This window comes from Jaculus jaculus, chromosome 18 (genome assembly GCF_020740685.1).
Source record: "Jaculus jaculus isolate mJacJac1 chromosome 18, mJacJac1.mat.Y.cur, whole genome shotgun sequence".
NCBI classification, from domain to species: domain Eukaryota; kingdom Metazoa; phylum Chordata; class Mammalia; order Rodentia; family Dipodidae; genus Jaculus; species Jaculus jaculus.
The window spans coordinates 35,702,079-35,772,079 of record NC_059119.1 but is presented as its reverse complement, the minus strand read 5'-3'; the positions used below and the strand labels follow the sequence as shown (position 1 = coordinate 35,772,079).

The following is a 70,001-nucleotide window of genomic DNA, read 5'->3' as shown; positions in this document are numbered from 1 at the left end:
ACTTCACCTATGAGAAGCTGTGCCTTTTCAAGAGATCTGGGGTTACCACTTCCCAAAGCTCTTAGGCGAATGTGATGGGCTTGGTGAAGCACGCCATTAGTCCCAGCTGAGGTAGAAGGAATGCCATGATTGTGAGGCCAGCTTGGGATACAGTAAGACCCTGCCTCAAAAAAAAAAAAAGGTAAATAGGCTGGGCATGGTGATGCATGCCTTCAATCCCAGCACTCGGGAGGCAGTGAGTTCAAGGCCACCCTGAGAGTACATAGTGAATTCCAGGTCAGCCTGAGTTAAAGTGAGACCCTACCTCAAAGAAAAAAAAAAAAAAGTAAATAGGACAGGAGAGATGGCTTGCCTGTGCAGCCTAAGGACTCACATTTGACTTTCCAGGTCCCATGTAACCCAGACACGTGTGACACAAGCAGGCAGGGCTGCACATGCGCACAAGGGGGCGCACGTGTTTGGAATTCAGTTGCAGTGGCTCAAGGCCCTGGCACACCAATATTCATTCTCTCTCACTCTCACTGTCTCACATTTAAAAAGGGCGGGGGGGGAGCTGGAGAGATGACTTAGCTGTGAAGTCATTTTCCTGCAAAGCCAAAGGACCCCTGTTTGATTCCCCAGAATCCACGTAAGCCAGGTGCACAAGGGGGCTCATGCATCTGGAGTTCATTTGCAGTGGCTGGAGGCCCTGGCACACCCATTCTCTCTGTGTGCCTTTCTCTCTCTCAAATAATTTTTTAAAAAAGGAAATAAATAGCTCACTCTCCCAGGATTGCTATTTTTTACCCTCTCAATTTTTATTACCATCTTCCATGATTATAAAAAATATACCATGGGGGCTGGAGAGATGGCTTAGCAGTTAAGCGCTTGCCTGTGAAGCCTAAGGATCCCGGTTCGAGGCTCTGTTCCCCAGGTCCCACGTTAGCCAGATGCACAAGGGGGCGCACGCGTCTGGAGTTCGTTTGCAGAGGCTGGAAGCCCTGGCGCGCCCATTCTCTCTCTCTCCCTCTATCTGTCTTTGTGTCTGTCACTCTCAAATAAATAAATAAATAAAATTTAAAAAAAAAACATTTTAAAAAAATATATACATACCATGGTAATAACCTCCCTCCCTCCCTTTCCCTTTGAAATTCCATTCTTCATCATATCCCCTCCCCATCTCAATCAGTCTCTCTTTTATTTTGATGTCATGATCTTTTCCTCCTCTTATGATGGTCTTTTGTAGGTAGTGTCAAGCACTGTGAGGCCATGGCTATCCAGGCCATTTTATGTGTGGAGGGAGCACGTTGTAAGGAGTCCTACCCTTCCTTTGGCTCTTACATTCTTTCTGCCATCTCTTCCACATTAGACCCTGAGCCTTGGAAGGTGTGATCAAGATATTACTCAGTACTCCAGTCACTTCTTTCCATCACTATGATACCTTCTGAGTTGTCCCAAGGTCACTGCCATCTGAAAAGGGAAGATTCTCTACCCAAAGTGAGAGTAGCATTAATATAAGGGTATGAATATTAAGAGAAGTGCTTACTGGGCAGTTTGATAAGCATAGTATATACATTTATCCAGACATCAGCAGATGTTACACCCCTAGGGGTCATGATTACCCATTTTCAGTATAAAGTGTGTCTTCCCTCCCATGGAGCGGGCCTCCAGTCCAGTTGGAGGGCAGTTGGTTTCCACCATGATAGATGTGCCACTATTGCACTCATTGGCTCATTTGGCCTGTAGGATTTCTTATCATGCTTTTAACAGTAACAGCATCTTCACCTCTTGCAGTGCCACCATTTTGATATAGTTTATAATAGGTCTTGGTGTATTTTCCAGATCAAATCTGACATACTTTCTTGGTGGAAAAACAAAATTGTTATTCCCTCTCCCCAAGCTAACAAAGATGTCATGTGTCAAAACTGATGTTCCATCTTTGATTTTTAGAGACAAAGCCTCACTGTGTAGTCCAGACTGGCTCAAATGTGCAGCAGGGTTGCTGCCTTAGCCTCCCCAGTGCTTTTGTTACAAACCACACCCTGCTAATGTCCCTCCAGTCACAGCCATGATGACTTGGCTGTCTCCTGGGAGTTGGTGGATTTCACTCTAGTAACATATGTAATCTTTACGTGAGTACAACTGAAAGGTGACCTTAGTTCAGAGAAAATTTCTCATGTTTAAAATGTGAATTTTTTTTTTTTTTTTTTTGAGGTAGGGTTTGGCTCTAGCCCAGGCTGGCCTGGAATTCACTATGTAGTCTCACTGCGTAGTCTCAAGCTGGCTTCAAACATAGTGATCCTTCTATCTCTGCCTCCCAAGTGCTGGGATTAAACGTGCACCATACCCAGCTAAACATCAGCTTTTTTAAAAGAACATTTTATATTAATTTGAGAGAGAAAGAGGCAGAGAGAATGAACATTCCAGGGCTTCTAGCCACACAAACTCCAGGTTCATGCACCACCTTGTGCATTTTAAGTGATAGAAGCTCCTTTCTTTTTAGAAAGGGGGCTGGAAAAAATGGCTTAATGGTTAAGACATTTGCTTGAGAAGTCTACTGGCCCAGGCTTGATTCCCCAGCTCCCCTGTAAAGCCAGATGCACAGTTATGCATGCATTTGGAGTTCATTTGCAGGAGTAATGCACCCATTCATTCTTTCTCTGCAGTGATTCAATAAATCACTCCTTTTAAAAATAAATAAATAGGCCGGACATGGTGGCGCACGCCTTTAATCCCAGCACTCAGGAGGCAGAGGTAGGAGGATTGAGTTCAAGGCCACCCTGAGACTCCATAGAGAATTCCAAGTCAGCCTGGGCTAGAGCGAGACTCTACCTGGAAAAACCAAAATAAATAAATAAATAAATAAATAGAGCTGGGTGTGGTGGCGCACACCTTTAGTCCCAGTATTCGGGAGGCAGAAGCAGGAGTACCGAGGCTACCCTGAGACTACATAGTGAATTCCAGGTCAGCCTGGGCTACAGTGAGACCTTACCTCAAAAAACTAAAACAAATAAATAGTCGGGCATGATGGTACACGCCTTTAATCCCAGCACTTGGGGAGGCAGAGGTAGGAGGATTGCCATGAGTTTGAGGCCACCATGAGACTAGTGAATTCCAGGTCAGCCTGAGCCTAGAGTGAGGCCCTACCTCGAGAAGAGAAGAAAAAAGAAAAAAAAAAAGCTTGTGGGGGTTGGGGAATGGTAGGCCTGGGAAGATGGCTCACTCACTAAAGGCATTTGTTTGCAAAGGCTGCCAGTCCAGGTTCCATTCTCAAGCCACCACATAAGCCAGATGCAAGGAGTGGCACAAACGCCTGTTATTCCATCTGACCTGGCAAGAGATCCTGGCATACTCATACACAATTTTTTTTCATGTATTTTAATTTACTTGAAAGAGAAAGCACGAGAATGGGTACTCTTCTAGCTACTATGAACGAACTCCAGGTGCACATGTGGGTTCGGGGGACTTGAACCTGGGTCTTTAGGCTTAGCAGCACCGTACCTTAACTGCTAAGCCATCTTTCCAGCCCCTGTAACTTTTTTTTAATTTTATTTTTACAGAGACTGTGCGCCCTTGGGCCTCTAGCCACTGCAAATGAATGCCAGACACATGTGCCACCTTGTGCTTACATGGGATCTGGGGAATCGAACTTGTGTTCTTAGGTTTCACAAGCAAGTGCCTTAACCACTAAGCCATCTCTCCAGTCCCCCCAAATCATTTTTAATGAGCTGGGGTGACCTGCTTGAGTTTAAACCCCAGCCCCCCATTAAAAAGGCAGAAGTCATGATTATTAAAAAAAAAAAAAAAAAGGCAGAAGTCAGCCGGGTGTGGTGGTGCACTCTTTTTGTCTGTCTGTTTTTAGTGGTGGTAGTGTTTTTCGAGATAGGGTTCCTCTCTAGCCCAGGCTGACCTGGAATTCAGGGCTCAAACTAATGGCAGTCCCCCTATCTCTGCCTTCCAAGTGCTGGGATCGAAAGTGTGTGCCACCAAACCCAGCAAGTTTTTAAAAATTTTATTTATTTGATAGAGAAAGAGGCAAGAGGCGCAGGAAGGGAAGGAGACTGGGCACACCAGGGCATCTAGCCACTGCAAATGAACTCCAGACACATCAGTCCTGGGGAATCAAACCTAGGTCCTTTGGCTTTGCAGGCAAGCACTCTCCAGCCAGGGAGACAGAGGTAGTAGGATCACTGTGAGTTCGAGGCCAGCCTAGGACTATACAGTGTGAGTTCCATGTCAGCCTGGGCTAGAGTGAGACCCTGTTTGGGGGAAGAAAAAAAAAAAAGGGCAGATGCCATGGTAGACTTCTGTAATGCCAGCATGCTGATGCGACTGCGCATGGCAAGTCAGGAGGTGTAGACAGAATGTTGTGGAAGGTCTTGGGAAGCCCAGCAAACGACGGCAGTGAGAATCCAGAGGTAGAAACCCTGCTTCAAAGGTGGACTGCTGCGCTCCACCCCAATAGTTTTCTGGCACGTGCCTGCGTTTACACAATAGAACTAAAGTAGATCTCTGGAGAAGGCTCAGCGCTTTGTTAAAAGTACTTGCTTGGGCTGGAGAGATGGCTTAGTGGTTAAGCACTTGCCTGTGAAGCCTAAGGACCCCGGTTCGAGGCTCGGTTCCCCAGGTCCCACGTTAGCCAGATGCACAAGGGGGCGCACGTGTCTGGAGGGTTCGTTTGCAGAGGCCTGGCGCGCCCATTCTCTCTCTCTCCCTCTATCTGTCTTTCTCTCTGTGTCTATCGCTCTCAAATAAATAAATAAATTAAAAAAAAAAAAAGTACTTGCTTGCGAAGTCTGCCAGGCTGGTTCACTTCCCAGGACCCATGAAAAAGCCAGACATGGCTAGAGGCCCTGGTGCACCCATTCTCTCAAGACACAGTATTTTTGTTTGTTTTTTGTTTTGTTTTTTCAAGGTAGGGTCTCCCTCGAGCCCAGGCTGACCTTGCCTATGGTGGCCTTGAACTTACAACGATCCTTCTACCTCTGCCTCCCCAGTGCTGGGATTAAAGGCGTGCGCCACCAAGCCCGGCGTAGTATTTTTTTTAAACCAGAGATCCCTGGTTTTATTTAATAATAAAATTGGCCAGGCCTGGTGGCACATACCTTTATAATTTATTTATTTATTTTTATGTATTTATTTAAGAGCAACAGAGAGAGAGAGAGAAAGAGGCAGAGAGCAAGAGAGAGAATGGGCGCACCAGGGCTTCCAGCCACTGCAAACGAACTCCAGACACGTGCGCCCCCTTGTGCATCTGGCTAACATGGGTCCTTAGACTTCACAGGCAAGTGCTTAACCGCTAAGCCAACTCTCCAGTCCCCTAGTTTTATTTAAAACATGAAAAGCTTCACAAATTTCCATGTAACTCATCTTTCCTGTACTGTTCGAATTTCAGTTTATGTATTGCTGAAGCCAGCACACAATTTAGTCCTTTGGCCTTCCGACAACTCCCTGGAGAGGATATCTCTGAACTCCTGTTCTTCCTGAGCGCCTAGCTGCATCTATTCTTTAGCACTTTTTCTTTTTTTTTTTTTCTTTAGCACTTTTTCAAAGTTCCCTTCTTTCCCATATTTGCATCCCTTCTGCTGAAATTTCTTACCAAAGCAGTGGGTAAAGACCTCACAGCTGGTCTCACCAGCCTTCAGTTATTTTCTTCGAGATCAGCAAGTTTTCTGATTATGAGCCTAGTGAAAATTAATCCGTATTTATTCTATTAAGTTTCTACAGTGTCTGACTCAGTTGATTCCTCCTTCCCTTCTAGAATTCTCTACTGTCTTGGCTTCCATGACTTCACCCTCTCCTGACTACTGTCTCCTTTGAGTCCCTTCCTTTGCTTCTCCTGTGTATTTAGATAAAAGTGAGCAGTCACCTCCCATACATTGACAAATCCTAAACTCAGATATTTGCAGGGGTTTCAGATTCAGCAGGTTACTGAACAGAACCCCTCAAATTTAACAGGCTAATAATTATACCAACCCACCTGATTCTAAACTGTTCTTTCTCTTGATATCCTCACTCAATGAAAGACAGAGAGTGAGCCGGGCTGGTGGCACACGCCTTTAATCCCAGCACTCAGGAGGCAGAGGTAGGAAGATTGCTGTGAGTTCGAGGCCACCCTGAGACTCCATATGACTTCCAGGTCAACCTAATGCAGAGTGGAACCCTACCTCGGGGAGAAAAAAAAAAAAAAAAAAAAAAGCGCGAGAGAGAATATATGAGCATGCCAGGAACTCAAGCCACTGCAAACACTGCAGATGCATGCGCCACTTTGTGCACCTGGCTTTACGTGTGTGCTGGGGATGAACCCTGTGCCGTAACTGCTGAGCCATCTCTCCCCCGCAACATTCCAGATTTCTAACTAAGTCCTCCTAGGCCTACATCATCAACATCTTGACCTTGCAAATGTTACTAGTAATGTTCTTAAGAGGAAAGAATCTAAATCTAAAACAACCCCAAGTGTGTTAGCACTTGACGCTGAAGTAGGAGGATCACAGGTCACCAGCCTGGACCAGGCATCAAGATCCGCTCTCTAAAGTACATAAGGGCTCTTGCTTGTATGGCTTGATAGCCTGGGTTCGATTCCCTAGTGCCCACCTGGATGCACAGGGTAGACATGCATCTGTAGTTTGCAGTGGCAGGAGGCCCTGGAGTGTCCATTGTCTTTCTTTCCTTGCAAGTAAATGAATTAAAATGTTTTTTATTTTTACTTATTTGAGAGAGAGAGAATGGGCATGCCAGGGCCTCCAGTCACTTTCAAACTCCAGACGCAGGTGCTACCATGTCACCTAGCTTACACAGGGGATGGGAAACCAAATCTGAGTCCTTTGGCTTTGCAGGAAAGTGCCTTAACTGCTAAACCATCCCTCCATCCCCACAGTATTTTTTTTTAATTTTTATTAGCATTTTCCATGATTATAAAAAAAAAAATCCCATGTTAATCCCCTCCCCCCCCACACACACTTTCTCCTTTGAAATTCCCACAGTATTTTTTAAAAATAAAGTTTTCAGCCGGGCGTGGTGGCGCACGCCTTTAATCCCAGCACTCGGGAGGCAGAGGTAGGAGGATCGCTGTGAGTTCGAGGCCACCCTGAGACTACATAGTTAATTCCAGGTCAGCCTGAGCTAGAGTGAGACTCTACCTTGAAAAACAAAAAAAAATAAAAAATAAAAAAAAATAAAAATAAAAATAAAGTTTTCATGTCAAAAAGATACTTGGTATATCTTTTTTTTTTTTTTAAGGCAGGGTCTTACTCTAGCCCAGGCTGATGTGGCGTTCCATTGCCCAGCTGATCTCAGACTCACCGCTGATCCTATCTCAGCATTCCAGGCGCAGGCATTAAAGGCATGAACTGCCACGCCTGGCTGTGTCGGGCAGATCTGTGGCACATGAACAGTTATGGGTCAGAATGTCAAACCATTCCTGATCTGACCTCAGGATCCAAGGTAAGTATGTTCTACCTTCATTTTCCAGCAACTTGATCAGCCATGCCAACTAGGAACTAAGTGGAATGGTTTTTGAATACCACTGTTTTCATGTTTTCAGAATCTAGAATCAAACCAAGTACTTTGTGAGCATGTAACTTACAAAGACGACAAGACAGATTACTTGATCCCATCCAGATCAAGACAGTAAATGTAAAGACAAGTCACCAGTGGTCAAATCTCTTTTTATTGCCACTTCCAAGGTGCTCTTCCCAACATATTGTTTCTGACAGCAAATACAGTTCATAGACTTGATTTTATTTCCCACTGACGAGTAGCTGGGCAAAAAGGTCAGAACAGAAGGAAAAGGAGCAATCACAGTGATAAACTGAGGGCCTCAGACTGCAGCAAGCAGAGCTGACAGCAAGCAAGCTGCTCTTCAGTTAGATGTGCTTTTTTTTTTTTTAATTATTTATTTATTTGAGAGCGACAGACACAGAGAGAAAGACAGATAGAGGGGGAGAGAGAGAAGCGCCAGGGCTTCCAGCCTCTGCAAACGAACTCCAGACGCGTGCGCCCCCTTGTGCATCTGGCTAACGTGGGACCTGGGGAACCGAGCCTCAAACCGGGGTCCTTAGGCTTCACAGGCAAGCGCTTAACCGCTAAGCCATCTCTCCAGCCCTAGATGTGCTTTTTATTGAGACAGGTTCTCACAGCCCAGTCTGGCTTCAAACTCCATTTCCCAAGTGCGGGACATAGGGATGTGCCAACACCCCGGCTTATTTGGTGCTGAGATTAAACCTGAGGCTACATGCATGCAAGACAAGCATATGAGTCTGATCCTGATCCTGCTTAACTATCAAAATTCCCACCCAGTATTTTTTTTAATCTTTTTTATCTTATTTTATTTTTTTATTTTTATTAGCATTTTCCATGGTCCCATCCAGTATTTTAAGGGAGAGGGCTGGAACATTAGAAATGGAGTTTAGTCAAGGGTGTTAGAGACACTTTTTTAAAATTTTTTATTTAGTTATTATTTATTTGAGAGCAACAGACAGAGAGGCAGAGAGAGAGAGAGAGAGAGAGAGAATGGGCGTTGCCAGGGCCTCCAGTTACTGCAAACGAACTCCAGACACGTGTACCCCCTTGTGCATCTGGCTGTCGTGGGTCCTGGGGAATTGAGCCTTGAACTGGGGTCCTTAGGCTTCATAGGCAAGTGCTTAACTGCTAAGCCATCTCTCCAGCCCAGTTAAGAGGCACTTTTTTTTTAAATTTCTTTTATTTATTTATTTATTTATTTATTTGAGAGTGACAGACACAGAGAGAAGGACAGATAGAGGGAGAGAGAGAGAATGGGTGCGCCAGGGCTTCCAGCCTCTGCAAACGAACTCCAGACGCGTGCGCCCCCTTGTGCATCTGGCTAACGTGGGACCTGGGGAACCGAGCCTCGAACCGGGGTCCTTAGGCTTCACAGGCAAGCACTTAACCGCTAAGCCATCTCTCCAGCCCAAGAGGCACTTTTAACTCAAAGGAAGAAAGACACGATGACTACAACAGCAGGAGAAAGACAGATCCAGGGAATAATTCTCTTTTCCATTGGTAGTAGCCAGCTGCCCACATACATAACGAACTTGCTAGAAATTATCAGGAGCAAACAGACCTGTTCCAGTCCCCAGTAGGGAAGATGTGCTTCACTTTCCTGGGGAGGGAGGGAGGTTTGTGAACAACCAAAGACCACACAGGGCCACTCTGAGGCAAGGAAAACGCTGTTTATTGGGGCGGAGCTGCCGGGCTGTCTTACAGAACAGCCAGCGTGACTCTGGAGAGTCTGGGTTTTTATAGTTTTTCTTTTGGGAAGGGGATACTGAAGACAAAGGACTGGGGTCTGTTGGGACCAAAAGGAGAAGCAAGATATTCAGGAAGACAGAGATGCCATCAGGAGAGGTCCCAGGCTGTCTCTAGGATACGATCGAAACCTATGGCTGAGGGCATAGTTGTAAACACTAAAGTTGCATCAGTCAGGCTGCTGCTGTTCTCGTCCTTCATTTCAACTCCATCTTGGGACTCTTGTCCTGCCTAACAGTAACATGTCAAAACATTTGCTTAACTAGTGTGTTCAGTAACCAGCTTCCTCTACTGATGCCAAGAACAGCTGCTAGGCTGACGCTATCTACAGACTGTCACTTATAGGGGGCAAGAACAGGGAAGGCTCATCTGAGCCAGCTGCCGTGCTGAGCTTGGGCCAAGGCCTTTCAAGTTCCCTGAGCGCTGTGACCTGAGCAACACTGTAGCAGCTGTGGGGATGGGGCCTCGTGTCAACATGAACATGGAAAAGGCCCTGAAAGCAGCAACAGAACACTGTGGCTAGGTACGGAGGGATGTGTAACAAGGAGGAAGCCCTGATTTGTTCATCTCTGAGCAACACAACAGCTTTTAACTCTCCCTGGCACTCTAAATGAGGTAACTCCAGTCTGTACCATGGAGTTGGTATTCTGTGACCAAGGTTAGTGCGTACTGTGGAAGGGTTTCACTGTCTGTGCCTGGTCAGCCCTGATTCCAAAGATCAAGTCCTCACCTCTCTCCACATGCTCAAGAGGGGAAGAGTTATGTCAGATAGCCTGACCACGCTCACCAAAGAAAAGTACTCAAATATTACCAACAGGTGGCTTGGAGAGGTGGCTTAGTGGTTAAAGGGGCTTACTTCCAAATATTACTGAAGGGCAGGATGTGATGGCGTACCCCTTTAATCCCAGGCAGAGGTAGGAGGATCATCAAGAGTTCCAGGTCAGCCCAGACTAGAGACCCTACCTACAAACAAAAAGAACCAATATAACCAGCAATAGCAGCCACTTAGCAATTGGCAAGGCACCTGACACCATAACAGAGCTGGAGAAAAGCCTTAGAACTAGACTCAGGAAAACCCAATTGCTGTCTTGCCTCTTACGTTAGGGGACTTCAGGAAAACTAGGGAGTTCTGTAGCTCTCTTGGTCTGTACCATGGAGACAAGGAAGGTGAGTGGCCCTTAGAACCTGAACATGCCATAGCGTATGGCAGCCCTGTAGCCTCCGGCATGCTGTAAAAGCTCAATTAGTTACAGGCCAAAAAAAAAAAGTCCCTTACCCATACAAAGCTCATTTAGGAAGATGTTCTAGTGTGGAATGCAAGTTCCTCCCAGTCCCAATGAGCTCACAGCTGGGAGATTCTTGGTGCTGCCAAACCTTGGTCACGGCATGTGGTACAAATTGCTGCCGAGACTACACTGCTGGGCTGGAGTGCAGAGGTTGACAGCTGACCCTATAGTTAGTGAACAGTAGTCCTTGCTAGGTGGGAACTCCATCTCAAGTTCTGTGAAAGAAAGAGGAGTTGGTGTGAAAAGACCTAAAATAAGAGGAAATCTGGGCGTGGCGGCGCACACTTTAATGCCAGCACTCGGGAGGCAGAGGTAGGATCACTGTGAGTTCAAGGCCACCCTGAGAATACATAGAATAGAATACATAGGTCAGCCTGGGGTAGAGTGAGACCCTACCTCAGAAAAAAAGGAGGGTGGGTGGGCAGGGGGAGGAGGGAATACAATTAGGGTGACTGGACCCCAAAAAGTACAAAAGGCAGGAAAAGTTGTTTTTTTTTTTTAAAGGCACTTATTCAGATATCAAAAATGGCCAGGCAGCCGGGCATACACCTTTGATCAATCCCAGCACTCGGGAGGCAAAGGTAAAAGGATTGCCATGAGTTTGAGGCCACCCTGAGACTACATAGTTAATTCTAGGTCAGCCTGAGCCAGAGTAAGACCCTACCTGGGGCGGGGGGGGGGGGGGGACAAAGATCTGACTTATCTCTTGCCTAGCTCCCTAGACCTGTTTTTCTACAAACTAGGACCCCTTCTGGAAGGGAGGTCTTTCATAGGATTTTAACATTGTGGTTGGTCAAGTTGAGCTCCTGGAACTTGGTGTCAGGGCTAGCCTCTTCCTGAGACAGCCTACCACAATGTTATAAATACCCTTGCAAGAGGAGGGCAGGCTTTGACCACCTGGGAACTTCCAACTGCTGGATAAATTATCCTCAGTTAGGCCTGGGTTGAGCCCCTTAGCGCTTACTCTCCACATGAGCTTTTTTTTTTTTTTTTTACAACCTCCAGCTCCCCACATGGCAAGAGCTCTTTGCCCTTTTTTTTCAAGGTTTTCCCAGGCACTCCACATGGGCTCTCCAGCCACCTGGGTGTGTTTCCTTGGCTCTACATGTCCCTCAATAAATATAATAGTGTTTTAATATTAATTATATATATTTATAATTACATATATATTTAATAATATTTTAATAAGAGCCCATGTGTGTAGGTGTAGTTTGGGGTGCTTCGTCCCAACAGGGACTGACTGATACATCCTATTCCACAGTGGACACCCTGTTAAAACCAGCAAGGTTCTGATCCCATTAACATTTTGTTGACAGAGGAAGAAAAGAGAATGAGACCACAAAACAGGAAGAACTACCCTGAAGGAGGGTTAGGTCATGGGGGCAAAGAAAAGAGGACAAAAAAAGGACAAAGGACTGGGAACATGATTCAATTACTTTATGTTAGTAAATTAAAGCTCTCAATTAAAAAACATTTTTTTTGTTTTGTTTTCAAGAGCCCAAACTGACCTGATACTCGATAGTTCCAAGCTGGCCTCAAAACTCAAAGCAATCCTCCTATCTCTGCCTCCCAAATACTGGAATTAAAAGTGCCCTGGAAGTTAGCATTCTTTAATTCTAGTGTTCTTCTCAGAAAATTTCACTCACTGCTTTTAGCCAAATGATCATAAATCATTACATTCAATACAGCAGTTAATTTTAAGCTGGGCATGGTGGCTCACACCTTCAATCCCAGCATGAGGCAGAAGTAGGAGGATTGCTGTGAGTTCAAGGCAACCCTGAGACTATTTAGTGAATTCCAGGTCAGCCTGAGCTAGAGTAAGACTCTACCTCAAAAAAAAAAAAAAAAAAAAAAAAGAAGAAGAAGAAGAAACCAGGCATGGTGGCACATGCCTTTAATGCCAACACTCGGGAAGCAGAGGTAGGAGGATCACCGTGAGTTTGAGGCCACCCTGAGACTACATAGTGAATTCCAGGTCAGCCTGGGCTAGAGTGAGACCCTACCTCGGGAAAAAAAAAAAAAAAAAATCTAAAAAGGGTTGGGGGACATAGTTCAGTGAAAAGAGCACTTTCCTAGCACAAAGACCCTGGCTTCAATTCTCGGGGCGGGGGGGGTGCTCATGTACATACACACAGAGACAGAGAAAAGATCTCTACTGAACAAAATGTTACTCATAATACACAAAAGAATGATGACAGGGTGACTCTCAGTTCTGAAATTTGCGTTTCCTCACTAAGCTCAATCTATTTTGAATCTTTACTTATGTAGTCACATAAGTCAGGAGGCCTCCTACTGTTACCAAAAATAAAAAAGAGGGTTGCAAGAATGAAATTTTTTTCAAATAATGCACCTGCAAGCTCCAATGTGGCATCATTCAGTTGTAATCCCAACACTGAGATTGTAGGATTAAATTTGAGGTCAGCCTCTAGGGGGGAAAAAAAGGAAAGAAAAGAAAGGGCTGGAGAGATGGCTTAGTGGTTAAGGCACATGCCTGCAAAGCCTAAGGACCCAGGTCTGATTCTTCAGGTCCCACGTAAGCCAGATGCATATGGTGGTGCATGCATATGGGATTCATTTGCAATGGCTGGAGGCCCTGGCACACCCATTCTCTCTCTCCCTCTGTCTCTAGTAAGTAAATAAATAAAAATCTTAAAAAAATCCCAGGAGCTGTATCCAAAGAGCAGCCCCCCCCCCCCCGCCCCGTGTCACTGTGGCTATTCCTGTCCACTTCAGAGGCAGAGGGTAAGCAAGTAAAAGCAGACATACACACATCATGTTACACAGAAACAAAGATTCCATCTACTCTCATTCAGAAAAATACCCTTGGCCATATTACCTTAGGCTGTTGTTCATTGGTTGGAAAAATAAAGCAGTAATCAATCAGTTCAGTATCATACTTCTTCCCTAATCCTGTTTTGGCTCCTACCTAATCCTGTTTTGACAGAGCACACACACCAAATTATCCTAAACTATAAAGCCCATCTTAACTGACACGTGAATTTAGCTTCTCGGTCAGTTAGTGCTTAAATGGGCACAGCTAACTGGCGTGAGGATTCAAGAGTTCAAAACTCTTACACAGGAAGGAAACTCAGTAAGAAAAGTTAAATAAAATCAAGGTAACACCAGGGTCTGATCTTAACCTATGCAAAAATAATACAGAACAGCTCCATGCAACTGTGACCACTCAGAGGAAATCTTTACTTCCCTAACCCTCTCCACGTCATGTAACTCCAAGCACACTGTAAGTCAGGATTCACTAGAGCCCTTACAAACATTCCCTGAATGGGACAAAAACTCAAGGACACAAAGTGCACAACAAAGCAGCAGGATATACAAACTCACTCTTTCAGATCTCTTCTTGACCAACTCTTTGTATTGGTTTAGGTAGATTTTGTTTTAAAAAAATACAATTCAGAGCCAGGCATGGTGGTGTACACCTTTAATCCCAGCACTTCAGTAAACAGAGGGGGGAGGATCACCACAAGTTCAAGGCCACCCTGAGATTACATAGTAAATTCCATGTCAGCCTGAGCTAGAGTGGGATGCTACCCCAAAACAAAAAATTTTTAAAAAAATAAATTTCAAAAAGCATATTTGAAACATCAGCTCTTTGTGTCAGGGTAGTTAAAAGTATTTTTATTATAAACTTCAGGACCTAATCAGTAGTAGTACACGTTAAGATAAATCTGAGATGACTTCTTATCCAGCACGTGTGCCTTGCAGGGTGGCATGTTCCAACACTTTCAAGGGTTGGGATCCACCAGGCCAAAGTTCTGCTGAGTCTCCACTGGCTGCGAACTGGATCCAGTCATGCTGGCTTGTCACATGGCATCTGCTCTGAGAAGAGCTCAGTCTCTGCTCTTGAACGCTGAAGGGCAAACCAGAACCTCATCAGCAGCTTCAGTCTTGAAATTCAAGCTTCTTTTTTCCACTTTTGATTTCAGTGATACTTAGGATTCAATGAAAAGATAGTCAACAGTATTCATTTAATAAGGGTGATGATCAGACAGTTTCCATAAACCCATGGCTAGAGAAGTGACTGACCTCTCTGAAAACGGAGGCCAGATACCGGAAAAATACACTAACCCGGCTTATATATAGACAAGTGCGAACATGTGACCAGAGGTGCCACTGGCAAGTCATCCTAAACAAATGGGTAGACACTGACAAGAGCCTGAAGAGGCTTGGATGGGTCACGTAAGCCATCCTCTCACTTCTAAACTCTTTAAGATAAATGACTGCAGTAGTAGCCTGCTTAGGAAACCCTAAGTCTCTTGTAGTCACTGTTTTGGGGGGCAAGGGAAGGAACATGGTCTAACTCTGGCTGCCTGAAACTCTCTATGGAGACCAGGCTGACCTCAGACTTGTGGCAATCCTCCTGCCTCCATTCCAGAGTGCAGGGATTATAGGTGGGCACCACTATGCTCCACCCATGTATGCATCTTTCCAAAGTTCCTAAAGGCAGCATCTGCGCAAGGTGGACATGAAGAAGTCCAGGGCGGGCTGGTCGGCGGCGGTGAAGTGCGACTGGAGAGCCGGGAGAGCGCTGCAGGGCGGGAGAGGGCCGAGGGGGGCAGGGCAGGGCGGCACCACACCACGGGGTGGGGAGCCAGGAGATGACCACTTGCAGACTGCACTGTGGATCCTCCCCAAGATGCAACGAGGTGAACTCTCTTACAGCAGTGGCCTCAACAGGGGACAATTTTGCCCACAGGGACATTTGGCAATGTTGGAGACATTTTTGGCTATCTTCACTGGGAGTAGGGTGCTACTGGCATCTAGTGGGTGCAGGTCAAAGGGTGTTGCTGACCACTGCATAAGTCACAAGAGTCTCCTACAGGGAATTACTGAAATGTCCAGTGCTGAGTTGATAATCCTTGTTCTAGATGGGGAAATTTTTCTCTTACCATTCCCAATCTAGTATGAACCAAGATCCTTGGAATGCACAGTGAGTCAGACCCTCTATCTCAAGCCCTACTGGTGGGTCATGCCATTGCCATGCTGAACAGGAAGCTTCCCAATGTCCCACAATTTCCAGTTAGCTGCGGACAGCTCAAATTCCAGCTAGTACAATGAAAGCCTTAGATCCATTTTGTCTTCTTTTTCTTCTAAAAGCATCTACTTCTTTCTAAGTGCGAGAGCCACCCCGACTGCCACTGCCAGGATGGCCACAGCCGCAGCCCCTCCAAACAGCAGTACTGCCTTGCCCTCAACAGGCAGCGCGGCCTTGGATCCTGCAGCAGGGGCGGCCTCCGCAGCGAGGCTCTCCTTCCTGCCCAGGGCCTCCTCCGCACTCCGCAGGGCAGTGTGGCTCACGCCCTCCACGGCAGCACGCCCCACTGGGGCTGCCGGTGACTCTTCCACACCACGCTCCACAAGCACAGAGGGAGTGGCACTGGCTTCCTCAAGGGAAATCATCCCTGCAGCAGGTTCCCTGGGCTCCAGCAAAGACGTGGCAGAGCCCTGTGCAAGCAAGGGAGCAGGGGCTCCAGGGAGCGCCTCCTGCGGCTCCCCGGGCTGCAGGGCCTCCTCGGCACCCTCCGGGATCTCTTCCTTCTCCACGTGCACAATGTCAGAGTTAGAAGAGTTGTTCTCACTCTTCTCTCCTGCTCCATTGCTGTCTAAGCTTTTGACTTCTTCTGGATCCATTGCAATCTGCTGCCAGGACTCAGGACCGAGGGACACTGGGAGGCTTTCTGTGTGCCAACTCTGGCTAGCAGACAGTGAGACAGGCAGACTTTCGGACTGCCAAGAAGTTGTCACAGTTGGAGACTCTGGGGGACTGACTTGTCCAGAGTTGTCACTAGGCAGGATATAAATGTCATTGCTATCTTCTGCAATGATTCCGGGGCATTCTTCCTCCTCTGACTCAAGATTAAAGACGGTGCCCTGAAAAGGAGGGTCAATACAAAGACTGGTTAATATTTTATAAACACATGGCAATTTAGGGAAAACAATTCTTGCCTGAATTTCATTGAAGCTTCAGGAATAAATAGACCATTTAGATCTACAGTTATGAATGAAATACATTTATTTGAAAGCCAATGCAGAGACAAAATTGTTTCCTTTTCGCCTTTATTTTATTACCTACCTACCTACCTACCTACCTACCCACCCACCCACCCACCCACCCACCCATCCATCCATCTATCTATCTATCTATCTTGATGTAGGATCTCAATCTAGCCATCCATCCATCCATCCATCCATCCATCCATCTATCTATCTATCTATTTATCTATCTATCTATCTTGATGTAGGGTCTCAATCTAGCCCAGGATGATCTGAACTGGAACTTACCCCATAGTCCCAGCCTATCCTTGATCTCACAGCAATCCTCCAATCTTTCCCTCCCACCCAAGTGCTGGGATTAAAGGTGTGCATCACCATACCTGGCTTCTAGTAATTCTTTATGCAGTACTAAAATTTTTTTTTTAGCTTTTCTTCAGTTTTTTTTTTAAATGTATTTGTGCTGGGAATGGTGGTGCACGCCTTTAGTCCTAGCATTTGGGAGACAGAGGTAGTAGGATTGCCATGAGTTCGAGGCCACCCTGAAACCATATAGTGAATTCTAGGTCAGCCTGAGCTAGAGTGAAACCCTACCTCAAAACAAAAAAAATAAAAGTAAAAATGTATTTGAAGGGGCTGGAGAAATGGCTTAGCAGTTAAATGCTTGCCTGCAAAGCCTTAGGATCCAGGTTCAATTCTCCAGGTCCCATGTAAGCCAGATGCGCAAGGTGGCACATGCATCTGGAGCTCATTTACAGTGGCTAGAGGCCCTGGTATGCCCATTCTTTCTCTCTCTCTGTCAAATAAATAAAAATAGATATTAAAAAGAAATCTATTTACTGGCACTGGGCATGGTAGTGCATGCCTTTAATCCCAGCACTCAAAGGCCGAGATAGGAGGGTTGCTTTGAGTCCAAGGCCAGCCTGAAACTACACAGTGAATTTCAGGCCAGGCTAAAGCAAGACCATACCTAAAACAACAACAACAACAAAAACTCAGTGGTTTTTTTCTTTTTTTTTTCCCCCAAGGTGGGGTCTAGCCCAGGTTGATCTGAATTCATTAATGTACTTTCAGGCTGGCCTTGAACTCACACAGCGATCCTCTTGCCTCAGACTCCTGAGTGCTGGGATTAAAGACACACACACGGGCTGGAGAGAAGGCTTAGTGGTTAAGCACTTGCCTGTGAAGCCTAAGGACCCCAGTTCGAGGCTTGATTCTCCAGGTCCCACGTTAGCCAGATGCACAAGGGGACGCACACATATGGAGTTCGTTTACAGTGGCTGGAGGCCCTGGCGCGCCCATTCTCTCTCCCTCCCTCCCTCCCTCTTTCACTCTCGGTCTCTCTCATATAAATAAATAAACAAACAAAAATATCTTTATAAAGAAATGCACACACACCACACTTGGCTCCAGTTCGATTTCATAGAACAGAATGGCACTACGTGTCAACTCTGGGCCCCACACATGTGTCATAATGATTTACTTGTGCTTCTCGTTTTCACACACAAAATCCCAGCACTGGGAGGCAGAGGTAGGAGGATCGCCATGAGTTCGAGGCCACCCTGAGACCACATAATGAATTCCAAGTCAGCTTGGACCAGAGCATGCACCACTGCGCCTGGCATTGGCTTAATTATTTTAAATTTTATTTATGTGCAAGGAGAGAGGAAGAAGGAAGGGAAGGGGAGAAAGGAATGAGTGTACCAGGGTCTCTAGCCACTTCAAATGAACTCCAGATGCATGTGCCACTTTGTGTACCTGGCTTATGTGGGTCCTGGGGAACTAACAGGTCCTTAGGCTTTGCAGGAAAGCACCTTAACCGCTAAGCCATTTCTCCAGCCCAGTTAAATTATTTTAAAGAAAATACTTTGAAAAATGTAGCTCATGGATGGAGAGATGGCTTAGCAGTTAAGGTGTTTGCCTGCAAACCCAATGGAGCCCAGTTTGACTCGCCAGGACCCACGTAAGCCAGATGCACAAGGGGGCGCATGCGTCTGGAGTTTGTCTGCAGTGGCTGCAGGCCCTGGTGTGCTCATGCACTCTCTCTCTCTCTCTCTGTCTCTCTCTCTCTGCCTCTTTATTTCAAATAAACAAATAAAAATAAAAAGCTTAAAAAGAATGTAGCTCATACCCAGCCACCTTGCTGAATGATGTACTCTGCTGCATAGTCCTCCAGATACGTCACACCAAACTGCAGCAGCGCACTCAAAGGCTCTTGCCCACGTCTCGTCAACTCCAGAAGCATTCGTTGCAGTAAAACCAGAGGCACCACAATCTTCAATACAAAAATGAGAGCACAGAAAACACAAAAACTGAATTTCTTATAATGAATTTCATGTGAAGTGATTGGAAACTTTAACTGACGCATACCTACAGCTATTCTATCTTCACTCTAATGAACGTTACCTTGTCTACTAAAATTTCCTGACTACTGCATGTACAGTTCATACAACAGTGTGGTAGCTTAAAAAGATGCTATATGAAAATAATCTAGTGAAAAAAACACACATTCAGAAATTAACAGCTGCATTAATCACAAAGACAAAATACTAGAAACAACTCTACAATAAATTTATAATTTAAGCTTAATAAATTCTGGCCTTTCAGTGTAATATGTAGCTGTTTAAAAAAAACTGCTCATGGGCTGGGGAAATAGCTTGGCGGTTAAGCATTTGCCTGCAAAGCTTAAGGACCCAGGTTTGATTCCCCAGGTCCCACGTCAGCCAGCTGACACAAGGGGCGCATGCGTCTGGAGTTTGTCTGCAGTGGTGGTTAGAGGCCCTGATGCACCCACTCTCTCTACCTACCTACCTCTTCTCTCTCTCAAATAAATAAAATATATTAAAAAAAAAAAGACCAAGCTGGGTGTGGTGGTGCACACCTTTAATACCAGCACGCGGGAGGCAGAGGTAGAAGGGTTGCCATGAGTTCAAGGCCACCCTGAGAATACAGAGTGAGTTCCAGGTCAGCCTGGACTAGAGTGAGACCCTACCTTGAAAACCCTCCACCCACCCCCAAAAAAGACTACTTATTTCCTAATTACCAAACGTTAGCCAAAAAGAGGACAAAATACAAGAATATGTATATAACATAGGAAGGTTTACAGAAAAAAAAAAAAGAAGCAAAGCATGAACACACATGTACGCCTCCATACCCTACAGTATTTCTGAACAGAACTAAACAAGAAACTGGTAATGGTTACATGAGAGGGAGGGGGTGACTGGCAACTAGGGTGAAAGAAAAGCTTTCTCTCCTGTACTACATTCATTTTACACCAAATGACACTTTTTTGTTTTGTTTTGTTTTGAGGTAGGGTCTCACTCTGGTCCAGGCTGACCTGGAATTCACTATGTAGTCTCAGGGTGGCCTTGAACTCTCAGCGATCCTCCTACCTCTGCCTCCTGGGTGCTGGGATTAAAGGCATGCGCCACCACACCCAGCTCCAAATGACACTTTTTAAATATTTTTTTTTCTTGTACTTATTCATGTGTGGGAAAAGAGAGAGAGAGAGAGAGAGAGAGAGAGAGGGAGGGAGGGAGGGAGAGGGAGGGAAGGAGAGGGAGAGAGAGAGAGAGAGAGAGAGAGAGAGAGGGAATGAATGGGTGCACCAGGGCCTTTAGCCACTGAAAACAAACTCCATACGTGTGTGCTACCTTGTGTACCTGGCTTTCTATGGGTACTGGAGAATTGAACCTGGGTTCTTTGGCTTTGCCAGCAAGCGCCTTAACCACTAAGCCATCTCTCCAGTCCAAATAACACTTTTAAAAAAATATTTATTTATTTGAGAGAGAGAGAGAGAGAATGGGCACACCAGGGCCTCCAGCCATTGCAAACGAATTCCAGACTCATGAGCCCCCTTGTGCATCTGGCTATTTCGGGTCCTTGGGAATCGAACCTGGGTCCTTTGATTTTGCGGGCAAACAAACTCTATATTCATGAGTCTACTTTGTGCATCTGTCTTTATGTGGGTACTGGTGAACCAAACCCAGGTCGTCAGGTTTTGCAAGCAAGTGCCTTTAACCACTAAGCCATCTCCCAGCTCCCAAACTAAGTATTTCAGGTAGCCTTCGGCATACAGTCTCTTTTGTTTAAAACTCCTCATCCTCTTGCCTCTACCTCCTAACTGCTAAGATTACTATGCATCACAGCACACAGCTCATTAAATGACTATTACATGTAATCCACTTACTGAGGTGACATATAACTAGGAAGAAATTCAAATTTTCTAGATTAAAAAATATATAATGAGGCACGGCATGGTGGCACATGCCTTTAATCCCAGCACTTGGAAGGCAAAGGCAGGAGAACTGCTTTGAGTTGGAGGCAACCCTGAGACTACATAGTGAATTACAGGTCAGCCTAGGCTAGAACAAGACCCTACCTTGAAAAGCCACCAAAAAAAAAAAAAAAAAAAAAAGGAAATAATGTAATAAAAAAGGGCTGGAGAGATGGCTCAGCAATCAAAAATCAAAAGCTTGGGTTTAATTCCCCAGTGTGTGGGTTTGAGTCAGGTGTCCCCCATAAACTTTGATTGCTAAGTTCCCAGCTGATGGAGATTTGGGGTTTAACGCCTCCTGAAGGGAGTGTATTGTTGGGGGCGGGCTTATGGGTGTTATAGCCAGTTTCTCCTTGCCAGTGTTTGGCATTCTCTCTTGTTGCTATTGTCCACTTTATGTTGGCCAATAGGTGATGTCCAACCTCTGCTCATGCCACCATTTTCCCCTACCATCGTGGAGCTTCCCGCTAAAGCCTATAAGCCAAAATAAACCACTTTTTCCCACAGGCTGCTCTTGGTTAGGTGATTTCTACCAGCAACACGAACCTGACTGCAACAGTAAAGTGGTACCGAGGAGTGGGATTGCTGCTAGACACAGGACTGTGTGGCTTTGGCCTTTTGGAGCTGATTTTTCAAGAGGAATATGGAAGGATTTGAAACCTTGGCCCTTAGAGATGTCTTGCAGTGCTGTAAGTACAGCTTGATGGACTATTCTGGTCAGAGTTGAAAGACCTGAATGCAGTAAGAATTATGGCTTATTAGGGTAAGAAAAAGCTTTGCTTGGACTGGGTTTGTGGGAAAAGCTTGCTGTTATGCCCATGTCCTGAGAAGTTGTGCAGGGTTGCTCTGTGTAGAAACAAACTGATGTGAGCTGAGGGGTATGGCACAGAAAAATGAAATCTTTGGGCCTAAACTGCTCCCCGTTCATGTGCAAACTGTTTGAGAGATTACAACCTTTGAGATTGGGGGCAGCTGACCTTCACTGGGGTCAGGAAGAATTCAGACTCTTTTAAAGGGGCCTGAATGCCTAAGGAATGCCCTATTCTTCAAAGAAATCTTTATTCCCCCCATGGATTAACAAATTGGCACCCTACCTGGTATTGGGGAGTAGAAGAAATGCAGGAAAGAGGGTCATTAAGTTTGCAACATGGTCTTGTGTTTTGGAAATGGCCATGGGCAGTGTGAAGCAGGTTTGCTCAGATCCCATGGGGCCATGAGGATGAACTGTGGACTGTAGTGGAGACCCAGTGGAGACGCCAGGACCACGAGATGGCTGCTAAGGAGAGCTAGCGGCCCCAGATGAAGGTTCCCAGGACTGTGAGTAGGGGCTGGAGGGGCGGAATTGGAATGTCAGAGACTTGTTGCTGGTTAGAATTAGTGGAGTTGGCGATTTGTCACTAGCTAGAGTTGTTGGACTTGGAGCTGCAGAGTTTGGTGTTTGCCCTATTTAAATCATAAATTGCTTGAATATTTCTTTGCTAGGCCCAATGTCATCTTTTGCAGTGTGAATGTTTATTCTGTGCCATTATGGGTTTTGGGGGGATATGTTTTGGTGTTCTGGCTCAGTTAAAAGATCTTTGGGCTGGAGAGATGGCTTAGCAGTTAAGTGCTTGCCTGTGAAGTCTAAGGACCCTGGTTCAAGGCTCCATTCCCCAGGATCCACGTTAGTCAGATGCACAAGGGGGCACACGCGCCTGGAGTTCATTTGCAGTGGCTGGAGGCCCTGGCGCACCCATTCTCATTCTCTTTCTTTCTCTGTCACTGTCAAATAAATAAATAAAAATAAACAAAAAATTTAAAAAAAAAGATCTTGGACTATGGGGATGTTTGAACATCACTGGGATTGACAAAACTATGAGGAATGTTAAAGCTGGACTGAGTGCATTGTGTTTTACATGTATGGACACCAGTTTATGGGAGCGAGGGGTGGAATGTGGTTTGAGTCAGTTGTCCCCCATAAACTTAGGTGTTCTGAATGCTAGGTTCCCAGCTGATGGAGACTTGGGAATTAATGCCTCCTGGAGGCAGTGTATTGGGGGGGAGGGGCGGGCTTATGGGTGTTATAGCCAGTGTCCCCATGCCAGTGTTTGACACACTCTCCTGTTCCTACTGTCCACCTTATGTGAGCCAGGGGGTGATGTCCACCCTCTGCTCATGCCTTTGTTTCCCCCTGCCATTGTAGAGCTTCCCAAAATAAGCCACTTTTTCCAACAAGCTGCTCTTGGTTGGGTGATTTCTGCCAGCAATGCGAACCTGACTGCAACACACAGTGCCTACATAAAATGGCACATGTATCTAGAGTTCCTTTGCTGTGGCAAAAGCCCCTGGCATGCCCCTACCCTCTCTCTTCTCTTAGATAAATAAATAAATAATTAAAAGAAATAATGCTCAGTCAGGGAAAAGAATCACCTATAATCAGGTAACTATTATTTGTAATTTAATATTATGTTAATTTTATATTGTATCATATATATTCTAATTCTTTTCTAGACACTATTCTATATTTATACATAATTATACTTTAAAAAAAATATTTTATTTACTTATTTGAAAGAGAGAAAAAGGCAGACAGAAAGAGAGGGAGGGAGAGAGAATGGGCGTACATGAGGGCCTCCAGCCACTGCAAATGAACTCCAGGCATGTGTGCCCCTTGTGCATCTGGCTTACATGGGTCCTGGAGAGTTGAACGGGGATCCTGTGGCTTTGCAGGCAAATGCCTTAACCACTAAGCCATCTCTTCTGCCCCTCCCCTCCCCTCTTTTTTTTTTTTTTTTTTTAAGGTCGGGTCTTGCTCTAGCACAGGCTGACCTGGAATTCACTATGGAGTCTCAGGGTGGCCTCAAAGTCACTGCAATCCTCCTACCTCTGCCTCCCAAGTGCTGGGACTAAAGGCGTGCGCCACCATGCCCGGCCTCCCCTCCCTTTTGTATGAGGCAGGATCTCACTCTTGCCCAGGCTGACAACCAGAAGTCACTGTGTAGTCCCAGGATGGCTCTGAACTCAATAATCCTCCTACCTTGGCCCAAGACTAAAGGTATGAACCAGCACACCTGGTGCTGGTTCTACTCCCTCCCCCTCAAATAGGGTCTCGCTCTGGCCCAGACTGACCTGGAATTCATTATGTAGTCTCAGGCTGGCCTTGAACTCACAGTGCTCCTCCTACCTCTACCTGTCTGCCTCCCAAATGCTGGATTAACCATGACTCCCAGCTTGTACTACTTTTGTGTTGGGCTTTAGGTCAGCTGGCTTTGCAAACAAATGCCATTAACAGTAGAGCTATCTTCCCAACAAGCTTAGTTTCAACTGTTAGTACAACAAAACCTTGAAGATAAAGGAAAAGGAGAGAGAATTCTGCATATATTATGCTAATTATTTCAAACTAGTCAATGGCATTTTTATGTTTTGCTGTACCTCCCCCCCTGGAACTCACTGTGCAGTCCCAGGCTGGCTTCAAACTCAGCGATCCTCCTACCTGTCTCTCAAGTGTTGGGATTAAAGGTATATGCCACCACACCCAGTTATTTTTTTTAAAGGTTTTCTTGATGTTCAATTTGTATTTATTTGAGAAAAAGGGAGAGAGAGAATGGGTACGCTGGGGCCTCCAGCCGCTGCAAATGAATCGCCCATGGGTCCTGGGAAATCAAACCTGGGTCCTTTGGCTTTGCCCTAGTTTTTTAATAAAAAGTATTTTTGAGGCTGGAGATGGCTTAGTGGTTAAAATGTTTGCCTGCAAAGCCAAAGGACCTAGGTTCAATTCCACAGGACCCACATAAGGCAGATGCACAAGGTGATGCACGCAGTGACACATGCATCTGGAGTTATTTTGCAGTGGCCAGAGGCCCTGGCACACCCGTTCTATCTCTCCATCCAACTATCTCTCCTATCCATCTCTCCATCTATCTCTGCTTCTTTCTTTCAAATAAATAAGAATATCTATAAAAATAAAAAACTAATTTTTTTTTAATATTCGTAAGATAGTTCCATTGATTTCTCTGGGAGGCTGAATATATGTGACTCTTAAAGTAACTTATTTTGCTGGGTGTGGTGGTGCACACCTTTAATTCCAGCACTTGGGAGGCAGAGGTAGGAGGGTATCTGTTGAGTTAAAGGCCACACTGAGACTATATAGGGAATTCCAGATCAGCCTGGGCTAGAGTGAGACCCTACCTCAAAAAATAAATAAAAAATAAATAAATAATAAAATGAAATATTTTTCTAGTTTTCATTTAATTATTTTTTAAACTTGATTTTGAGAGTGAGTGAGAGACAGAGAAAGAGGCAAAGAGAGAGAGAATGGTCATGTCAGGACCTTCAGCCTCTGCAAACGAACCCCAGACTCTGTGCCCCCTGTGCATCTGGCTTACATGGGTCCTGGGGAATCGAGCCTGGGTCCTTTGTCTTCAAAGGCAAGTGCCTTAACCATTAAGCCACTTCTTCTGCCTTTTTAAAAATTATTTTTGAGAGGGAGGGAGGGAGGGAGAATGGGCATGCCAGGGTCTTTCAGCCGCTGGGGATGAACCCCAGATGCATATGCCCCTGTGTGTATGTGCAACAATGCATGCTTGTGTCAATGTGCATGGCTACGTGGGACCTGGAGAGTCGAACATGCCCTTTTAACTGCAAACCATCTCTCCAGCCTTTTGTTGTTGTTGCTGTTGTTAGTTTTTTGAGGTAGGGTTTCATTCTAGCTCAGGCTGACCTGGAATTCACTATGTAGTCTCAAGGTGTCCTCAAACTCCTGGCAATCCTCCTACTTCTGCCTCCCAAGTGCTGGGACTGAAGGCACAAGCCACCATGCCTAGCCTGAGACCTTTTAAAAAAGATTATTTATGGGCTGGAGGGATGGTTTAGCCGTTAAGGCCTTTGCCTGCAAAGCCAAAGGATCCCTGTTCGACTCTCCAGGACCCACACAAGCCAGATGCACAAGGGGGCACATGCATCTGGAGTTTGTTTGCACTGGCTGGAGGCACTGGTGCACCCATTCTCTCTCCCCTCCCTTCTCTCTCTCAAATAAATAAATAATATATTTTTAAAAAGGTTATTTATTGCTATATGCAAGGAGGAAGGGAAGGAATGAGAATGGGCATGCCACTGCCTCCAGCCACTGCAAATGAACTCCAGTCACATATGCCACTTTGTGCATCTCACTTTACATGGGTACTGTGAATTCGAACCTGGGTCCATCAGGCTTGCAAGCAAGTACCTTAATTACTAAGTCATCTCTCCAGCCCAAGACCTTTGTTTTTGTTATGTTTCATAGTTTTTGTTTTCAGAGAGGGTCTCTAGTCCAATTCTATCTGACCTGAAACTCACTATGTAGCCCCAGATGGCCTCAAACTCATAGCAGTCCTCCTACCTCAGCATCCCTAGTGCTGAAACTAAAGGCATGTGCTACCACACCCCTCTCCTCAAAGGTTTTATTGTATTTATTTACTTTTTTAATTTTTTATTTATTTGAGACTGACACAGAGAGAGAGAAAGAATGAATGGGCACGCCAGGATTTCTAGCCACTGCAAACAAACTCCAGACACATGTGCCCCTTGCGCATCTGGCTAACATAGGTCCGGGGGAATCGAGCCTGGAACCGGGGTCCTTAGGCTTCACAGGCAAGCACTTAACCGCTAAGCCTATTGTATTTATTTTTAAAAATAATTTACTTGCAAATAAATAAGAGAGAAGAGGGAGAGGCTGAGACGGAGGATGGATGCACTAGGGCCTAGTGCCATTGAAGATGAATTCAACACATGCACACACCACTTTGTGCGTTTGGCTTTATGTGGGTACTGGGAAGTCAAACCTGGGTCCTTTGGCTTTGCCAGCAAGCACCTTACCCACTAAGCCATCTCGCCAGCCCTTTCAATGTGATTTTAAATGGGATGGAGGAACTGAAGAGAAAGCTTAACAATTAAGGCACATGCCTAAGGACCCAGGTTCAATTCCCCAGTAACCACATAAAGCCATATGCACAAGGTGGCACATGTGTCTGGAGTTCCTTTGCAGTGGCTAGATGCCCTCGAGCACCTATTCTCTCTTCTCTCAAATATAAATATAAATATTTAAAACAAAAATGGGATGGGGAAGGGTAGCTTCAGTATTCTGTTATCTAAGCCAGATTCGTATCTTCAAGATAAACAGACAAAATAATATTCTAGTTGGCATACCTCATTTGCAATTATCACAGCCTTGATTTGAGCCTTGACTCAAGCTCAAATGAGGAACTAAAATAAAACAAGAGAGACCAAAAAAAAAAAAAAAAAAAGGCGAAAAAAAAAGGACAATAGGCTGGAGAGATGGCTCAGCTATAAAGGTGCTTGCCTATAAAGCCTAACAAAGACAAGGGTTCAATTCCCAAGTAGCCACATAAGGCCTAATGCACAGTGACACATGCATTTGCAGTTCATTTGCAGCAGCTGGAGCCCTGGCACGCCCATTCTCTCTCTCTCTTTTGGTTTTTCTATTTTTCGAGGTAGGGTCTCATTCTAACCCAGGCTGACCTGGAATAATTCACTCTGTATTCTCAGTGTGGCCTCAAACTCAAGGCGATCCTACCTCTGCCTCCTGAGTGCTGAGATTAAAAGTGTGTGCCACCACGCCCAGGCCTAGGCCCATTCTCTTATCTCTCTCTGCTTGCAAAAATAAAAATAAAATTACAATGAAACCTGGAAAGCACACTTGATAAGTGTGTGAGAGAGAAAGAGACAGGCAGATAACTTTAGGATATAGCATGGAGGGTATGGCAGAATTGATTCTAACAGTAACTAGACAGGAAGAGAGTAAGAAATAAGAGAAGCCAGGCACAGTGGTGCACACCTTTAATTCCAGCCCTTGGGAGGCAGAGGTAGGAGAATCCCCATGTGTTTGAGGCCACCATGAATTCTAGGTCAGCCTGAGCTGAGACCCTACCTTGGGAAAAAAAGGGCGGGGAGGAGCTAGCAATGGGGTATTTGACATTTGATATACTACAAAATGTATCATAACCAAGCTCATTTTTGTTGTAAAATCTTTTTTTTTTTTTTTTGTCATTTTTACTTATTTGAGAGCAACAGAGAAAGAGGCAGAGAGAGAGAGAATGGGTGCACCAGGGCCTCCAGCCACTGCAAACGAACTCCACATGCATGCACCCCCTTGTGCATCTGGCTAACGTTGGTCCTGGGGAATCAAGCCTTGAACCAGGGTCCTTAGGCTTCACAGGCAAGCACCTAACCGCTAAAACATCTCTCCAGTCCATAAAATCTATTTTAAATGTCCACGCGAGAATATCTTCTTTTATTCCAAAAAAGCAAATGATGTAAAAATTTTTCTACCACCATGCCACTCTAGTCATCTTTTTGTAGGTACAGTCTTTGATGCTTAGACAACATGAAATCACCTAAGGATGCATTTCTCATAACATCTCTACTGTTACTACATGGCCATATTTAGGAATAATGTCTCATGTGAAAACTAGCATAAACTGGGTGTGATGGTGCATGCCTTTAGTGCCAGCACTCAGAAGAGGCTGAGGAAGGAGAATCACTATGAGTGTGAGGCCAGTCTGCAGCTACTGAGTGAGTTCTAGGTAAGCCTGAGCTAGAGTGAGATCCTGTCTTGGGGGAGGGGGGAAGACACCTAACACAATTATGTTATATAATAGCTATACGTTACATAATAATTAGCTGATAAGTCTGTACACAGCATAAATCTTTTGTCTTTTGTGAGTGATTACTACATGAACAGATAATGTGCATTCTAATAACTATTTGAGAGAGAGAGCGGGGGGCAGATAGAAAGTCAGAGAATGGACGTGCCAGGGCCTCTAGCCATTGCAAATGAACTCCAGACACATGGCCACTTTGTACACCCAGAATTATATGGGTACCAGGGAATCAAACACTGGTCCTTAGGCTTTGCAAGCAAGTGCCCCAAGAGCTGAATCATCTCTCTAGCCTTTAATTCTTTTTTTAAAATGCATGTGGGTGCACATGAGGTCAGAGGATAATCTCAGGTGGTGGTCTTTAGGAATAATTTCCATCATGTTTTGAGACAAGGTCTCTCTATGGCTTGAAGCTTGCCAATTAGGCTGGACTGGCAGGCCTCTGACCCCAGTGATGTGCCTCGTGCCTGTCTCCGTGGGTCACAAGCATGCCACCATGCCAGGACTTTTATGTGGGCTCTGGGGATCAAACTCAGGTGCTCATGCTTGAAAGCAAGCACTTTACCAACCATGCTATCTCCCCAGGATTTGTTTTGTTTGGCTGTGCTGTGTTTAAGGTAGAGTCTTGCTCTAGCCCATGTAATCAGGAATTTGCTACACACTGTCTGGTGGCCTTGAACTCATGGAGATCCTAACTCTTCCTCCCAATTTCTGGAATTAAAGCTGTGTGCCACCACACCCAACCCCCAGTTCTTTTAAACCCAGACTATACCCTTAAAGAGCGCACAGCGTCACTGAAAATTATTTAATTAGTGTGTGTTATGTATGAACATACGTCCACCTTCCTCTGCCCCGAGGCAGGACTGAAGTAGGATCTCATCCTTGCCCAGGCTGATCTGGAGCTCACTTCGTAGTCCAGGCGGGAGCTTACAGTGATTACGGTGATGCTCCTTCCTAAACCTCCAGAGTGCTGGCATTAAATGCAGGCAGGCTGCAGAGATGGCTAAGTGGTTAAAGCACTTGCCTGGCCTGCAAAGCCTAACAACATTGCTTTCATTTCCCACTATCCATATAAAGTCAGATGCACAAAGTGGCCATATATCTGGAGTTTCTTTGCAGTGCTAAGAAGCCCTGGTGTGCCCATACTCACTCTGTCTGTCTCTTTCTCTGTCTCTTTCCTTCAAATAGTGTGTATGTAAAGTATGTATGTATGTATGAATTGTTTTTGTTTTTGAGGTAGGGTCTCACTCTAAACCAGGCTGACCTGGAATCTTAGGCTGGCCTCATACAGCAATCCTACCTCTGCCTCCTGCGTGCTGGAATTAAAAGCATGTCCAGCTTGTTTCTAAACTTCCACAAAAAATACTCACTGCAAACAAACTCCAGATGCATGCACCACCTTATGCATCTGGCATATGTGGGTACTGGGAACTGAACCTGGGTCCTTAGGCTTCACAGGCAAATGCCTTAAGCACTAAGGATGATCGCTGTGAGTCCAAGGCCACCCTGTAATTATATAGTGAATTCCAGGTCAGCCTGAGCGAGAGTAAGATCCTACCTCAAAAAAAAAACTGAAGAATGGGCTGGAGGGATGACTTAGCAGTTAAGGCACTTGCCTGCAAAGCCAGAAGACCCAGATTGATTTCCCCAGGATCCACATTAGCCAGATACACAAGAGGGCGCACACGTATGGAGTTCGTTTGCAGTGGCTGGAAGCCCTGGCACGCCCATTCTCACTCTCGCTCTCTCTCTCTAATAAATAAATAAATAAATAAATAAATAAATAAATAAATAAAATATATTTTAAAAAACCAAAGGGAGTGGGGACTGTAAGCATGAAATAAACCCTATCCTCACATGAGCTGTGATTTTTGGTCTGTTGTTTTATCCCTGCAATGAAAAGGTGACTACAATATCATTAATAGCTGGTAAACTATTAAAATCACATCATCCAGTGATGATTATACAGGATGCATTCACAAAGTTTATACAAATACTACACCACTTCATAAGAAGGATTTGAGCATCTACAAATTTTAGTATCCATAAAAGGCCCTGACACCAATCCTCTCATTAGGAAGACTGTGCGTGTGTGCATGCTTTGAAGCCTGGTCTTACTCTAGCCCAAGCTAGCCTAGAACTCAACTCTGTAGGCCCAGACTGGTCTCAAATTCAAAGTGATCTAGCCAGACTGACCTGGAATTCACTCTATGAGGAGAGCTTCAAACTCTCCCTCTCTTTATCTCTGTCTGCCTCTTTCTACCTCCTCTCTCAAATAAATAAGTAAAATATGAACAAATAAAATGAAATAAATATCCATTTAATACAACTATTAAATTATGCTAATAGTTCTGTATTAGAAATAAAATCTTGGGCTGGAGAGATGGCTTAGCAGTTAAGTGTTTGCCTGTGAAGCCTAAGGACCCTGGTTCAAGGCTCAATTCCCCAGGACCCACGTTGGCCAGATGCACAAGGGAGCACATGCATCTAGAGTTCATGTGCAGTGGCTGGAGGCCCTAGTGTGCCCATTCTCTCTCTCCCTCTCTCTCTGCCTCTTTCTCTCTCTGTTGTTCTCAAATAAATAAAAATAAACAAAACAAAATAAAAATAAATAAATAAAATCTTACAAGAGGACTGGAGAGATGGCTGAGTGTTAAAAGGCACATATGTCTGGAGTTCACCTGCAGTGGCGACAGGTCCTGGTGTGCCCAGGCTTGCTTTCTCTCTCTTTCAGTAAATAAAAATAATTTTAAAAAATCACGTACAAGTAAAGACAGTTTGAGTAATACCTTGTTCCATCCACTGGCACGAGCTGCGGTCTCCGCTGTGCACTCACGATATGCCTGATATGTCACTGGCCTGCAGAGATTTTTTTTGAAAGTCTGTGTCACAAAAGAAGCCTAAATTTCCAGATAAATAAATATGCAAACATTATTCTATTGACGAACTTTTTGCTAAAGTGACTAGGATTTTTCAACATATTGTTTTATATAGAATGTGACTTTTAATAGTTTGTATACATTTTTAAGCATTCTATAGTTCCCAACACATGCATAATTGGGAAAGTAGCTCATAACATAGCAGATAACTGTAGTGTAGTATTTTGGGGGGATTGCTTAGAACGTTTCTGTTAGAAATTCTATGCTGCAGATCAATGCCTTGGTTATTCATATATAATCAAACAAAATAATCAGTAAAATGAAGAACACAATTTTAACATTTTAAAAAGGCAGAAGTCTAAAATATTTTTAAAAACAGATAGGTTTGGACAATGGAACACTCAGGAGCCGTACATCATTGCTAGAAAATTTTCAGTGCCAGGAATGGGATACCTTCCAGTGAGTTGTTGGCCAGGAAGGTCCCTGATGTCCCCAAAACATTACAGGCCATTGCTGATGCCCTTGGTTTCCCACCAGGAATAGATGGTAAGACCCTATTGCTGAAGATTCCACATACTTGGGCTGCAAGGCCACTGAGAAATCCTGCTGGAACTGAGCAGATAACCTCCTCCATGTAGACCAGCTGGCAGAAAGCTAGAAGAAGCTATTCTACATGCAGTTCAATGGGAGAAAGAGACACTACCAGTGAAGATACTCAACAGTGGACACTGCAAGCTTATAATTGGCCAGCCAGGCCAAATGAGCCAACGGGTGCAATAGTAGCACGTCTGTCATGGTGGAAACCAACTGCCCTCTAATTGGACTGGAGGCCCGCTCCATGACAGGGAAGACATACCTGATACTAAAACCTTAAAATAGGGGGGTAGTCATGAGCCCTAGGGGTATAATATCTGCTGATGTTTAGATAAATGTATATACTAGGCTTATCAAACTGCCCAGTAAACATGTCTCTTAATGTTTATACCCTTATATTAATGCTACTCTCACTTTTGGTAGAGAATCTTCTCTTTTCAGATGGCAGTGACCTTGGGACAACTCAGAAGGTATCATAGTGCTGAAAAGAAGTGACTGGAGTACTGAATAACATCTCCATCGCACCTTCCAAGGCTCAGGGTCTAATGCAGAAGAGGTGGCGGAAAGAATGTAAGAGCCAAAGGAAGGGTAGGACTCCTTACAATGTGCTCTCCCCAGACATAAACTGGCCTGCATATCCATGACCTCACAGTGCCTGACACTACCTACACAAGACCATCATAAGAGGAGGAAAAGATCATGACATCAAAATAAAAGAGACTGCTTGAGATGGGGAGGGGATATGATGGAGAATGGAATTTCAAAGGAGAAAGTAGGGGGAGGAAGGATATTACCATGGGATATTTTTTTAAAATCATGGAAAATGTTAGTAAAAATTGAGGACAAAAAACAGATAGGTCACAAGAACATTTTAAAATTGAAGAGAGACAAAGTTGGAATAAACAAGGGCAATAGGGTGTACTCTATCTTCATTTATTTACTTTTTTAATATTTCTCCCAAGGTACGGTCTCACCCTAGCCCAGGCTGACCTGGAATTCACTATGTAGTCTCAGGCTGGCCTCTTGTTCACAGCGATCCTCTTACCTCTACCTCCCAAGCGCTGAGATTAAAGGCATGCACTACTATATCCAGCTCTATTTTTTATTTTTAGTCTAATGACATAAAATCCTTGAGAGAACCAGGTATAGCAGCACACACCTATAATCCCAGCACTATGGAAAGCTAAGACAGTAAAAATTCCATGAATTCAAGACCAGCTTGGGTTTACAGCAAGTATCAGGATAGCCAGGGCTATAAAGTAAGACACGATCTCAAGAGAGAAATAGAAGCCGGGCATGGTGGCACATGCCTTTAATTCCAACACTCAGGAGGCAGAGGTAAGAGGATCTCCATGAGTTCAAGGCCAGCCTGAGAGGACATAGTGAATTCCAGGTCAGCCTGGGCTAGAGTGAGACCCTACGTTGAAATAATAGTAATAATACAGAGATGGGGTAGGGAGAAAAGAAAAGAAAAAGAGGATGAGTGGAAGTAGGTAGTACCAAAAAAAATCCTTTAGGGCAAAAAAATGAGTCTTTCTGGTTAGTTACATGTCTGTTCTAGTCATATCAAAACCCTCAATCAGAGCTGGAGAGATGGCTTAGTGGTTAAGGCACTTGCCTGCAAAGCCAAAGGACCCAGGTTTGATTCCCCCAGGACCCACATAAGCCAGATGCACAAGTGGCACAAGCATTTGGAGTTCATCTGCAGTGACTACAGGACTTGGCATGCCCATTCTCTGTCTCTCTCAAGTAGATAATAGTTTAAAAATATATTTAAGAAAACACCTAAATCATTAATTACAGCATCCCAAGTGTCACTAATTTGCTGAGGAACTTGAAGCATTGTGTTAATTTTAAAACAAAAAACATGGTGTCAAGTAACATGAAGGCAATAATACCTCGGAAAACAAAACCACCTTTTTCCATTTGAGGGCAAGTATTGTCATGTAATTTAAAAAATAAAAGAACTGAAGAGATGGCTTAGCAGTTAAAGCACTTGCCTGCAAAGCCTAAAGACACAGGTTCAACTCCCCCAGTGCCTACCTAAACCAGAGGCACAAGATAGTGCATGAGTCTGGAGTTCATTTACAATGGCTAGAGCCCCTGGTGTGCCCATTCTCACCGTTTCTTTCTCTCTCTCACACACACACACTTATTTTAAAAAAGGGGGGGAGGGGAGGTATGGTGGTGCACGCCTTTGATCCCAGCACTTGAGAGGCAGAGGTAGGAGGAACAACATTTTGAGGCCACCCTGAGAGTACATAGTGAATTCCAGGTCAGCCTGGGCTAGAGTAAAACCCTACCTTGAAAAAAAAAAAAAGAGAGAGACAAAAAATGAGGAGTCTCCCAGGCTGGGGAGATGGCTCAGTGGTTAAAGGTGCTTGCTTGTTTAAAATCCCATTCCAAGTCGGGCACGGAGGCGCACGCCTTTAATCCCAGCACTCGGGAGGTAGAGGTAGGGAGGGTGCCATGAGTTCAAGGGCACCCTGAGAGACTACAGAGTGAATTCCAGGTCAGCCTAGGCTAGAGTGAGACCCTACCTCAGGGAGGAAAACAAAAAAAACTTTTAAGTTAACTTCATTGTTTAAATTTTATTTATTTGTACATGCATGTATATGTGTATTTGTATATGTGTTTGTTCACTGGAGTCTTTTGCCCCTGCAATCACCAGAGGCTTTGAATTAGGCCTACAGGGACAGCTTGCAAATTCAATCAGGTGCCAGCAAGCTTTGTAAGAAAGCACCTTTAAACTACTGATCCATCCTTTGTCCCAGACCTTTCTTCTTGTTATTGTTTTGTTTTTCACAGTAGGGTCTCAGTCCAGCTCAGGCTGACCTGGAATTCACTATGGAGTCTCAGGGTGGCCTCAAATTCACAGTGATCCTCCTACCTCTGCCTCCCGAGTGCTGGGATTAAAGGTGTGCACCATCATGCCTGACTCTAATTTCAATTTTTAAAGATTTTTTCTTTTCTTTTTTCAAGGTAGAGTCTCACTCTGGCCCAGGCTGACCTGGAACTCACTATGTAGTCTCAAGGTGGCCTTGAACTCACAGTGATCCTCGTACCTCTGCCTCCCGCAGTGCTGGGATTAAAGGTGTGTGCCACCATACCTGGCTCCATTTTTTTAAATTTTCATTATTTAGAGAGAATGAGAGAGAGAGAGGAGAGAGATGGAGAACTGGCATATCAGGCCTCAGCCACTGCAGTCAAACTCCAGATGCTTGCACCACCTAGTGGGCATGTGCAACCTTGCACTTGCCTCACCTTTGTGTGTCTGGCTAACATGGGATCTGGAAAGTAGAACATGGGTCCTTAGGCTTTGCAGGCAAGTGCCTTAACCACTAAGCCATCTCTCCAGTCCCCTAATGTCATTTTTTATGTCACTGTCAAATGTTTCTAAAGGACTAAATGTGACTTACACTGTATCTATTGGACTATACTGGTCTAAGTATTTCAGAAAACAATTATGATAACATAGCTGTCATTCCATTATATAAATCAGTATCAACTCATTAATGCAGTAACAACAAAGGTGATGAGATATATACCAGGTATCTTTATAAAGATATACACAATATATACTATCTAGATGATATCACATTCCCATTAAAGATTAGGGTTTTTGTTTTTTGTTTTGTTTTTTGAGGCAGGATCTCACTCTAGTACAGGCTGACCTGGAATTTACTATGTAGTTTCAGGGTGGCCTCAAACTCACGGCAATCCTTCTACCTCTGCTTCCCAAGTGCTGGGATTACAACTGTGTGCCACCACGCCCGGCTAGATTAGCACTTTTTAGGTCTCAGAAGTCTAGATTCCTAGTAACTATGAACTTCACCAGATACAATCCTGTATCTCCCTGATGCTTTTCTTGTGCCTACCAGTCCCTTCACTTCCTTTCCTGCACTGTTTGACGCTGCTGGGGGTCACTGTAGGCCTCACGGGTAGCTTGGCTACCAGGCTAAATACTTCAGCATCCTTCAGAATGAAACATGATTTAAAGCACTGTATGTACACATACATGCACATAAAAGATGAAGCAGATAAAACATTCATGTATTCATACAGAGAAAGGCAAGTATCTGAATAACAAGCCCTACCTAATGAGGTGTCAAAATACAGCAAAGGAAGGTTAGGGATGCGGTTCAGTTGGTAGATAGCCTGCCTAGTATGACTGAAGTACGATCCCCAGCATTACATAAACTTGGATATGATGACACACACTTATAATCCCTGCACTTGGGAGGTAGAGGTAGGAGGACCAGAAGTCCAAAAAAAAAAAAAAAAAAAACAATAAATAATAAAGATAGAGAATACCTTTCATACTACTAGTGTTTTACATAAAGAGTTCAGCATTAATTTACTGCTTTAACAAAACCATCTGGAAGACCAAGTGATATTTCCACCTTAAGACATTGCCTTTAACTTGTACGATACTTGTAATTCATCACTAATTCATTATTTTCGAAGTATCAGTACAGAACTTAAAACTATCAAAAGTATATTTTTTAAGCCGGGCATGGTGGCGCACGCCTTTAATCCCAGCACTCGGGAGGCAGAGGTAGGAGGATTGCCGCAAGTTCGAGGCCACCCTGAGACTCCATAGTAAATTCCAGGCCAGCCTGGGATAGAGTGAGATTCTACCTCAAAAACAAAACAAAACAAAAAAAATATTTCTAAACAAAAACAATGAAACCCTACATCTAAATAAATAAATAGGGCTGGAGAGATGTCTTAGCAGTTAAGGTGCTTACCTGCAAAGCCAAGGGACCTCAGTTCAATTCTCCAGGACCCAAGTAAGCCAGATGCACAAGGTGGTGCATGCATCTGGAGTTCGTTTGCAGTGGCTGGATGCCCTGGCATACCCATTCTCTCTCTCTCTCTCTCTTTGCCTCTTTCTCTCTGCCTGTTGCTATCAAATAAATAAATAAAAATAAACAAGAAAAAAATAAAAAATTTTCTTTTTTGTGGTAGAGTCTCACTCTAGCCCAAGCTGACTAGGAATTCACTGTGCAATCTCAGGCTGACCGTGAAATCACAGTGATCCACCTACCTCTGCCTCCCAAATACTGGGATTAAAGGTATGCACTACCAAGCCTGGTTCAAAAAAAAAATTAATTCAAAGACAGGCTTGGTGGCACATGCCTTTAATCCCAGCACTTGGGAGGCAGAGCTAGGTGGATCACCATGAGTTCAAGTCCACCCTAAGATTACATAGTGAATTCCAGGTCAGCCTGGGCTAGGGCAAGTCCCTACCTCGAAAAACTAATTTTATATATATATGTATGTATGTATGTTTTCATAAAGAGACCTGGGTTTGACATGCATCCAATTTCATTCACAAAGAACTGTATCAGCATTTAGCGTTAAGGAAATGAAAATATTCGTCCAAGCCAATTTTCTCTTAAAAGTGAGATACCACTTTTTCTGTAGATATACACAGAACTAGATAATTCTGTTCACTAAGCTTACACTAAATAGATGAAATTGACATACAGAGAATGAAATATGGGGCTGGAGAGAGCTTAGCAGTTAAGATGCTTGCCTGTGAAGGCAAAAAAGCCAGGTTCAATTCCCTAGAACCCATGCAAGCCAGATGCACAAGGTGGCACATGAGTCTGGAGTTCATTTGCAGTGGCTAGAGGCTCTGGCATGCCCATTCTCTCTATCTGCCCCCCCCCCTTAAGTAAGTAAGTAAATAAATGAATTTTTTTTTTGATTTTTTTTTTTTTTTTTGAGGTAGGGTCTCACTCTAGCCTAGGATGACCTGGAATTCACTATGTAGTCTCAGGGTGGCCTCGAACTCAAGGCGATCCTCCTACCTCTGTCTCCTAAGTGCTGGGATTAAAGGTGTGTGCCACCACTCCCAGCAATAAATGAATTTTTAAATAAAAGAATGAAATAGCTGGACATGGTGGCACACACCTTTAATCCTAGCACTTAGGAAGCAGAGGTATGAGGATTACCCTGAGTTTGAGGCCACCCTGAGACTACATAATGAATTACAGCTTAGCCTGGGCTAGGGTAAGGCCCTACCTTGAAACGGGAAAAAAAAAAAAAAAGAATGAAAGGGTATCTCAAAGTTATAAAACATTTATGAAAGTTGGAAATACAATCTTTGCCTTTCACTTAAATTCTTTTATTCTCAATAGCTCCGTAAGGGTTTTTTTGTATTCTATTTTCTTAGGCAAAGCAGCAAATTTCTTTCTTTGAATCTTTTTGTTTGCCTGTTTTGACACAGGGTCTCACTCTAGCTCAGGCTAACCTGAAATCACTCAGTAAGCCTCAAACTCATGGTGATCCTCCTAGTTCTGTCCTCTGTGGGCTGGGATCAGACATAAGCCACTAGCCGCCCCCCTTTGTTCTTCAAATCTTACTTATAAATTCAATGTATAAAACAAGCCACATGTGGTGGATACCGTAATCCCAGCACTCGGGAGGCAGAGGTAGGATCACCGTGAATTCAAGGCCACCTTGAGACCACAGTAAGACCCTTCCCCCTGCCAAAAAAAAAAGTAAAAGTATAAAACATATGAAAGAATAAAGGGTCATGCCTTAAAAGAAAGAAGTCTTCATGAGCCTCATTCATTTCATCCTTCACCTCCTCAGAGACCTTACAGAACCTCAGGGCTATAGATCCACCAAATGCTTTCAGAAAATCATCCTATAGGGATGGAAAGATGGCTTAGTGGCTAAGGCACTTGCCTGCAAAGCCAAAGGATCTAGGTTCAATTCCCCAGGACCTATGTAAGCCAGATGCATGCATCTGGAGTTCATCTGCAGTGGCTACAGGCCCTGGCACACCCATTCTCTATCTGCCTCTTTCTCTTTCAAATAAATAGAGAAAGTCATTCTATAAATCCAAATTTTCTATTTTCTTTTTTTATATTTGAGAGCAAGAAAAAGGCAGTGTGTGTGAGTGTGAGAGAGAAAGAGAATGGGCACACCAGAGCCTCCAACCACTGCAAACAACAGATGCATGTGCTACCTCATACATCTGACTTACGTGGGTCCTGGGGAGTCGAACCTGGATATTTAGGTTCCACAGACAAATGTATTAACTGCTAAGCAATCTCTCCAGCCCAAATTTCCTATTTTCTGACACTCATATTTTTTCCCACATTTTAAGTTTTCCTAAGGTTAAGAAAAACATGATTTTATTTCACTAAGTATGAGTGGTAAGTGTACATTTACTTATTTCACCACAATCTGCAGAAATAAATTGAATTCTTCTAAAATTCAATTATTGCTTACAACAGTAAACTGAAACTTGGAGTATGTGAAAGTAAGAATTTCCTTACTATGATAGTGACACAGCATCTTAATTTCAGCACCTTTAGTGAGGAACAGATGTGACCCTCTCTTATTTATTTTTGAGAGAGAACTGGCATACCAGGGCCTCCAGCCACTACAACAGAAATCCAGACACTTGCACATGTGCGCCTGCATCACCTTCTACATCTGGCTTACATGGGACCTGGATGGTCTGACATGGGTCCTTAGGCTTCATGGGCAAGCACCTTAAAAGCTTAGCCATCTCTCCAGCCCTCATCCTCTTTTATAAAGTGGTTAATCTTCATACTATTTCCTTAGTGATCTTCAGCAAAGAACTGGGGGAAAACTGATTCCCAAGACTTATAGTAAGTGGATTGTTTACACTTTAGTTCACTTTTATTTTAATATAGTAAGAACCATAGCTGACAAGGAAGTTCACTGTGAGGATTTATAAATAGTTCCACAGGCAGAAGTGCAATATTTGGGATATTATTAAATACAGAAATGTTAATCGCACATTACAAGGCACCAAACCCAAGCCATTGTATTATGTTGGCTCTAGAAGGAGCAGTAGAAAGCAGTGGTCAGAACAAGGACAACAGGTTGTGCTTACAACAAGGGAAACACATATGTTGAAATCTGAGAGCTCAGCGGGCAAATACAAACCAACTCCATGCTGAAATCAGTGCTCTGAGGAAAAGCTATTTTCAAAACACAAGTGAAATGCTTTGGAACCCCAAAGGAGGAAATGAGGACAGTGTGAAAAGAACTGTTTGCCCAAAGCCAACACTTCACTGTCTGGTACTGCAAGCAACCAAAGAGCCCAGAATGGAGAGGAAAGGAAGTGCGCCTGTGCGCACAGGGGGAGAGAGAGAGAGTGTGTGGGGGGAGACAGTGAGAGCGAGCAAGTGAGCGAGAGAGCGTGTGAGCAAGCACATTCCACTCAGCAACTTCACTCACTGGCCGAGGAGCACTTGCAATGCTTTTTGCAGAGGCTCTTTCAGTTCCTGGGACACTCTTTCTCCGAGATGGGCCAAGCAGTCTTCTATTGAGCTTTCGGGGTTAGCAGGACTGAACACTGGAGAGGTATGACGGTCAAAGCCTGTGCTCGTAAAGGCTGAAGACAGGGCAAGAGAAAACCTAATTAAACAAAGTATAGCAAAAGTTGGGCTATGAGTGAGGTGTGGTGGTGCATACCTGTAATCCTGACTGGACACTGAGGCAGGAGGAAATCAAGTAGAAGGCCAGCCTGGCAACACAGCAAGATCCTGTTCAAAAATACAGAAGATTGGGCTGGAGAGATGGCTTAGCGGTTAAGCGCTTGCCTGTGAAGCCTAAGGACCCCGGTTCGAGGCTCGGTTCCCCAGGTCCCACGTTAGCAAGATGCACAAGGGGGCACACGCGTCTGGAGTTCGTTTGCAGAGGCTGGAAGCCCTGGCGCGCAAATTCTCTCTCCCTCCCTCTATCTGTCTTTCTATGTCTGTCACTCTCAAATAAATAAATAATAAATGAACAACAACAACAACAAAAAAAATACAGATCATGGAAAATGCTAATAAAAATTTTTTAAAATATATACAGAAGAGGGGCTGGAGAGATGGCTCAGTAGTTAAGATGCTTGTGAAGTCTAAGGACCCAGGTTCAATTCCCCAGGACCCACATAAGCCAGATGCACAAGGCGATGCATGTGTCTGGAGTTCATATGTAGTGGCTGCAGGACCTGGCATATGCACACATGCTCTCTCAAATAAGATTTTTTATTATTTTTAAAAAACACAAGTACTCCCTTAAGCAGTACAAATACTAAAAGTGGAACAATACAGAGATTAGCATGGACCCTGCACAAGTGTGACACGTAAATTTGTGAAGCATTTGATATTTTTTGCCTTTGGATTTTCAAGGTAGGGTATAACTCTAGTCTAGACTGACATAGAATTCACTATGTAATCTCAGGGTGGCCTTGAACTCAAAATGATACTTTGACCTCTGCCTCCCAAGGGGAAGAGAGGGCATGGAGGAAGGTGGGAAGGGGAAGGAGTAGAGAGAAGGAAAGGAGGGTGTAAGGGGAGAGAGGGAGGGGAAAGAGGGAGGGGAAAGGAGAGAGGAAAGGGAAGGAGGAGAGATGAAGGAGGGGAGGGAGTGAGGGAGGGGAGAGAGGGAGGGGAGGGGAGAGTAGGGAGGGGAAGGAGGGGAGGGGAGGGAGGGGAGGGGAAGGAGGGAGGGGAGGGAGGGGAGGGAGGGGAGGGGGAAGAGAGGAGAGAGGGGAGGGGAGGGAGGGAGGGGAGGGAGGGGAGGGAGGGGAGAGAGGGGAGGGGAGGGAGGGAGGGCGGGGAGGAGGGGAGGGAAAGGAGGGGAGGGAAAGGAGGGAGAGGAGGGAGGGAGGGAGGGGACGAGGGGAGGGAAAGGAGGGGAGGGAAAGGAGGGGAAGGAGGGAGGGGAAGGAGGGAGGGAAGAAGGAGAGGAGGGCAGGGGGGAGGGGAGGGGGAGGGGAAGGGGGGAGGGAGGGAGGAAGGGAGGGGGAGGGGAAGGGGGGAGGGAGGGAGGAAGGGAGGGAGGGGAGGGGAAGGGGGGAGGGAGGGAGAGAAAGGAGGGAGGGGAGGGGAAGGAGGGAGGGGGGAAAGGAAAGGGAGAGGAGGGAGGGGAGGGAAAGGAGGGAGGGGAGGGTAGGGAGAAGAGGGGAGAGGGAGGGAGGGGAGGGAGGGGAGGGAGGGGAAGGAGAGGAAGGGGAGGGGGGAGGGGAAGGGAGGAGGGCAGGGGGAGGGGGAGGGAGGGAGGGGAGGGGAAGGAGGGAGGGAAGGAAAGAAGGGAGGGGAGGGGAAGGAGGGAAGGAGGAGTGGAGGGGAGGGGGGAGGGAAGGAGAAGGAGGGGAGGGCAGGGGGGAGGGGAGGGGAAGGAGGGTAGGGGAGGGAGGAGAAGGAGGGAGGGGAAGGATGGGGGAGGGGAGGGAGGGAGGGGAAGGAGGGAGGTTGGGGAGGGGGTAGGGAAGGAGGGGAGGGGAAGGAGAGAGGGGAGGGAGGGGAAGAAGGGGGAGGGGAGGGAGGGGAGGGCAGGGGGGAGGGAGAGGATGGGGGAGGGCAGTGGGAGGGGAGGGAGGGGAAGGGGTATAGGAAGGGGAGGGAGGATGGGAGGGAGGGGAGAGGGGAAGGAGAGGAAGGAGAGGAGAGGGGAAGGAGAGGAAGGAGGGGAGGGAAGGAGGAGAAGGAGAGGGAGGGGAAGGAGGGAGGGAGGGAGGGTGGGGAGGGAGGGAAAGGAGGGAGGGGAGGGGAGAGAGGGAAAGGAGGGAGGGGAGGGGAGAGAGGGAAAGGAGGGGGAGGGAGAGGGGAGGGGAGGAGAGGGAGGGGAAGGAGAGGAAGGAGGGGAGGGAAGGAGGAGAAGGAGAGGGAGGGGAAGGAGGGGAGGGAGGAGGGGAAACAAGGAGGGAGGGGGGAGAGAGGTGAAGAGAGGGGGAGGTGAAGGAGTGGACGGAGGGGAAGGAGGGGAGGGAAGGACGGTAGGAAGGGCAGGGGGGAGGGAAGAGGAGGGAGGTGATGGGTGGATTGGAGGGTAGAGGAGTGAGGGGAGGGAGGGAGGGAATTAGGGGAGAGAGGGAGAGGAAGAGGGGAGAGGAGGGAAAGGAGGGGTGGGAAGGACAGTGGGAGGGCAGGGTGCAGGAGATGGAGGATGGAGGGGTGGGGGAAATGAGAGAGGGGAGGAGGGAAGTGGGAGGGGAGAGGGATGAGGGAAGGGAAAGAGAAAAGGGAAGAATGGGGAAGGAGGGTGTGGGGAGGGAGAGAGGAGGGAAGTGAGGGGAAGGAGAAGAGGGGAGGAAGGGGAGAGAAGGAGTAGAGGGAGTGGAGGGAGGGGAAGGAGAGAAGGGATGGGAGAAAGGGAGGGGAGGGAGGGAGGGAAAGGAGGGGAGAGAAGAACAGCAGGGGGGCAGGGAGGAGGGGATGGAGGAAGGAAAGAAGGGAAGGAGGGTAGGGAGAGGAGGGAAGGGAGGGAGGGAGGTGGAAAGGGAAGGGTGGGCAGGGAGAGGAGAGGGAAGGGAAAGGAGGAGGGAAGGGAGGGAAGAGGAAATGTAAGGGAGTGGAGGGGAGGATGTGGGAAGGAAAGGAAGGGAAGGCAGTGAGGGAGGAGGGAAAGGAAGGGAAGGGAGGGCAGGGCAGGGTGGGAGGAGGGAAGGGAAGGGTGAGGGGAGGGGGAAAGAGGGAGAGGAGGAGATAAGAGGAATGGGAGGGGAGGGGAGGCGAGAGAGGGAAGGGAGAAGGGAGAGAGAAAGGACAGGGTCAAAGGGGAGGGGGGAGGGAAGAAGGGTGGTGGGAAAGGGAAAAAGGAGAGGGAAGAAGGGAGGGGAATAGGGAAAAACTGGAGGGTGGGAGGAGGACAGAGAGGGCAGGAGGGGAAGGGGGAAAAGGAGAGGGCGGGAGGGAGGAGAGGGGGGAAAAGGGGAGGAGAGGGGGGAAAGGAAAGATCAAATGATCAGTGCAGATAAGGTGGCACATGTCTTTAAGCCCAACACTCAGGAGGCAGAGACAGGAGGATCACCATGAGTTCAAGGCCACCCTGAGCTATAGGGAGACACTACCTGGCGGGGGGGGGGGGGATCTTGTCTGGAACTCAAAAATAGATAGGTCCTATATTTAGAGGTTTTTATTTCATATTGTTTTTTGGGGTTTTTTTTAGTTTGAGATAGAGAATGGGTGTGCCAGTGCCACCAGATGCTGCAGACACATGCACCATCTTGTGCATGTATCTGGTCACGTGGGTCCATACTTGGGTCCATTGGCTTTGCAGGCAAGCACCAGTTTAACTGCTAAGCCATTCCTACAACCCTTCCTTTTTGCGTTTGAGATGGGAGGTCTCTTTATGTAGCAGAGGCTGAATTCCAGGTCAGCCTGAGCTGGAATGAAATCCTACCTCCAAAAAACAATACAAAACAAAAACTCAAGGGGGCCTGGAGAGATGGCTTAGCGGTTAAGGCCTAAGGACCCAGGTTCGATTCCCAAGTCCCACGTAAGCCAGATGCACATGTTAACGCATGCATCTGAAGTTCGTTTGCAGTAACTAGAGGCCCTGATATGCCCATTCTCACTTTCTTCCTCTCTCTCTAATTAAAAAAAAAAAAAAAAAAATCAAGGGGTTAGAAAGATGGCTGGGCAGTTAAGGCACTTGTCTACAAAGCCTAATGACCAGGGCTTAATTCCCTAGTACCCACATAAAGCCAGATACACAAAGTGGTACATGTGTCTGGAGTTCATTTACAGTGGCCAGAGGCCTTGGTGCAACCATTCTCATTCTCTCTCTGCTTGTGAATATAAACAAAAACATAAATATCAAAATAAAGCCAGGCATGGTGGCGCACACCTTTAATCCCAGCAGATGGGAGGCAGAGGTAGGAGGATCGCCTTGAGTTCAAGGCCACCCTGACACTACATAGTGAACTACAGGTCAGTCTGAACTATAGTGAAACTCTACCTTAAAAAAAAAAAAAAAAAAAAAAAAGCCAATAGCAAACCACACCAAACAAAATCTGCTAATTAGCTAGTAAAATAAGAATAAACAGACCTTCAGAGATTTCTTTGTCCAAGAATTTTAGTTCCTCTTCAATTTCAGATTTAACTTTTAATAAAACTTCTGGATCCAGTGACTGTGAAGCTGTATCTAGTTGACCACCTGAAACCAACAAGAAATATCACTATAGAAAGAAGGGACAGGGAGGACTAGGCCACTTGTACTAGTTCCTGTTCCCCTGGGCACCCAACTCATGCATACAGACCATCCACCCATGCCCTCTTCTAGCAAGGCAGACCAGGCCTCTCAGCACAGGTAGCAGGGGATGGCAAACACAGGGAAGACCCACACCCATCAAATTGATAAGAAGAGCCAAATGCCTAGCACTGGTGAGTCATGCCTCACAGCTCCCAGAGGCCAAGAAACATGGCAAAGGAAGTGGTGGACTAAGTGAATGCCGCTCTCATGGCTAGCCAGAAAACCCTGACAGAGACTGAGGAGACTTAGAGTTCATCAAAGCAGAAAAGCAGAGGCTGCCAATAGCTAACCATTAAAGGAGACTTCTAACATGCTCTCCAAGGCTGAGGTACACTGCAGAAGAGGGAATAGAAATAATGTAGAAGCCACAGATGGGAACATGTACTGTGAGGCACTGTCCTCCCCACAAGAAACAACTAGTGCATTCATGACCCCACAGTGATTACTAATACCCCCACTGAGGAGGGCACTCAGTAGAACAGGGGAGAGAAAGAAAGGACAAGATAGATAAACCAATGAAAATATGACCAATCTGCAGTATGTTTATATATTCAAGTTCCCAATAAAAATTAAGTGGCTAGAGCTGGAGAAATGGCTCAGCAACTAAGGCGCTTGCCTGCGAAACCTAAGGACCCAGGTTTGATTCTCCAGGTCCCACATCATAAGCCAGCACATAGAGGCACTTGCATCTGGAGTTCATTTGCAGTGGCTAGAGGCCCTGGCGCACCCATTCTCACACACTCTCTCTCTTCCCCTACCCATATCTCTGTCTCTAATAAATGAATAAAGAAAAATAAACCTTTAAAAAAATTAAGTGGCTAGGCTTATTGATGCACACCTAAAGGTGTGGTGGCACAAACCTTTAATCCAGCACTCGGGAGGCAGAGGTAGGAGGATCGCCATGAGTTTGAGGCCTGCCTAGGACTACAAAGGGAATTCCAGGTAAGCCAGGGCTAGAGTGAAATCCTACCACACACAAAAAAATTTTTAAGTGTATGTATGTAGGTAGGTAGGTAGGTATGTAGGTATGTATGTATGTGGTGGTTTGAATCAGTTGTCTCACATAAACTTTTTTTTTTAGGTTTTTCAAGGTAGGGTCCCACCCCCTCTAGCCCAGACTAACCGGGAATTCACTCCATAGTCTCAGGGCGGCCTCAAACTCAAAATGATCCTCCTACCTCTGCCTCCCAAGTGCTGGGATTAAAGCCCGGCTCCACATAAACTTTTTTTAAAAAATTAATTTATTTACTTATTTATTTGACAGAGAAAAAGGAAGGGAGGGAGGGAGAAAAAAATGGATGTGCCGAGCCTCTAGCCACTGGAAAGAAACTCCAGACACATGTGCCCCCTTATGCATCTGGCTTACATGGGTCCTGGGGAATTGAACCTGGGTCTTTTGGCTTTGCAGGCAAACACCTTAACCATTAAGCTATCCTTCCAGCCCATCCACATAAACTTAAAAAAAAATTTTTTAAATTTATTTGCAAGGACAGAATGAATAGGTGCACCAGGACCTCTAGCTGCTGCAAAAAATGAACTCCAGATACATGCACCACCTTGTGGTACATAAGTACATAAGTACTGGGGAATCGAACTCCGGCCCCACTCTAGTCCAGGCGTGCTCCACCAACTACGCCCAGCCCACCAGCTGGTTTTGATCCAGCGCTTTATCCCAGCTTCCTGTCCTGATTTCTGAACCTCCTATAATTGCAGCTTTGGCTTGGCTGTAGGAATGAACTGAGATGTCTTTTAACTAAAAGCTGCTTGTGGAAATGAAGTCCCAGCATTCTATTTGCAATCCTTACAACCCTAAGTTCTGTGAGTCCTCATGGGTCTAGAAGTTTCCAGAAGTCTATTCTAAGTGTTATTTTCAAAAAATGTTTTATAGGGCTGGAGGGATGGCTTAGCAGTTAAGGTGTTCAATTCCCCAGGACCCACATTAGCCAGATGCACAAGTGGGCACATGCATCTGGAGTGCATTTGCAGTGGCTGAAGGCCCTGGTGTCCTCTCTCTCTCTGTTAAATAAATTAAAAAAAATAATAAAACTTTTTGTAGGTGAAAACTCAGGCTAACCTAGTAGATATGATCTTGGGACTTCCACCATCGCCCACTTAAAGATCAAAGCATTAAGGCCAGGTGTGCACGCCTTTAATCCCAGCACTTGGGAGCAGACATAGGAATATTGCCGTGAGCTCAAGGCCACTCTGACACTCCATAGTGAATTCCAGGTCAGCCTGGACCAGAGTGAGACCCTACCTCGAAAAACAAAACAAACAAACAAAAAAAAGTCAAAGCATTAGTACTGTATGCTGTGTGCTTCCTAGTTGCTAGTGCTTGGAGTGCAAAAGTGCTCTTTCTACGTGGGTGTGCCCCTCTTCCCAGGAACCAGTGAGAACTGGCTGTAATGCTGGATAGAAACAGACCAAAGGCTACTTGGTTATTATGGCATGTTAGGTGTGTCTCTGCACATTTGCTTAAATTCCTTCCCATATAAGCCAGTGGGCTAGGTATTCTGCTGCGTTAATAGGGTCTCTGCAAGTTCTCCCCCACTCCCAAATAGGTCCTCACTGTAGCCCAGGCTGACCTGGAACTCACTATGCAGTCTCAGGGTGGCCCAGAACTCACAGTGCTGGGATTAAAGGCGTGCACCACCATGCCCGCCCGGAGCGCAAATTCGTAATCCTGTCAGAATCTCCCCTGCCCAGATGGACTCCACTCAGCTCAGTCAGGCAGTGCACAGCTTTGCTGTCACCTGTCAGCTTTGGTAGACAGCTAGCAACGGAAAAACACGTGTGTCACATCTCAACAAAGAAGAAAACAACAGTTCAATTCCTAATGTATACCTCTGATTTCAACCTTTATAGTAACTATTTATAGTAATATAGTAATAGTAAACAGGAGGCAGAGGTAGGTGGGTCCTCCTACCTCTGCCTACCCAGAGCAAGTGATGAGATTAAAGGTGTGCGCCACCGCGCTTGGCTGTTTTATTCTTTTTTTTTTTTTTTTTTAAGAAGTACTTTTAGAGCTGGAGATGGCTTAGTGACTGAGGCACTTGTTTGGGCCTAAGGAGATTGAATTCCCCAGTACCCATGTAAACCAGATGCACAAGGTCCATGCAATGGCCAGAGGCCCTGACACCCCTATTCTCTCTCTATCTGCCTCTTTAAGTAAATAAAATAAATGTAAAAAAATTATGCCCGCCTTGAGTTTGAGGACACCCTGAGACTACGTAGTGAATTAGGAGTCAGCCTAGTCAGCCTGTGCTAGAGTGAGAGCAAACCTTGGTGGAGGGGGAAAAAGAAAAAAGAAATCTTTCTTTTACATACTGTTACTCCAAATATACTTCCATGAGAAGATTAGAGTAACACTGCATTGCTAAGTCTTAGATAGCCCTTGATGAACTGCAAATATAGGACAATAAATAGACCAGTATAGATAGCGACGAATCATGATGGAGAATGTGAACAAAGAAAAAAAATGATCAGTCTTCAACTATGATCTCTATGCATGAGAGTTTTCAACAACCAAATCACAGGATTTTTAAAAAATTTTTGTTTACTTTTATTTATTTGAGAGCGACAGAGAAAGAGGCAGATACAGAGAGAGAGAGAATGGGTGCGCCAGGGCTTCCAGCCACTGCAAACAAACTCCAGATGTGTGCGCCCCCTTGTGCATCTGGCTAACGTGGGTCCTGGAGAATCAAGCCTCGAACTGGGGTCCTTAGGCTTCACAGGCAAGCGTTTAACTGCTAAGCCATCTCTCTAGCCCAAATCACAGGATTTTAGATTTATGGTCTATAAATCAATCCATCCATCTCATTACTTGGACAGATTCCAATAATTCATGAAGAAATGATGTTAGAAAATACATCTGCTGGGGGCTGGAGAGATAGCTCAGTGGTTAAAGGCACTTGCTTGTAAAGCCTGACTGCCCAAGTTCTATTCCCCAGAACCCATGCATCTAACGTTCATTGGGAGTGACAAGAGGCCCTGGCACCTCCACTCCCTCTCCTTAGCGTTCACTCATTCTCTCTCTCTCCTTGCAAATAAATACTTAAAAAAATATACACCTGCCAGTCATGGTAGCCAGTGCTTGAAATCCCAATACACAGATGGCTGAGGCAGGAGGACTGCTACAAATTCAAGGAAATCTGGGCTAGGTAACAAGACCTTATCTTAAAGAAAAAAAAAAAAAAAACCTGGGCTGGAGAGATATTAAAGTGCTTACAGATGCACAAGGTGGTGCATATATGTCTAGAGTTCACGTGCAGCAGCTGGAGGCCCTAATGCACCCATTCTCTCTCTCTCCCTCTCTTTCTCAAATAAATAAGTAAAAATGAAATACTTTTTTAAAATCCTCTGACAAGTGATTTTTTTTTTTTTTTTTAATGCAGGGTCTCCTTCTAGCCCAGGCTGACCTGGAATTCACTAGGTAGTCTCCGGCTGGCCTCAAACTCACAGTAATCCTTCTACCTCAGCCTCCCGAGTGCTCAGATTAAAGTCGCTTGGGACCACACCCAGCTGACAAGTGAATTTTTACTTATTTTTAGAATGTACAAGTACAATGTTTCATGCAGAATACAATGTACAGATGCTCTATCTGCCTTTGTCATCTGCCTCTTTTTAGAAGACCTGCACTCATAGACCACAGGCCACCACACCCCACCCCAATACCATCACCTTCCCAGATGTACACATGGTTACCACATGCCTTACTCCCACCAGATTAAAGAAAAATAACTGATTAAAGGAATACTTATTCTCATGACTAATGTGATGCAGATTTCACATGACAGCTTGTCACACTTGATAATAAATCATGTGGAAAGTCTAAACCAGAAAAAGGCTACTGCTGTTAGGACACAAAAGGCTATTTAACTAACCAATGACAGACAGATTCAGTGATTTTCATCTCATTAATCCTCTCCACCCAGAATTTTTAAAGCATGGGGCTATACAGTAGGACCAATGCGGCATAAATCCTGCTCTCTAAATCCAAAGAAAAACACTTCAAAGATAAATAGAACTAGCACACTAAATTCCATCTACCTCAATTTCAAATGAATAACCAAGTGAGTCAGCAATCAGAATATTTCAGCCCTGAAACTTGCTCAGTGCTTTCAAACTGAATATAAAATGAACATATTTTAGCCAGCTGAATGGGCTAGATACTTCAGAGAAAAACACATTTTATGTCTATAGATTGCTAAACCATGGCACATTCGAATTACCTGTGGTGGTAAGAGGTGTAGCTCAGTGATGCCTGAAGCTCTGGATTTGATCCTCAGCAAGCTCCCAAAATAAAAATTAAGCCGGGGGCTGGAGAGATGGCTCAACCATTAAGGTGCTTGCCTCTGAGGCATAAGGACCCGTTTGATTCTTGAGTACCCATGTAAAGCCAGATGCACAAAATGGCATATGCTTCTGGAGTTTATTTGCAGTGGCTGGAGGCCCTAGTACTCCCATTCTCTCTCTGTCTCCCAAATAAATGAAAAAATATTTTTTAAAAATTAAGCCAAAAGCCGGGTATGGTGGTATACACCTTTAATCCCAGCACCTGGGAGGCAGAGGTACAAGGATCAGCATGAGTTCAAGGCCACCCTGAGACTACGTGGTAAATCCCAGGTCAGCCTGAACCAGAGTGACACCCTACCTCAAAAAAAAAAAAAAAAAAAAAAAGCCAGGTGTGGTGGCACACATCAAAAATCCCATCACTCAGGAGGCTGAGGTGGGAATATCGCTGAGTTTGACGCCAGTGTGAGACTAATTCCAAGACAGACTGGGATAGAATAAGACCCTACTTTGAAAAAACACACAAAAGGGATACAAATTGGAAAGGAGGAGATCAAGTTATCATTATTTGCAGATGACATGATTCTACAAAGGATCCTAAAGACTCCACCAGCAAACTGTTAGAGCTGATGAACACCTATAGCCATGTAGCAGGAAACAAAATAAACACACAGAAGTCAGTAGCCTTCATATATGCTAACAACAAACACACAGAGGATGAAATCAAAGAATCACTCCCATTCACAATCGCATAAAAATAAATAATCTTGGAATAAACTTAACCAAGGAAGTGAAGGATCTCTACAATGAAAACTTTAAAACACTCAAGCAAGAAATTGCAGAAGACACTAGGAAATGGAAAAACATCCCTTGTTCCTGGATCAGAAGAATCAATATTGTGAAAATAGCAATCTACACATTTAATGCAATCCCCCTCAAAATTCCAATGGAATGCATTCTGCACGGAAATAGAAAAAAAAAATTCAAAAATTCATTTGGAATCACAAAAAACCTCAAATATCTAAAATAATACCGAGCAACAAAAATAAAGCTGGTGGTATCACCATACCTGATTTTAACCTATACTACAGAGCCATAGTAACAAAGACAGCATGGTACTGGCACAAAAGCAGACATGTAGATCAATAGAACAGAATAGAGGACCCAGATGTATGTAAGTCCAGGTAGCTATAGCCACCTGATATTCAATAAAAATGCCAAAAATACTCACTGGAGAAAAGACAGCCTCTTCAGCAAATGGTGCTGGGAAAACTGGATATTTATCTTCTTCTCTCTCTCCATGGACAAGAATTAAGTCCAAATGGATTAAAGACCTTAACATCAGACCTGAAACTCTGAAATTGCTAAAGGAGAAAGTAGGGGAAACCCTTCAACAATACTGGTCTTGGCAAAGACTTTCTAAATATAATCCCAGGGCCTTCAGCCACTGCAAATGAACTCCAGACGCATGCGCCACCTTGTGCATCTGGCTTATGTGGATCCTGGGGAATCAAACCTGGGTCCTTTGGCTTTGCAGGCAAGAGCATTAACCACTTAGCCATCTCTCCATTCCAATAAAAAAAATTTTTTTTTAATTCCATGACTGAAGTGGTCATAGGACCTAGTAGGAAAAACACTGCTGTTGTTTTGCTAAATGAACATAATGTACTGTAAAACTGCCTCATAATACTCATGGTTTATAAATTGGTTCCTGCACAGACTCATGACTGTGCAATGTAGTGAGAATAAGTGAATGTTAAATGCTCAGCCCTAAATAGAACATCCATATTACCCCCTTCAAGGCTCTGGGAACATATGCAAGAGGGTGTGGAAAGATTATAAAAGTTACAGGAAGGGGTGTACTGTTGAGGAACTGTCTTCCAGGTTTGACAGGGCCATTGTACTCTTAACTCTCAGTGGTTATAACTACCTACATAACATGGGCCCTGTCAGGCTGGAGAAATGGCTTAGCGGTTGAGTCACTTACCTGCAAAGCCTAAGGACCCAGGTTCAATTCCCCAGTACCTATGTAAGCCAGGTACACACAGGGGTGCATACATCTGGAGTTCATTTGCAGTGGCTACATGACCTGGTGCACCCATTCTCAGGGTATCTGCACCTCCTTTCTCTCCCTCAAATAAATATTTTTTAAAAAAGGGCTGGAGGGATGGCTTAGTGGTCAAGGCACTTGCCTGCAAAGCCAAAAGACCCAGGTTTGATTCCCTAGAACCCATGTAAGGCAGATATACAGGTGGCGCACGCATCTGGAGTTCATTTGCAGTGGCTGAAGGCCCTGGCATGGCCATTCTCTCCTTCTCCCCCTCCCCCCCCTCAAATTAATAAATAAATAAAAATTAAAAACAAGGTGGACATGATGGTCCACACCTTTTATCCCAGCACCCGGGAGGCAGAGGTAGAAGGATCACCATGAGGTTGAGCCCATCCTGAGATTACACAGTGAATTCCAGGTCAGCCTGAACTAGAGTGAAACCCTACTTCAAAAGAAAAAAAAAAAGAGCTGGTTGTGGCTCATACCTTTAATCCCAGCACTCAGAAGGCAGAGGCAGGAGGACTGCTGTGAGTTTGAGGCCACCCTGAGACTACACAGTGAATTCTAGGTCAACTGGGACTAGAGACACTACCTTGAAAAACAAACAAAAAACAAGATTGGCTTGTTCTCGAGGATTACAGGAAGTTAATGGTTGCTAGAGAGGTGAGGTCATGAGGCCTCACACCTCTAAGAGCATGAATAGTCAATTAATGATTGCTGGGGATGAAAAAGACATTTTCTTCAGTAGAATAGTTGTCCATGCCCTTGTAAGTAACTTCTCACCCATGCTCCTATAAGCAACCCTAGTGAAAAAACTCACTAGATCTCAAAAACAAAATGAAAACAAAAGCATTAAAGTTGAAGGGGACTAGCTGGGCGTGGTGGTGCACGCCTTTAATCCCAACACTCGGGAGGCAGAAGTAGGAGGATCGCCGTGAGTTCGAGGCCACCCTGAGACTACATAGTGAATTCCAGGTCAGTCTGGACTACAGTGAGACCCTACCTAAAAAAACAGAAACAAAAAAAAGTTGAAGGGGACTAGCTGAGAAAAGGATTAGCAGAAGAGAAGGATAAGAAAGACAAGGTAATGGGGAAAGTGAGGAAAAAGGTGTAATTTTTTTTTGTGTGTGTATGAGGTAGGGTCTCACTGTAGCCCAGGCTGACTTGGAATTCGCTCTTCTGGATACAGAAGCAAGAGTACCTGTGATCCCAGAGCACCTACAGCAACATGGAAACCACAACAGGAGAACACCCAAGCCCCGTGGACAAGTAAGCTGAGTGAACACAGTGAATGGAGACCCTGCCTCAAACAAAGCAGAGCACGGAGACACCCAGGTTGACCTCCGACCTCCACACGCACATGCACCACAAAACAGAACACACATACATACATGCACACAAAGATCATTATGCAATACTAACCATGTCTAAAGACAACGATTTCTATTTAGTTACATGTACATACATTTTTTTCAATGTATCAATGGCAATCATTTCAAGTATCACTCTCAGAATATGAGGGTAATATGATTGTGACATCTCTCACCACATCAGCTGCTATGGCTGGCTAAGTGTGTGTCCCCTCCCTCCCTCACATCACCATGTGCATCCCCCCAAAGCCGCACTCACAATCAACTTCCCCAAAATAGAGAAGGACCATTCTCCAGTCACAGATACATAATAAGCTGGGCTCACACTCTTGACCCTCCAAAAAAGCTCTTAACTGTCAATCTCACAAACCAAATAAGGCATGTGTGGTGGTGCATGCCATTCAGGAAGCCTGCTGGAAGTTCAAGGCCATCCCCTACTAGACAGACCCTAACTCAAAAAAGAGAGGACAGCAAAGATGGTTCAGTCATTAAAAGCATTTGTTTGCAGAGCCTGTTGAACCAAGTTCAATCCTCCCCAACACTCACATACAATTATACAGAAAGGAGAAGGGGGATTCGGGACAGGGACAAGAGGTGGTAGTGGGAGGGGATTATAACTTGTCTATATGGTATTGGCAATAAAAAGTTAAAAAAGAAGCCAGGTGTGATGGCACATGCCTTTAATCCCAGCACTGGGGAGGCAGAGGTAGGAGGATTGCTGTCAGTTCGAGGCCATCCTGAGACTCCATAGTGAATTCCAGGTCAGCCTGGGCTAGTGTGAGACCCTACCTTGAAAAAACAAAAAAGTTAAAAAGGAGATGGGTGTGGTGGCACACACCTTTAATCCCAACACTCGGGAGGCAGAGTTAGGAATATTGCCATGAGTTCAAGGCCACCTTGAGACTATATTGTTAATTCCAGGTCAGCTTGGACTAGAGTAAGACCCTACCTCAAAACAAACAAACAAAAAAGTTAAAAAAAAAAAAAAAAAGGGCTAGAGAGATGGCTTAGCAGTTAAGGTGCTTACCTGCAAAGCCTAAGAACCATGTTCGACTCTCCAGATCCCATGTAAACCAGTCACACAAAGGTGAGGCAAGTACAAGGTGACACCCACTCACTAGGTGGCGAAAACATCTGAAGTTCGATTGCAGTGTGAGGTCCTGGTGCACCAATTCCCCTCCCTTCCCCTCCTCCTCCCTCTCCCCCTCCTTCCTTCCCTCCTCTCTCAAGAAAAAAAATTACCAGGCGTGATGGGCACATCTTTAATCCCAGCATTTGGGAGGCAGAGGTAGGATCGTCATGAGCTTAAGGCCAGCCTGAGACTATATAGTGAATTATTACAGGTCAGCCTGGGCTAGAGCAAGATCCTACCTTGAAAAACCAAAACAAAGAAGAGACCCTGCCTGTGTCAAGATCGGTTGAAGACAAGTTGGGCATGGTGGGGCAAGGCATAGGAGGATCACCCTGAGTTCAAGGCCAGCCTAGAACTACAGTTGAGTTCCTGGTGAATATGGAATAGAGTGAGTCCCTGCCTTGAAAAAAAAAAAACCCAAAACAGAAAACCCATTAGGCTGGGGGTAGTGGCATACACCTTTAATTCCAGCACTCAGGAGGCAGAGGTAGAAGGATCACTGTGAGTTGGAGGCCACCCTGAGACTACTCAGTCAATTCCAGGTCACCCTGGGCTAGTGTGAGACTTTACCTTGAAAAAACCAGGGAAAAGAAAAAAACCATTAGAAGTGGGGCAGCTCAAACAAATGGCCACAGCACTTGGGAGGTCATGAGCTGTAGGCCTGCCTGAATTAGAATGAGAACCTGCCTGCATGTTGGTATACACCTTTAATCCCAGCACTTGGGAGATGGAGGTAGGAGGATTGATATGAGTTCAAGGCCACCCTGAGACTCCATAGTGAATTCCAGCCTGAGCTAGAGTGAGACCCTACCTCAAAAAAAAAACACACAAAAAAACTTTTTATCAGCACTCAGGAGGCAGAGGTAGGAGGATGATTGTGAGTTCAAGGCCACTCTGAGATGACATAGTGAATCTCAGGTCAGCCTGGGCTAGAGTGAGACACTACCTTGAAAAATAAATAAAAAAATAAAATTTGTTTTGTTTTGTTTTTCAAAGTAGGATCTCACTCTAGCCCTGGCAGACCTGGAATTCACTATGTAGTGTCAGGCTCAACAGTCATTCTCCCATTTCAGTGTCTGGAGTGCTGGAATTATGAGTGTACAACACCACACCCAGCATAAAAAAAAAAGTTATAAAAGAGCGTGTTGGATATGGTGGCACACACCTTTAATCCCAGCACCAGGGAGGCAGAGGTAGAAGGATCAATGTAAGTTCAAGGCCACCCTGCGACTACATAGTGAATTCCAGGTCAGCCTGGGCTAGAGTGAAACCCTACCTTGAAAAAAACAAAAGGGAGGAGGAGTGGAAGGGGAGGAGGGGGGGAGGAGGAGGAGGAGGAGAAGGAGAAGGAGGGGCTGGAGAGACGGCTTAGAAGTAAGGCATTTGCCTGCAAAAGCTAAGCACCCAAGTTCAATTCCCCAACACCCACATAAGGTGGTACATGCGTCTGGAGTTCATCTGCAGTGGCTAGGAGCTTTGGTGTGCTCATTCTCTATCTGCCTCTTTCTCTAGATAAATAAATAAATAAAAATTTAAAAATAAAGGGAGAAGAAAATAAAAACTAAGGCATCCCCAGCTAGTGCCATCTAGGATGGCAGCAGGAAGAGCTTAGCCAGCTGATAAAGAGCTGGCCATCCAAGCAGCCTTGGAGAAGCAGAGCAAGGTCAAGGGCAGGTCACCTGACTGAGGCGGAAGACAAACCTCCAGAGTCTGCTACTGTCTGTCCCTTTCTTCACCCACCCACTCAGATTCTTTTTGTTGTTTTTTTGAAGTAGGATCTCACTCTAGCCCAGGATGACCTGGGACTCACTCTATAGTTCCAACTGGGCCTCAGACTCACAGTGATCCTCCTACCTCTGCCTCACAAGTGCTGGGATTAAAGGCATGCGCCACCACATCCACTCCCTTCAGATTTTTTTTACGTTTTTTTTGTTTGTTTTGTTTTCTCGAGGTAGGGTCTCACTCTAGCTCAGGCTGACCTGAAATTCAGTGAGTAGTCTTAGGGTGGCCTCGAACTCATGTCTATCCTCCTACCTCTGCCTCCCAAGTACTGGGATTAAAGGTGTGCACCATCACGCCCAACTATTTTATGTTGTTTTGATGTGAATTGTTTTTGTTTTTGAAGCACCAACTCTATCTGGGTAAGGCTTTGCTTTGGAAGAGAACTACTGCATGAGGAATCCGTTCTGTGGCTCCTCCCTCTGTGGCCTAGCATGTCCATTCAGAGGTGGGCCAGGGTTGAGCTATCCTATGGCTTTAGGCCTGGCTCAGAGCAGCCCCACCCTCCAGGTGCACAAAACTGTTCCTCCAAAGTTTGAATGGTCTTGGTGGGGTCTGAATAGAAGTGTTCAATGTCACAGAACACAATGGAATTTCTTCCTTTAAAAGAAAATATAAAGGCCTGGTGTGGTATTGCACACCTTTAGTCCCAGCACTCAGAAGGCAGAGTGGATCACTATGAGTTCAAGACCAGCCTGAGACTACACAATGAATTCCAGGTCAGCTTGGGCTAGTGTGACACCCTACCTCGAAAAACCAAAAGAAAAAGAAACATATAAGGAAGGCCTGGAGAGATAGATGGCTTAGCAGTTAAAGCACTTGCCTGCAAAGCCTAAAGACCGGGGTTCAATCCCCCCCTTTCCACTTAAAGCCAGATGCACAAGGTGGTGCCTGCATTTCGAATTCAGTAAGTTGCAATGGCTAGAGGCCCTGGCATGCCCATTTGCTCTCTCAAATGAATAATTAAATAAGTAAATATGAATAAATAAAATTTGACTAGTTAGAATGAAGAGATTCAGTGGAAGGGGGACTCTGGAGAGAGGAAAGGGAGGTAGTGGGAGAAGCTTATGATCATGGTCTATTGTCTATATGTATACTAGGAACTGACCAAATATGGGACAGAATGGGTGAAAGGTTATCCTCTATAATATTATAAGAATTACTTGATCTTGCACATATAAAGTACTTACATGCAAGTACTTATACAATTCAAATCCTTATTATTACTTAACATAACCACCATAACTCAAAGATACTACCTTGGGGTGAAGGACCATGACATGCTTGCAGATTCTCCTGAGAGAGCAGTCCCAAGTAGCTGAGAACAACATATTTTGTTTCATAGTGAAATCCTAGAGGCACAGTAGTAGAAGACGCCATTGAACTGGTTGGCAGAGCTTCCAAGAAGTGTATTTAAAGTTGTACAAAACCTAAAAAGAGAAAAAGTATTTTCAGTTGAAAGTTTATTACATGCCAGTAATTTTCCTATTGCTTCCAAATATTCAACTAATTACAAAAGAAAAAAAAAGTCTCACACTTTTCTTTCCAGTAATCTCTACAAGTGTAACACTGGATAAAGCTCCTGTCATATAAACCTGAGTACTGGGCTGGAGGGACAGCTTAGCAGTTAAGACGTTTGCCTGCAAAGCCAAAGGACCTAGGTTTGATTCCTCAGGACCCACATCAGCCAGATGGACAAGGTGGCACATGCATCTGGAGTCTGTTTGCAGTGGCTGGAGGCCCTGGAGCATCCCTTCTCTCTCTTTCTCTGTCAAATAAATAAATAAATAAAATAAAAATAAAATATTAAAAAAAAAATAAATAAACCTGAGTACTGACTTCAGAGTCCCAGGCACCTATCAGGCCCAGCACCCTAACTGTGGAACTGAGAGAAAGAAACAGAATTTTCCTGATGCTCAATTATCTGGATGACAAGAGATTCTACCCCAGAAAATTGTCCTCTGATCTCCATACATATGCACACACACACAATGCGAACACATACACTAAAAAATAAAAGGCATGGTGGCACATGCCTTTAATTCCAGCACTCGGGAGGCAGAGGTAGGAGGATCACCAAGAGTTTGAGGCTGCCCTGAGATTGCATAGTGAATTCCAGGTCAGCCTAGGCTACAGTGAGACCCTACCTCGGAAAACCAAAAACAAACTCCAGATGTGTGCATCATGTTGTGTATCTGGCTTTCATGGGTACTGGGGAATCAAACCTGGTCTCTAAGGTTTTCCAAGAAAGCCCCTCACATATAGTTTTTAAGGCTTTCAAAGTTTGTGGTTTGGGGAATAGACCCAGGGTTTCTGAATGCTAGGAAGTGCTCTACAACTGAGCTGTATCACCAACTCCTCTTCATTTTGAGACAGGGCCTCACTAAGTTGCCTGACTGGTCTTGAACTTATTTTCCTGCACAAGCTTCTTCTAAATAGCTGGGTTACAAGCATAAGCCTCCTAAATATTTCCCCCAAATACACGTGTTAGAAACTGAACCCCTACATTATGTTCATGGTACTTGGAAATAGTGCCCTTGGGAGGTAATGAGGATTGGATGAGATCATGATTGTTGATCTCCCACGATGGCACTGGTAGCTGTGCAAGAAGAAGGCCCGAGGGAGCATGCTACCTTCCAATGTGATGGGTGCCCTCTGCAATACTGACCAGATGCAGGTGACATGCTCACCGGCTACCCAGCTTTCAGACTAGGAGTTAAATACAACTCTAGCTTTTTTCAATTTTTTAAGGTTTTTTGGTATAGGGTGTCACTCTAGCCCAGGCTGAACAATAATTCACTATAAAGATTTAGGGTGGCCTTGAACTCAGTGATCCTCCTACCTTGTCATCCCAAGTGCTTGAATAAAGGCGTATTCCTTCTATCTACATCTGCCTCTTTATTTCTCTCTCAAATAAATAAACTATGTTAAAAAATTTTTAAATGAAATAAAAATACTGGGCTGGAGAGATGACTTAGTGGCTTAAGTGCTTGCCTGGAAAGCCTACGGACCCAGGTTCCATTCTCCAGTACCCATGAAGGCCAAATGCACAAGGTGGCACATATATCTGGAGTTTGTTTGAAGTGGCTAGAGACCATGGTGTGATCACTTTCTCTATATATCTGCCTCTTTTGCTCTCAAATAAATAAAACAACAAATTTTCAAATGAGGGCTGGAGAGATGACTTAGCAATAAAGGTGTTTGCCTGCAAAGTCAAAGGACCTCGGTTGGATTTCCCAGGACCTTCATAAGCCAGATGCACAGGCTGGTCTAGAGTTTGTTTGCAGTGGCTGGAAGCCCTGGCACACCCATTCTCTCTTTCTCTTTCTCTGCCTCTTTCCCTCTCTCGTTCTCTAAAATGATAAATATTTGTTAAAAACTTTAAAAAATAAAAAATAAATTTAAAACAATTTTTTAATGAAATAAAGCCAAGCATGGTAGCACATACCTTTAATCCTAGCACTAAGGAGAGAGGCAGAGGAAGAAGGATCATCATGAGTTCCAGGCCACCCTGAGACTACACAGTGAATTCCAGGTCAGCCTGGGTAGAGTGACACCTTACCTTAAAAAATAAAAATAAAAAATAAGGGTCAGAGGGCTGGAGAGATGGCTTAGCGGTTAAGCGCTTGCCTGTGAAGCCTAAGGACCCCGGTTCGAGGCTCGGTTCCCCAGGTCCCACGTTAGCCAGATGCACAAGGGGGCGCACGCGTCTGGAGTTCGTTTGCAGAGGCTGGAAGCCCTGGCGCGCCCATTCTCTCTCTCTCCCTCTATCTGTCTTTCTCCCTGTGTCTGTCGCTCTCAAATAAATAAATAAAAATTAAAAAAAAAAAATAAGGGTCAGAGAGATGATTTAGTGGTTAAGACACTTGCCTACAAAGCCAAGGTATCCAGGTTCGATTCCATAGGACCCACGTAAGCCATACGCACATGATGGCACATGTATCTGGAGTTTATTTGCAGCAGCTGAAGGTCCTGGCACACCCATTCTCTATCTGCCTCTTTTACGCTCTCTCTCAAATCAAATAAAATAAAGTTTACTTTTTAACTTTTTAAAAAAAGGACGCCAGGGCTGGACAGATGGCTTAGCAGTTAAGGCGTTTGCCTGCAAAGCCAAATGATCCTGGTTCAATTCTCCAGGACCCACATAAGCCAGATGCACAAGGGGACACATGCATCTGGAGTTCATGTGCAGTGGCTGGAAGCCCTGGAGTGCCCATTCTCTCTCTCTCTCTCTCTCAAATAAATAAACAAATTATATATACACACACACAAATCTATATATGTGTATATACACACACACACACACACATACATATATATGAAGCCAGGCATGGTAATGCACACCTTTAATCACAGCACTCAGAAGAAAGAGGTAGAAAGATCCCCATGAATTCAAGGACATCCTGAGAGTACATAGTGAATTCTAGGTCGGCCTGGGCTAGAGTGAGACCCTACGTTGAAAAAAGAATTTTTTTTTTAATTGAAATAAATGTGTGTGCCACCATGCCTAGCATTATTGTTTATTTTGTGGGTTTCCTCTTTCTCATTCATTCATTCATTCATTCATTCCCTCTCTCTCTCCCCCTCTCCCTCTCTCTCTCTCTCTCTCTGATTGCAAATAAATAAATAAATGAAAATAAAATTTTAAGGGCTGGAAAAATGGTTTGGTGGTTAAATTACTTGCCTATGAAGCTGAAGGACCCAGGTTCAACTCCCCAGTACACACATAAGCCAGATGCACAGGTGACACAAGGATCTGGAATTTGTTTGCGGAGTGCCTAAAGGCCATGGAACACCTATTCTCTATTTTATCTGTTTCTCTCTCTCTCAAATAAGTAAATAAAAAGATATTTTTTAAAAAGATATGCCAAGTTGGGCATGGTGGCTCACACCTTTAATCCCAGCACTTGAGAGGCAGAGGTAGGAGGACTGCCATGAGTTCCAGGCCACCCTGAGACTACACAGTGAATTCCATGTCAGCCTGGGCTAGAAAAAGACCCTACCTCAAAAAAAAAAAAAAAAAAAAAAAAAGGAAAAAAAGGGGAGGGGAACTAGAAAGATGGCTTAGCAGTGAAAACACTTGCCTGTGAAGCGTAAAGACCCAGGTTCAATTCCCCAGTACCTAGGTAAGCCAGATGCACAAGGTGCTGCATGTGTCTGGAGTTTATTTGCAGAGGCTGGAGACCCTGGCATGTCCATTCTCTGTGTGTGTTCCCCTCTCTCTCTGTCAAATTATATAAATTTTAAAAGTCTTTAAAATATATACATGTGTGTGTGTGTGTGTGTGTATACTTGCCAAATGAAGTCAGATATGGTGTCTCACACCATTTAATCCCAGCACTCAGAAGGCTGAGAGGAGGATCACTGTGAGTTTAAGACCAGTCTGAGCTACAGCACAAGCTCAATGTTAGCCTGCACTAGAGTGAGATCCTGCTTCAAAGAAAAGACCAAAAAGGGTTATCCCTCTAAGTACACTTACTTTCCTCAAAACATTCTACAGTGCTGTGGTCGTTTGAGTAGTTGTCCCCTATAAACTTAGGTGTTCTCGATGCTAGGTTCCCTAGCTGATGGCAATTAGAAATTAACACTTCCTGGAGGGAGCGTATTGTTGGGGAAGGGCTTACAGGTGTTATAGCCAGTTTCCTCATGCCAGTGTTTGGCTGGCTCTCCTGTTAATATAGTCCATCTTATGTTGGCCAGGGGATGATATCCACCCTCTGCTCATGTCGTCGTTTTCCCTGCCATCATGGAGCTCCCCCCTGTAGCCTGTAAACCAAAATAAATCTTTCTTCCCACAAGCTGCTCTTGGTTGGATGATTTCTATCAGCAATGGGAACCTGACTGCAACAGTAAAGTGGTACCGAGTGGTGGGATTGCTGCTAGAATCCTGACTATGTGGCTTTGGCCTTTTGGAGCTGATTTTCAAGAGAAATGTGGAAGGATTTGAAACTTTGGCCTAAGAGATGCCTTGCAATGCTGTAAGTACAGCTTGATGGACTATTCTGGTCAGAGTTGAAAGGCCTGAATACAGTAAGAACTATGGACTGTGAGGTTTGGCTAATGAGGTGAGAAAAAGCTTTGCTTGGACTGGGCTAGCAGTTTGTGTGAAAGCTTGCTGTTATGCCCGTGTCCTGAGAAATTGTGGAGGGTTGCTCTGAGTATAAATGAACTGGTGTGAACAGAGGGATACAGCACAGAAAGAAAAATCTTTAGGTGAACTGCTGCCCATTCAGCTGCAATTGAGATTACAACCTTTGAGTTTGGGCCAGATGACCTGTACTGGGGCAACAAGAAGAATGTCGACTCTTTTGAAGGGGCCTGAGTGCTCAAGGAGTGTCCTGTTCTTCAAAGTCTGCTTTATTCCGCTCTGGATTAGCAAATTGGCACCCTACCTGGTATTGTGGAGTATAAGAAATGCAGGAAAGAGAGGGTCATTGAGTTTGCAACACAGTCTTATGTTTTGGAAATGGCCATGGGCAGTGTGAATGAAGCAGGTTTGTTGGATGCCTGCATGGAGACCCCATGGGGCCAAGAAGATGAACTGTGGATTGCAGTGGAGACCCAGTGGAGATGCCGAGAACATGAGACGGCTGCCAAGGAGAGCTGCTGGACCCGCATAAAGTTTTTCAGGACTGAGTAGCCTAGCTGGAGGAGCGGAATTGGAATGCCAGAGACTTGTTGCTGGTTAGAGTTATCGGACTTGCACTGACTAGAGTTGTTGGACTTGAAGCTACAGAGTTTGATGTTTTCCCTGGTTCTTTTAACTCTTGTATTGGTTGAATATTTCTTTGCTATGTCCAATGCATCTTTTGGAACATGGATGTTTACTTTGTGCCATCATTGTGTTTTTTGGTATTATGGCTCTGTTAAAATATCTTGGATTATGGGGATGTATGAACATCATTGGAACTGACAAAAAAAAAAAAAATGGGGACTTTTAAAGTTGGATGAATGTATTGCATTTTACGTTATGTATGGTTATCAGTTTATAGGGGCCAGGGGCGGAATGTGGTGGTTTAATTCAGGTGTCCCCATAAACTTAGGTGTTCTGAATGCTAGGTTCCCAGCTGATGGAGATTTGGGATTTAAAGCCTCCAGGAGGGAGTGTTATTGTTGGAAGTAGGCTTATGGATGTTATAGCCAGTGTTTGGCACACCCTCTGCTCATGCCATTGTTTTCCCATGCCATCGTGGGGCTTCCCCTCGTGCCTGTAAGCCAAAATAAACTTCTTTTTCCCAGAAGCTGCTCTTGGTTGGGTGGTGATCTCTACCAGCAATGTGAACCTGACTGCAACAAGTGCCTAATTTGTAGAAAATAGGAGGAAAGAAAGAGCATTCCAAGGTGAAGGAATAGCATGGGAATGGCATTGCTGTGAGACTTCCTGTCATGTGAAAAGAATGGTGAGAAGTTCAAGGTGGCTGAGAAGCAGTATGTGTAAGGAGTGACAGATCAAACTGTAAAGATTTTAATTATCAATATATGTATTCCCCTTTTTATATGTATTTATATATGAGAGACAGAGAATATGGGTACACCAGGGCCTCTAGACATGGCACGTGCATCTGGCTTATATGAGTTCTGGGTAATAAACCAGAGTTCTTAGGCTTCCCAGACAAGCACCTTAACTGCTAAACCATCTCTCCAGCCCCTGTCTGTATCTCTCTGCTTGTAAATAAATAAATTTAAAAATATATTTGTTTTGATTATTTTTTCCAAGGTAGTGTCTCATTGTAGCCCAGGCTTGTCTGGGATTCACTATATATAGTCTCAGGGTGGCCTCAAACTCAAGGCAATCCTCCTACTTCTCCCTCCTGAGTGCTGGGACTAAAGGTATGCAACACCATGGCCAGCTAATAAAAATATTTTTTAAAAAAAACAGTATGTAAGGACAATATTTTAATAAATCTGTAAATTCAGGCTGCAGATACAGCTCAGTGCTAGAATACTTGTCCAGAATTCTAGAAGACTAGAGCTTCATGCTCAGCAATGCAAAAAAGAAAAAAAAAAAAAAAAAGAGCCGGACATGGTGTTAAGAGCTACCCCAAACTATTTTCCTTCAGCAGTGGGCGTTCACAGATTATGTATTCACAAAGGAATTCCTCAAATGCAATCCTTTCCCTTACTCAAGAGAATCTGACTTTCACAGTATTTTTGAGGAAAAAAAATTCAGTATATACTATTCCACTTCCAAGTACACACCAGACAAACATATAAACACATCTACATAAAAACTTGAACAAGACATGGTGGCGCACGCCTTTAATCCCAGCACTTGGGAGGCAGAGGTAGGAGGATTGATTGCCAGGAGTTCGAGGCCACCCTGAGACTACATAGTTAATTCCAGGTCAGCCTGGACCACAGTGAGGCCCTACCTCGAAAAAAAAAAAACTCACACGTGATTTTTTAAAGTAGTTTTACATGTAAGAGCCAAAAAGTGAAATAAGCCTCAACTGACAGACAACTGTTATAAATATGTACAGGTGTAGTTGTACCTGCAGGAAACTGAGGAAAGAGGACTGCTTGAGGCTAAATTCAAGACCTTGTCTCAAAGCTGTGCATGGTGGTTCTTGTCTGTAAAACCAGCACTTTGGAGAAGAGACAGGAAAATCTCACGTCTGAGACCAATGTATACAGTCTGTCTCAAGATGGGCATGGTGAAGCACATCTTTAATCCCAGCACTCAGGAGGTAAGGAAGATTGCTGGGAGTTCCAGGCTGAGACCAGAGTTTAAAAAAAAACAAAACAGAATGTCTACTGACAGGCTTGGTTGGACACACCTGTAGTATTATGTATATCCTGAGTTCAAGGCCAGCAAGGACTACATCTCAAGGAAAAAAACAAACACAAGAATCACTGCCAAGTGTACAGGGCTTCTTTAAGAGGTGATGAAAACTGTAGTCATGGTTACACAACCCTGTAGATATTGCACAACTGTGAACTGTGTAACACATCCAGTGTGTCTCAACAAAGCTGCCACAGTGAGGCCAACTTACAGCTACAGCGCTCGGGAGGCGGAGACAGGAGAATCATAAACACAAAGTTATCGTCAGCTTCAAGCGATACTCCTCTTCCTGCCTTAGGTTCCCAGTACTGAGTCTTGGAAACATAAACCATCAGGCCTAGCTTCACTTTTCTTCTTCTTCTTTTTAATATTTTATTATTTATTTAACAAAGAGGGAAAGAGAGAATGGGCACACCAGGGCCTCCAGCCACTGCAAGTGAACTCCAGACGTGTGCGCCCCTTGTGCATCTGGCTAATGTAGATACTGGGTCCTTTGGCTTTGCAGGCAAATGCCTTCACTGCTAAGCCATCCCTCCAGCCCCACTTTTCTTCTTTTAAAAGCTGGCCAGGGGTGGTGCCTCATGCCCTTAATCCCAGACTCAGGAGGCAGAGTTAGGAGGAGCGCTGTGAGTTTGAAATCAGCCTGGGGCTGTTACAGGTTACAGAGTGTTCCAGGTCAGCCTGAGCTAGAGTGAGACCCTGCTTAAAAAAAAAAAAAAAAAAAGGCAGGGTTGCACACATCTGTAACCCCAGCTCTGGGAAGGAAGAGACAAGAGAATAGCTGGGTTCTCCCATCAGCAAGCCTAGCCAAAAGTTACAGAGCTCCTGGTTCCACAACACACCATGTCTCAAGGACACAGTGAAGAGCACCACCTCTGGCCACCACAGGAGTGCACCCAGAACTTGCAACTACGTGCACATGCGTGCTCTCTCTAATAAATAAATAAAATAGTAAAAGAAAAAAAATATATACCAAGCCTGGTAGTTGGGAGGTGGAGGGAGGATCAGAAGTTCAATCCCAGTCTGGACTACATAAGACCCAGTCTAAGAGCCATCTGAAAAAAAAAAAAAAAACAAAACTTAAACATGCTACCTTTAGGGTTGGGGAGATGGCTTAGCAGCTAAGGCACTTACTTGCAAAGCCAAAGGACCTATGTTCAATTCCCCAGTACCCAAGTAAGCCAGACGCACAAAGTGACATATGTGTCTGGAATTCGTTTGCAGTGGATGGAGGCCCTGGCGCGCCCATTCTCTATCTGTTTGTCTGTCTCTCTCTCTCTCTCAAATAAATAAAAATATTTTTTAAATGCTACTTGAGCCTGGCATGGTGGTGCATGCCTTTAATCCGAGCATTCGGGGAGGCAGAGGTAGGAGGATCACCCTGAGACTACATAGTGAATTCCAGGTCAGCCTGGTGAAACCCTACCTCAAAAAAACAAAAACAGGGTTGGAGATGGCTTAGCGGTTAAGCGCAAGCAGGACCCACGTTAGCCAGATGCACAAGGGGGCGCACACGTCTGGAGTTCGTTTGCAGTGGCTGGAGGCCCTGGCATGCCCATTCTCTCTCTCTCTCTGTCACTCTCATATAAACAAAAATGAACAAAACAAATAAATAAAAAGGAAAAATCAAAAACATGCAGGGTACATTTATGGATACACACAAAATTTCAAGTGACTCTCTACATACACAAACACTGCTTTTCGGTGTGCTACAGAAAGGGGAGGTGTCTGAAGGGTGTGGCAACGAATCTAAGGTCACCAAACAAGTCAGGACCAGAGAGCAACATTCTGGTTATAAGAAGATTCCAAGGGAAATATTAATGAAAATTTCGCAGCAAGTTGGCTTTTTTTTTTTTTTTTTAATACAAGGAAGAAAAAAAGATGGGTCAACGTAGTTCAAAACTTCTAAGCACTCGGGAGGCAGAGGTAGGAGGATCGCCGACAGTTTGAGGCCACCCTGAGACTACATAGTGAATTCCAGGTTAGATGAGACCCCCACCTCAAAACAACAAAAAATTCTATACAGGGACAATAAGTCTTTTGGATAAACAAATACTTGTGTCTGGGAGTGGTAAAGAGCTTAACATATGAAGCAAGAGCATGTGGGTTTCTGAAGAGATAGCAATTTTAACCCTAAGCTTAGGTTAAATAACGAATTATTGGGAACGACATAGCGTCCTAAGAGTGTGAAAGCGGGTTTCACAGGGGAGACGGAGTGTCAAAACAGCGGAAGATTGAAACAAGACTTCTTAACGCGAAAAGAATCGACTGGGACCGGCACAGCGAAGCCCCGTGGTGGTCCGGAAAGTGGACCGCGGCGCGAGCTCGCGCGGGGCGCCCAACCCGGGCCCGGGAACCCGGCGGCCGGCCCACGCCCGCGGACAGCGCCCAGCGCCCGGCGCCCCGCGAAGCCCCGGCGAGGCGCGAGGCCGACACTCACACTCACGCACGCACGCACGCGCACGCCCCGCTCTCGCACGCGTCGGGGGGCAAGCGGCGGTGCAGTCCAGGGACACCTCAGTCCCCGATGGAAACCGCGTCCCTCCCGCCTCGCTGTGCCGGGACGCCGCGGGCCTCACCTGAGCCGGCCGTAACCCACGGGAACGAAGCACGCGGCGGCGGCGGCGGCAGCGGGCGCTTCCCACGGGTTCCCCGAGCGCCGGCCCTAATCTACCGCCGCCGCCATGTTGAAGGTGAGGTCACCCCGGCGCGCTTGCGTCACGCCGGCGGGCGTGAGTGCGTGCGTGCGGACGAGGAGCGTGCTGCGGGCGGGCGGGGGGGGGGAGTGCGTGCGTGCGTGCGTGCGGATGAGGAGCGTGCTGCGGGCGGGGGGTGCGTGCGTGCGTGCGTGCGGACGAGGAGCGTGCTGCGGACGGGCGGGGGGGGGTGTGCGTGCGTGCGTGCGGACGAGGAGCGTGCTGCGGGCGGGGGGTGCGTGCGTGCGTGCTTGCGGACGAGGAGCGTGCTGCGGGCGGGCGGGGGGGGGGGTGTGCGTGCGTGCGTGCGGACGAGGAGCGTGCTGCGGGCGGGGGGTGCGTGCGTGCGTGCTTGCGGACGAGGAGCGTGCTGCGGGCGGGCGCGCCTCCGTGCGCGCGCGCGGGCTACGGAAGAGGGCGATGGTGGCCGCGGAGGCGGTCCGGGCGTCCTGGTCGGCTGTTGCGGGCCTCTCGCCGGCCATGCCCCGCACGGGCCGAGGTAGACCCGCGGCGGCAGGAGCAGGACCGAGCGCGGGAAGCTGCCCCTAAGCCAGGCGCCGCAGCAGCCGCCTGGGGCCGAGCTTCTCTGAAAGCATGGCTCCCACGCCAGCGTGAGTGAAGGAGTGTGTGTTCCGCACCGAAGTGGAATCGCGCCCCAGAGAAACTGCTGCTTGCTGCGGTGTTCGCTGGGGTTTTACTCCTACGTTATAGTGTTTACAGCCGAGGGCCGGCGTGAGCGAGCACCTGGCTTACAGAAGCTGGAACTGACAGCTTGTGCAATCTACAGGATTCAACACATTTTTTTTCAAAACATGCGTGTGGGGCTGGAGCAATCGATGGCCAAGCGGTGAAGGCGCTTGCGTGCGAAGCCTAAGGACCTGGGCTCATGCCCCAGTAAGTCAGATGCACAAGGTGCCATACGCTTGTGGATTTTGTTTGCAGTGGCTAGAGGCCCTGCCACACCCGTTTTCTCTACTCCCTCCCCCCCATCTCAAATAAATAAAACATTTTTAAAATATATTTCATTTACTTTTGAGAGAGAATGAGCGCGCCAGGACCTACAGCCACCAAACGAACTCCAGACACGTGCACCCCATTGTGCATCTGGCTTGCGTGGGTCTTGGGGAATCGAACCGGGATCTTTGCCTTTGCAGGCAAACGCTTTAATCGCTACACCATCTGTCCAGCCCAAATAAAATGTTTTGTCTTTTTACATTTTTTTTTTATTTTACATATTTGAGAGCGACAGACACAGAGAGAAAGACAGATAGAGGGAGAGAGAGAGAGAATGGGCGCAAAGGGCTTCCAGCCTCTGCAAACAAACTCCAGATGCGTGCGCCCCCTTGTGCATCTGGCTAACGTGGGACCTGGGGAACCGAGCCTCGAACCGGGGTCCTTAGGCTTCACAGGCAAGCGCTTAACCGCTGAGACATCTCTCCAGCCCTGTTTTGTCTTTTTAAACATGCATATGAATCAACATGTATATGAATCATGTATTCGGGTCACCCTTACCATGAGCTCTCTTTTAGTCAAAACTGTCCTTCCCTCTTAAGGATCCTCTGAGTTCCCTCTAGACAGTTCTCTGTCTGAGATTCCTTTAGCTGTTGACAGGTAAGTTCAGCTCCTTAGCACTTAACTTACAGCGGCATACTGCATCAGTCCACTTTTAGCTTCTTTTCCATTACACACCCATCAGAGGAAGGTTGTCCTTGAACACCAGGAAAGTATTGAAAGCCAAGGATGGGATGGCATAGAGAGGCAGTCCTAAAACAGGGAACTCAGAGCCTTTGTACAATGGTGACAAAAACCTTAGAGCAAGTCAGGCGTGGTGGTGCACACCTTTAATCCCAGCACTTGGAAGGCAGAGGTAGGAGGATCACCATGAGTTCAAGGCCACCCTGAGATTACATAGTAAATTCCAGGTCAGCCTGAGCTAGAATGATACCCTATCTCAAA

General features: G+C 45.4%; 1 protein-coding gene and 1 non-coding gene across 6 annotated transcripts; one reads left to right on the top strand and one right to left on the bottom strand.

The window, feature by feature from the left end:
• Positions 1-14,147: 14,147 nt before the first annotated feature.
• On the bottom strand, positions 14,148-68,054 carry Bcl2l13 (BCL2 like 13). 5 transcript variants are annotated; one of them, XM_045137636.1, is made up of 7 exons: positions 67,929-68,054; positions 57,827-57,997; positions 44,741-44,848; positions 40,157-40,313; positions 31,241-31,310; positions 18,673-18,816; positions 14,148-16,421 (listed from the first exon to the last, which is right to left on the bottom strand). In XM_045137636.1, the coding sequence occupies exons 2-7, from the start codon at positions 57,945-57,947 to the stop codon at positions 15,651-15,653; spliced, it is 1,371 nt and encodes a 456-aa protein (XP_044993571.1). In that variant the 5' UTR covers positions 57,948-57,997; positions 67,929-68,054; the 3' UTR covers positions 14,148-15,650. The 5 variants fall into 5 exon arrangements, 3 of the variants coding, with proteins under 3 accessions (XP_044993571.1, XP_044993572.1, XP_044993573.1); XR_006634146.1 differs by lacking the exon at positions 31,241-31,310 and having other exon boundaries at positions 16,285-16,421; XM_045137637.1 differs by lacking the exons at positions 31,241-31,310; positions 40,157-40,313 and having other exon boundaries at positions 16,273-16,421.
• On the top strand, positions 40,976-41,079 carry LOC123455852. Its single transcript, XR_006634167.1, has one exon. It is a non-coding gene; the product is annotated as a U6 spliceosomal RNA (small nuclear RNA).
• Positions 68,055-70,001: the final 1,947 nt, after the last annotated feature.

Bases quoted from the DNA above. Each gene is read 5' to 3' on its own strand.
- Bcl2l13 (XM_045137636.1), bottom strand. From the start codon at position 57,947: ATGGCGTCTTCTACTACTGTGCCTCTAGGATTTCACTATGAAACAAAA. The intron at 44,849-57,826 runs GTAGTATCTTTG...TGTTGGTTTCAG, and splicing joins TCATGGTCCTTCACCCCAAG to GTGGTCAACTAGATACAGCT. The intron at 16,422-18,672 runs GTATGAGCTACA...CCTCCTTTTCAG, and splicing joins TCATTCAGCAAGGTGGCTGG to GGCACCGTCTTTAATCTTGA.